The following is a 72,089-nucleotide window of genomic DNA, read 5'->3' on the forward strand; positions in this document are numbered from 1 at the left end:
ATAAAGTCGAAAATCCCCCTTGATATGAGTCCAAACGTAGGATCTCCAGTTTCGTAGCGCATTACATTCGAGATTGAGGTTATACAATCCATGCACCAGGCTAAGTTTTTAAAAAGAATAATTGGTTCCACACTTTTCAAAATTCCAAAAAATAAGTTTTAATGTCAAACAACAAAAACTTTGACTAAAATTTCTATCTAACTTTTAAAGCTTTTTCTAAAAGGTATCTAAAATTTAATAACAAAGTATAATAATTGTGCATTTCAGTACGCACTCTATGAAACGTAAAAAAAAAGCCTTGTGCTGGATATTCACTCATCTGCTGCATTGAGTAAGCCCCCTTGAGGATATAACAATAATAATAATTATTATTATTTATTATTATTAGTATTATTATTATGGAAAATAATTGTTTTATTATTAAATTTTAATTATTATTGTATAATTGTTATTATTTCTATTATTAAAATTTCTGGCAACACCCATGAGAACAATTATGAATGAACCCCTCCCGAAATTTTTTCCTGCCTACGGCCATGGCCACTGTTGTTTCAATATTTCTTTCCATTCGGGAAAATGCAAACACATTTTACATTTCACAACGTAGGCTATTCAAGTGCAAGGAAAATTCCGTATATTACTACTTAGAGGAACTAATGGTCCACCTGTAACATGTTGTCGTGTAATCACAAAATAAATATAATAAACATCTCCTTACATGAACAATAGCTCCAAATCCGAGTATAAGAAAGTTGTTATATCTCTTTTTAGTATTTAAAATAAATACATATTTATTAAAAAATTCTATTTATGCAAGCATATTTTCTCCTCTTTGTGCATTCGCAGACACATTAAGCAACGTGAAACTGAAAATTGGAAGACAATATATTTTACGATGCCGCATGACATTTGTTTAATGTTTGTATAATAATGTAATGCTGTTTAAATGCAGATGTATAAGTTGAAAATTGGAAGACAATAAATTTTAGGATTCCAGGTAAAAAAAAAAATCTTTATATAATAATTAGGGGTGTGCGGGACAGAATTTTCTGGGTTGGGACGGGATGGGGACGGGAAATGTTTGAAATTTCCCGAATATCTGAAAATCCCGAAATTTACACATCATTTTCACCTTAGTTGATTGTTTTCTCATTTCTCGTACACTATTTAAAATGACCATTCGGTTTTTCTCGACTGCTCAGGATCCAGAAAAGTCTGGATCGGGACGGGAATTTTTTTCGCGATTCCAGTCCCGACTTTTCGGCGCACATCCCTCAAATGATGTAAATGCTGTGTGCGGGATCCCGAAAAGTTGGGACCCGGATATCGGGGAAAAATCTCCCGTCCCGATCCCGAATTCGGGAAATGATTTCCCGACTTTTCGTTAACCTAATCAGTCGAGAAATACCGAATGGTCGTTTTAAAATGAAGTGTGAAAATTATCGGAAATTGTTAGTTTTTATTCCACAAATGCGAAAACAATGACTTAAGGTAAAAATCAGTGGGATCCATGAGTATTACCTTGCAAATTGTCCATCAGAATGTTCGTGCACTTTGTTTGACACAATAACAGCTTCAATAATTTTAAAAAAAACTCAAAACAAGCTGTACATAAAAATCCATCACTTAAAAACACACAGGTTTTAAAAAAAATAATAATGAAAATAATCATGGACAATTTGCACGGTAATACTCATGGATCCCACTGTACAATTCGAGATTTACAGAAGTTCTGGAAATTTCGACCACTTCCTTTCCGGAAAATTTCCCGACTTGGTCCGGAAATGACGATTTTTTCCCATCCCGAATGCAAGGAATGTTGGGATTTTAAAAATTCCCGTCCTGACCCCAAAAAATCTTTCCCTCACACGCCTAATGACAGCGAAGATGCTAAAAAGGAGAGAACTGGCAACGTTGGAGATCTTCCACCTCGCAAAACGTGAATTTCCGAGCAAAAATCTGCACCAACAAATACCCATGATACCGGTAGATATTGGAATGTGCAATTGCTCATTAATATGCGTGCTGCCACCTACACACCCCTAATGCCATCGAAGACGCTACAAAGAGAACTGGCAACGTTGTAGATCTTCCGCCTCACAAAATGTATGGATCCCGCGCCTGCGTATTAATACAACCCAATTGTACACGATTACCATAGGAATTTTCATGCACAATAGAGTTGGAAACAACTGATATTCGAAAACAAAAGAAGCGTTATTATTCGCAAAGCAAGCGATATCGCACCGTGAGGTGCTTTCCGTAGCATTCAGGAAAATGGCTTATTTTAGCAGAAAATGTGTTTGTTTTCGTGCAAAAAGCATAATGACACCTTCGACTATGTTCCGCAATATATAATTGGTAAGTACTAACCACGAGAAACACAAAATATCCGATTTAAATGTGTCTCCGATCCATGAAACTGTTAATTAAATAATAAATTTCCAGTGTATTTATCCTAATAGATTTTTCGCACATTTCAAATATTCTCGTTACAAAAATTAGTTCTTCATAATAAACGATGTTTCAAAATAGCGCGGAAAGTAATTTTTTAGATCTACGTGCTACGAAACTTACGTTTTTTATGAAATTAAAATTCCTTGCGTAACGTCAAAAAGGTTTTTAAGAACTTTATGATGGCGAATGGTGCATTCATGTCACAGGCGCAAGTCGGAAGATTTCGGATCATCGATTTATCTCACAGGCACACGTCTGATTTTTTTCTTTTTCTTCTTATGATGTACTTGTGCAATAGGAACATTTGCGATTGCGATATGTTACTTGTGTGATATATTCGCGGATTGGACATTTCAGACATACTATTTCATTTATGCGACTTCAGAAATTGGATATAATGTTTCTTTTTTTGGCAACTGCATGCCGTAAAGGGGAGGGCTGTTTTTCTAAATGACTTGTGGGATGGGATAATTTGCGACTTCTAATTTTTATGATGGGAAGGGAGTGGAGGTTGGTATTCTGTGGAAAAGGACAACAAGGACTTTCAACGTAGGAGTTACTTCATTTTTGGACTTACAAATTGAACTTCGACCCACAATTTAATACCTGGCATTGATAAAAAGAGGTAAGTTACCTTCTTTGGTTTAATTTTAGCCTTCATTTTTTGTATCTTCATGTGTCAATGCGGAAAACAGTGAGAAATAGTGTTGTGGGCAGGTGACTTCGGCTTATTTCTAACATGCCTTTAAAAGGGACTCTATAGATAAAGGCGGGTAGCCGGAGGCGTTGCAGCGGTAGGGGGCGGTAAGTCAATTACCCCAGGGGCGGAGCCGGGAACCGGTGGGAAATTTTGACTCAACAATTGCAAACGACAAAATCGCAACTTTAAACGGCTGTACAGTCGTAAATACTTCTTTCCGCGCTCCAATTTTTTTTATTCACAAATAGGATCACATAACCTTCATAATGATAGAACAAAAAATTCAAAATTCGAGGGTGTAGAATAGGGTACCCGACCCAAAAACGATTAAATTATTATGATGGCAACTTTACAAAATTGGAGAAAATTACGGAAGATTGTGGAGATGCGATCATGCGAAAGAAGAAAAGGCGTACATATCTGAATTGGAAAGATTAAAAAGAGATGTTCCACTAAGGCATACCTCGTCCCCGTGATGGTTCGTGGGGCTATCGTGGAGTTTTCGGCTAACGTCAAATTGTTTTTGGGGCTAAACGTGGATGGTTTTTGGGGCTAACGTCAATGGTTTAATAATTACTCTTTATGTCGAAAATTGAACTTTTTTCGTGAAAAAAATATCGTGAAGTGTTTTTAATTTTTTTTTAAAATTTAGGTATTTTTCGGTGAACAAGGATACAACACTGCATGCACATTCCAAATCGACAAAACACTGGCACAACGCGCGATGAACAGGTAAGCTATCGCAATATTGTGTGGAAATAAGGAAGAACAATAAGTACTCGTAAATGTAAGAAATATGCATTATTTTCGTTAGAAATTCATTATTTCACCTAAATAAATGTTCCCGAATGCAGAATAGTACGTTAGCAATGTAAAAAAGTGTGAAATAAATCATTGACAGGTGTCTCAGGTATAGTAAAGTAGTACCCAGAGAAGTAAGTGTAAGACTGTAACAGTTTCATACATTGGAGACACATTTCTTCAATTTTACACAAGTAACTACTTACGGAAATGGGTTTCCAATGTTTACAACATTCGTCGAGGTATTTTCTTTCATCGTGGAATATATATTTGACCAGGAAATCATGTATTTTTTCAAGAGAAATATCTCACTAATGCACAATTGTAATTGCTTTCATTTGCTTGCCCTACGACAACCAGATGCTGCGTTCGTTTGATGACATAAGCCACTGTCAGGGTTTTAAACTCCTTTTTTTTTTTTACTATGCTTGAATAACATAACCTAACTTTATTGGAAATGGTTTGTGGGGCTATCCGTGAATGGTTCTTGGGGCTATCGGTCAGCTACCATGCATAATGTTTCGTGGGGCTATCCGTGAATGGTTTGTGGGGCTATCCGTCAGATACCCATGCATAATGTATAATTTCCACCGGTGACAAACATGATAATAGGTATTTTTCAGTGAAGAAGGTTGAAACACTGCATACCCACAACTTGAGTCAAGATGTGCCCGCCATAGTGTGTGTTCCGGAAGCGAAGAAAGGAATAATAAAAAAAGCACTCAGAATGTGAAAATTGTGTTTGTTTTCATGTAAAAAGCATAATGGCACCTCGAACTATGTTCCGCAATACAGAGTTGGTAAGTACGAACCACGCAAAACACAAAATATGCGATTTTAATGTGTCTCCGATCTATGAAACTTACCGGGTAAGACTGCAGAATATGGGCTACTTAGGAGGAAAAAAGCTGTTCATAATTTTATGGTAATGGTTTGAAGTTAGTAATCAGAAAAACGGCCCAAGTTCCTTTTGTTTAATTGCGATTTCATCATGCTACGAATGCAATTTTTACATGGTTCGATTTTGATGTATGTCTGTTAACACATACTGCGGAGTTTTAGCGATTGGTACTAGTTTACTATTCTTCGGACAGATTTCTTCATTTCTACAGAAGAAACTACTTACCGTAATAAGTTCCTGTAGTATTGTCTAACATCTGGAAGGTGTTTTGTGTGATGTGGGAATGTTTCATAGCGGAAATTCAACCATTGACGCATAGCCTCATGAACCATCATACATAGCCCCACATACCATTTCCGGTAAGGTAAGGTTAGGCAGGGTCAGAATAGGTTACAATAGTTAAAAATTGGTTTCGAAAGAAATATGCATAGCCCCACACACCATTCTCGCATAGCCCCACGAACCATTGACACATAGCCCCACAAACCATTTGCAGAAACGTACGTTCTTCAGTTACAAAAATACTTTTTTTAAAAAACAATTGATCAAAACAATGTGAATACACATTAAAAAATGATCCGCAAAGCAGATAGGTAAGTAGAAATGTCAATAATTGACGAAAGTCAGAAGTTATAGGTGTCCAAAGGATAGTAAACATTTACCTAGCGATTACTTAAGGGTTTGTTCAATATATGTTTTCGTGGTTAGGTTAGACAGGTTATGTTTGGTTCCCATAGCATTAAAATAAAGTCCCTAAATGCATTCTACTAAGGTTCCGATTTACTTCTACATTTATTCCCATGCTTTTAAGATATTTACTGTCGCTTGTCGACAGAGAATATCTTGTCCATGAGAAGTCCGTAAGGTAATTTTGAAGTTGTTTTGGAAAAAATCTGTTATTCCCAGGACACCTATAACTTCTTCGTTTTGTCAATTTTTGACATTTGTACTTACCTCTCTCCTTCGCGGAACATTGTTTAAGGTGTATTCACGTTTTTCGCCACAGAGTCGGTGGGAAATTTAAACTAAAAAATTATTTTTGTTTGAAATTTTTGAGTCCAAATTTCCCACCGATTCCGGGCTCCGCCCCTGAGGTAATTAAGCTACTGCCCCCAACAGCTAACGCGGTCCCGCCTCCACTCCACTCCGGCTCCCCGGCTTAATCTATAGAGTCCCTGTTAATGACATGTTAGAAATTGGCCGGAGTCACCCTGCCCCCAAATGAGCCCCAAACTTTTAAATTTGAAGAAATCCGTTACATCACACAGTAGTGGTATTGATGCTATTATAAACTCAGGAAAGGAAGAGCCCCCCTCCAGCAGATTTGCTACACTTAAAACAAGCTCAACATGCCCATACGAGCTTTTTGCTCAAGTGTGGAACCCTGCCTAATCCAAGATTTTTGTAAAAATGCCCTCAGGAATTTTTCAGAAAGGAAGAGCTCTCCTCAGATTGATTTGCGCATACTTACAAAAGTTGCATCAGCCGGATTTTTGTCCATAAACTTGTCAAAAATTGATATTTTTTTGGCTATACCTGAAATTAAGCCAAAAACCCATACCCACACACACATATTTACTTCTGGTTTAAGTTTAATTGGAAACCAGGTTCAATTTGCTTATCTAATATTAAAACAATGAAATATGCAGAGCCCCTCTAGAATTGCTCTGTGACTCTCTCATTTCTTATATTATATGTTTGCATGTTTCAAGTAATTCCCCTCTGTGTTAGTGTGTACAATTCCCGAGACGGTAGTATTGATTTTTGTTTTGCATGTTTCTCCTCAGCGCCAGTACTTACAGAAATTCCCGAGTATTGCATCAGCCAGTATTGTGAGAGTGGTTGAGGAGAACAGATGTGTTGATACAGTGCTTCTCATACTTACAGGCCTGTTTGGTTTAAATATTCATATTGAACAATATAAAATCTGATATTTGTTGTAATCCACTCACATTTAGAGTCAAGCTTATATCTGTCCCATGTCCTGCATGTTTGTGCAGGTATTTGCGCTGGGTCAGTGTGAATGAATATTTATTCTTTTTTTCCACTTGTAAGCTATTGGCTTTACAACCTGTCATAAGATAAGCATAGAGTTTTTGATTTGGACCCCAGGAAATTTTATATAAATACCAAAGCCAAAAAATATTAACACACATACACACCTACATACACATACACACACACACAAAGCACACAGCTGAACCCAACTGATATTTTTTATTCAGTATAAAGTTTTGAATTGAAACCCAGGAAATTGTATATAATAAACAACAGCAAAAATGCCGAATCAAAAATATTGTAATCAGTGCAATAAAAATATATTTAGCTCTAATTGGGCCAGACACCAAAAGATTTGTAACCCAGACAAATACAGAACTCCCACAAAAATTTGCCCCAAATGCAATAGAAAATACAGCATGCAATACTTCACATATACACATAAAAATACTTGCTCTGCACAGTTATCAACATTGCCCTCACAACCATCTACTTCTGGTCTGAAAAGGAAGCATGAAGCACCTCTTAATGCCAGAGCAGCAAAGCAGCCACGCTATGCACCCATCCGTAGCAGTTTTAACGGCCAATTAAGGGATCACCGGTTTGTATCAGAGCCAAGATGTGGCATTAAGAATATTTTGAACAGTATAAATTCTGATCTGCAGGCAATTCTTAATGCACAAAATGGCTCTTATAAGCTCTCCCTCAAATTGTTTACACAATATAAGAAACCAAATGGCACAAAATTTACACAGCCCCACATAACAGAAACTGTACCTGTATATTCAAATGCAAATTCGGACAAAATAATAAGCAGTTTGATGGATCAACTGAACATTAAACATTCTGAATTTGCGGCAAAAGAGTCTGGATGGAGCCTATGTGGCTCTCCACACAATCTCTATGTTAATATTTCTGAATTCAGCCCATTGCAAGGATCTACATATTTGCCATTACCTGCCAATATCAAAAACAAAAGAGCCGTGGTTAATATAGAAAATACTGACCAGAAATGCTTTTTGTGGTGTATATTAGCTGCTTTGTATCCAGTTTCAAGGAATCCTGAGAGAATAACTTATTATAAGCAACATGAACACAATTTCGATGAAGCAATGGAGGGTTTAGAATATCCAATGTCTGTTCAGAATATTGATAAATTTGAAAAAAGGGCCAAGCATATCAATGGCAAACAATTATCTATTAATGTATTTATTTGTTCCACTGGCAATTGCTCGATAGCACCTCTCAGAATCAGTACACTTGATGATGATTCTGCTATTCCGATTGATCTGCTCTTAATTGAAGGGGATGGCACATATCATTACACTCTGATACATAATCTTGAAGCTTTAGTGAGAACACAACTAGACAAATCCAATACAATATTCAAGTTGTGCAGAAGATGCTTAACTGTATTTTATGGTCAAAAAATGGTAAAAGGGGTTCGTGAAGAGAGTGCAGAAATTGCAAAAAATAAGTTAATTGAGCATTTAAAATACTGTAAAAATCATAAACCTGTTCATATGGTGATGCCTAATCCAAGTGAAAATTGCAAATTCAAAAAGTTTGAAGCCTTGTTGGAACACCCAGCATATATTGTCTGTGATTTTGAATCAAACCTCAAACCTCTTGCATTCTGCAATCCAGATCCCGAAGAATCTGCAATTACACCATACCAGCTACATGAACCTTCCAGCTTTTGTTATGTGGTTGTACAGGATGGTGTTGTTATTAAAGAATATTCATACATGGGACCAAATGCCATGAAAGAATTTGCACAAAGAATAGAAAATGAGTGCCATGACATAGCATCTAACATCTTATTAAAATCAAAGCCTATGTTGCCTTTAACAGAGGATCAGATTGAAGATTTCAACAATGCAGAAAAATGCCCGGTATGTGATTCTGAATTTTCAGATACAAATATCAAGGTGAAACACCATTCTCATACAGATGGTAAATTCTTAATGGCCCTGTGTAATAGCTGCAATATTCAGATCAAGAGACCAAGATTTATCCCCATATTTTGCCATGGAGCATCCAATTATGATTTCCATCATCTGATCAGATACGAGGGGTTTGACAAGCAGAATTTAAATATTTTAGCTGAAAATGATGAGAAATATATATCTATTAGCAAGATAATTAAAGTTAATGGTGTTTCTATTCACATAAGATTTCTTGATTCTTACAGAATTTTATCGGCTAGCCTGGCTACACTGGCCACTCAATTATCTGATGATCAATTCAAAATCACACGTGCATTGTTTCCAAATCAGGACCTGAAATTAATTAGGCGGAAGGGTGTATATCCATATGACTATGTTACAGATTTTTCTAAATTTGATGAGTGTTCCCTGCCACCACAAGAAGAGTTTTACAGCAGAATCAGAGGATCTGGAATCACTGATGATGATTATCACCATGCTCAGTTGATGTGGAACAATTTAAAATGCAAGACATTTGGTGATTATCACATGGCATATTTGAAACTTGATGTCACCCTCTTAGCTGATATATTGCAGGCATTCAGAAAATCTTCCATGCAAAATTATAGACTGGATCCAATATATTTTTTCAGTGCCCCGGGCCTAGCATGGGCTGCAACGTTTTTGAACACTAAAATGCAATTGGATCTGATCCACGATCAAGATAAGTATCTGTTTATGGAGAAATGTATAAGAGGAGGCATGGTGCAATGTTCCCAGAGATATGCCAGAGCAAATAACAAATATATGCCTGATTATGATCCAGCACGGCCATCAAATTATATAGCGTATGTAGATGCCAACAGCCTCTATGGTTATGCCATGATGGATAAACTGCCATATGCAGGGCTTGAGTGGGTTGAAAATTTCAATATTGAAGATCTTAAGGATTTTGATGACAGTGACTATGGCCTCTTCTTAGAGGCTGATCTGACAATTCCTGATGATTTGCACAATACATTTTCTGATCTGCCCCCAATTCCCGAGGTTCAGTGCTCACCTGGCTCTAAACAGAAGAAGCTCATGATGACTCTGGAGCCGAAACAGGGCTATGTCATATATTACAAAAACCTCCAGTTCCTGATGAAACATGGTGTTCAAGTGACCAAAGTTGGCAAAGTTTTGAGGTTCAGGCACTCAGAATGGTTGAAACCATATATTGATACAAACACAGAGCTTCGAACATCTGCAAAGAGCCAATTTGATAAGGGCTTGTTTAAATTGATGGTTAATTCTGTATATGGCAAAACTATTGAAAATGTCAGAAAACATACCGATGTTAAAATAATTACTGACCCCAGCCTGAGCAAAAAATTGGTTGCAAAACCTAATTTCAATTATAGAAGAATTTATGATGAGCACATGGCACTTTTCAACATGAAAAAAACAAAGATCAAGTTTGATAAACCTATTTATGTAGGGGCTGTGATATTGGAATTGGCCAAATTACATATGTTAACATTGTATTATGATGTGTTGAAACCTTTTTATGGTGATAATATAAAATTGATGTACATGGACACGGATAGTTTTATTCTTGATATTAAAACAGAAGATGTTTATCAAGATATGTCACAGCCTGAATTGTTTCAATACTTTGATACCAGTGAACATACAATAATTAAACACCACAACAAAAAGGTGCCTGGCAAGTTAAAAGATGAGACACTTGGTGATGTTATTGTGAAATTTGCTGGGTTAAGTGCCAAGATGTATACTTTTAAAACATGTAGTGGCGCTGTTGCCAAAAAGGCCAAGGGTATTGGCAAAGTAACTGTTGAAAAAGAGCTTGTATTTGAAGATTATGAAAATTGCCTCAAATCATGTAGCACAATCAGAACATCAGAATCCAGAATTCAGAGTGTGGATCACTTATTGACTAGCAATATTGTAAGAAAAGTGGCCCTGGACCCACATGATGATAAGAGATGCATTTTATCATGTGGCATACATACTCTACCATGGGGTCATTGTGATTTGAAAAATGGAAATCAATGCCCAATTACAGAGCATGATTTGAAATAAATAAACATGCCTATGAACTTATTTGGGTTCAAAAAACAGGCTATTATGGACCTGCCAACACCACAACCCTCTCCTGATATGCTGTCTAAACTGAGTGGCTTGTTAATTATTCATCTGAACAGCATACTTACAGATGTTGATGAAGAAACAGGTAAAATATTGTACATATTTAACAATAATTTAAATCATTACCAATTACCTGTAGGTGGTCAATTGCAATTTATTACAACCCCTGAGGGCGATGTCAAGATTTCAGTAGGGAGAAATATTTATAGAATTAAGCACTCAAACATGATTTCTGGCACTGTTTATACTGTTTCTGCTGGTGACTGCTTATATATTGAGGTCCCGGGATCATATGACAAGCTTATACCCTTTTTTATAGAATTAAGAATCAGATACTCTATAATAAATAACCACTAAAACAAAAATGCCTAATGATATATTTGGCCATACAAGACATGAAGATCACAGTGATGAAATTCTGATGCTTGATGTCAGAGTCAAGAAATTAAGAAGTGATTTACAAGCTTTACAAACCACACTCAATGCCAGTCTTCAATTAGAAATTACAAATTTGCAATCACAATGCATGGACCCTCTTCTTAAAATTGATTCTGAACTCAAATTATTGCTTCAGAAATATACTGATCTGGCAACATTGGATAATTTTCAAAGTTTAGAAGAAGCTGTAGCAGCTCTTCAAGCCAAATTTAAGACCCAGGCCACCAATTCTGAGCAATTGAAACAACAATTGGAAGAGCAGATAAATAATGTCCAGACACAGCTCCAAACAATTGTCAAAAGCATAAAATCACAAGAAGATTTTGATCTAGTGATTTCCACTCTAAAGGAACAGATTCAATCACTCCAAATACCTAATCTGGACCCTCTGAACAATGCCATAGCCGAGGTTAAAGAAAAAATTGAGACACTTGAAAATTTTATGAACAATTTGCCATCTTCTGATGCTTTGAATGCAATAACTCGGAGTGTAGCAAATATTAAGCTGCAACTTGAAACATATGAAGATTTTGGAAAAATTCAAAGTTCCATAACCCATCTTGAAGGTACAATAGCAGCAGTGCAAAATGATTTGGCAAATGTACTAGAATCCCGATTGCCTGGAATTGTAGATACCCTTGTCAGTGTCCAGCAACAAATCACAAAGCTTGAAAACCTCAATATTGAATCTGAATTATCTCATTTTCATCACTTGATAGATGATATCCAAACAAAACTTGAAATTTTACAACAATCAACACCCACTCAGGCAGATATAGCCCTGCTCCAAAATGCTATGCAAAATGTGGCTGATGCTTCTGAATTAAACAATGTAAAATTGGCACTTGAATTTTTGCAAAATACAGTATCAAATCTTCCCACATCACAGGAACTTAAAAATATTAAAAGGGCAGTGAATCGCATATTGAAATCAGAAGATATCAAGAATATCCAAGCAGAGATCAAACATCTCACTCAGACAGTGGCCACTCTACCAACTAATCAACATATTAATGAACTGTATGCCCTGTTTGAGGATATCAGAAGACAGGTCCATGATCTTACTGCTCAAAATTCAAAATTGGCAGTTATTGAAAATTTGCAACAAATTGTAGCTAATATCAAGCAACAGCTAGGGACCATGGAATCCAATCAAGCAAATGCTCTGTCTGTTTTTGCCACCCAGCTTCAAGAAATTGTGCAACAATACAAGAAACTTGTTGTGGACATAAAAATCAAGCCAGGCCATGATGATGTTGTTAGGACCATCAATGAGCACCTTGAATCTGTAACAAGCAGATTGCTTACAGCAGAAAAAGAAATAACAGGCATAATCGAGAATCCAAAACATACAGTAATTCTTGAATTGTACAGCATCCCCAACAAAGAATATGATTCACCATTTACACCAGGTGGCAAAATATATATGCTGTCCCCTGCTCAATTTTATTACCAGTTTTTTGTTGGGGGCACACTGAGACCAATCAAGATCAAATATTGGCTTCAACCACAGGCACACCACTACCCCACCTTATCAATAACAAATGCTGACAACAAAGCAAAAATCACCAGTGTAGAGTTAGAGGATTTTACAGATCCCAATACATTAGAAACATCTTTTGCTGAAGATGATGGCTCTTTGGAATTTAAAATACATATTGGAGACAAATTATATTTAGAAAATCCTGCAGTCTCAGCTGCTGAACATCCTATAGTTGCAATATTCTTGTTTACATATTATGTCTAGACAAATTATTGTTGATGAATTACACAGACAAGCCAGACATAATTATAAGAGACTGCCAGTAGTCACAAAAAGCATAGATGATTTATGGCAGAGCGACTTGATTGAGATGGCAAGTGGGCAGTTGAAAAACTTAGACAAAATCAACAAGGGCTACAAGTATCTACTCACTGTAATAGACACATTTTCAAAATTTGCCTGTGCTGTGCCACTCAAATCCAAGACTGGAACATGTGTTACAGAAGCCATCAGAACAATCATCAATCAGAGTGGAAGATCACCGCGCTATTTGCAAACAGATAATGCCAAAGAATTTTATAATTCAGTGTTTCAACAATTTATTAAAAGCCAGGCAATAAAACATTACTCGAGTTACAGTGATCTCAAGGCCTCAATTGTAGAGAGATTCAACAAAACCCTAAAAAATCTTATGTATAAACAATTTACCCTCCAAGGTAATTATAAATGGATTAATATTCTTCCAGAACTTCTACATAAATATAACAACTCGGTCCATTCCACAATCAACATGAAACCCTCTGAAGTAGCTTCATCTGATGAGCAAAAATTGATCAGGACTGTTTATTATCCTAGATACCAGCCAACAACAAGAAAGGCCAAATACAGGGTGGGTGATCAAGTAAGAATCAGCAAATATAAGCACTTATTCAAAAGAGGCTTTACGAGAAACTGGAGCACTGAATTATTTACAGTGGTTCAAGTTAAACCTGGGACCCTTAACACATATATAATAAAAGATCATCGAGGAGAAATTCTCAAAGGCAGATTCTATGAACAAGAGCTCAGCAAAACTAAACAGCCTGACACATATCTCATAGAAAAAATTATCCGCAGAAAAGGCAACAAGTTATTTGTCAAATGGCTAGGACTTCCAGAACACAGCTGGATCGATGCAAGCAAAATAATAATATGAGCACCTGGGATGTTATAAAGAGGCTGCCAGAACCTGAACAGCAGAATAAGAGAAATGGAAAATTGCTGCCTGAAAATATTAGGTGTCTTATTGTTGGGCCATCTGCTTGTGGTAAAACTACACTAATGGTTGATAATTTTTTATTGGCACCCAACTGGTTAGACTGGAAAAACAGGCACTTGTATATCTTCTCTAAGAGCTTGGAACAATTAAAATATCAGCAGCTGATGAAGCTATATGATGGATTGGATATTGCCACTTTTGAACCGGATGTTAAGCCACTTCACGAATGTCTCGATAATTCTGTTGTTGTGTTTGATGACATTATACTGGATAATCAAAACAAGGTTAGAAATTTCTTTACACAGGGCCGACACAAAAACATTGATTGTTTCTACCTGGCACAGACTTTTTCTAAAATACCGAAGCAGCTGATCCGAGACAACAGCAATTTTATATGTGTGTTTCATCAAGATCATACCAACCTCAAACACATACATGATGAATATGTAGGTGGGGACTTGAGCTACAATGATTTTTCCAAGTTTTGCAATAGGTGCTGGAACCAGGACAGTTATGGGTTTGTCACAATTGATATGACAAGAAAACCCAATAGCGGCAAATACAGAAATAAAATCAACAATTTTCTAGACATTGAAATATAAATAAATAAACATGAAAAGGCCAATAATTGATGATCTTAAGTTAAGAGATTATCTTGTAAAAAGATTTAAGGGATGGAAATCAGAGAACCGGGGAATTTATGAAAAACACAAACAAACAGAACAGCCTATCATTGATGCTATTAGTGAATTAGGTAAGAATATCAAAACTGTTACAGAGCAAAATCAAAATTTGATCACAGAGCTTGTACCTGTAGCTGCTAGGAACATATTAGATTATCCATTCACCCCACTTTCCAGTATTCATACACCTAGTCCTGTTGCTCCTCGAAGAATTGAAGCTACTCAGGATCCTATTGAATTGGGTCTTCTTGCTCAAAAATATTTAACCACACCTAAAGACAACAAAGATGAGGTGTTTGGCTTATATGCTGACACAGAGCTTGATGGCAGTATCATACATAGAATTGGCAATTTCAGAGTAACTTTTATGGGGGATGATCTGATTGTTTATTCAGAATCTCGTCTCGGAGAAAAAGGTGCTTTTGTTAAGTACCCCGGCACACCTGGGTTGTGGGAACTGATGACTAGGAAAAGGCCTGGCAGCTATACAGATCAAGATTATGAACATTACAAAGAAATATTAATAAAATCAGATGCTCTATACCAGAACAATGATCCCACACAAAAAAGAATCAAGTCTAGCAGTGGGGCAAAATACAATAATTTAATCAAGCCCATATGGTCACAAATTAAGACAGGCAGTGGAATCAAACAATACAACACCCTGCCTAAAGAATTTGTGTGGGTTGATGATGTCAGGAAACTTGTAGATAGGTTATTGGTGATAGCTGGGGAGGAAAATGCTGGCAACAACAATTTTTACAATGAAAAGGTTGGAATTATGGACATGATAAGCACAAAATTGTCTAATTTTATAGTGAATGACACTAAGGGGATTGGATATCTTATAAAAATTATTAATACTCTACCACCTAAATTTTGGAATATTTCTGAGGGTCGGGGGTTGGTTAATGACATTATAAACAAGCTGCCATTTGAACTACACATTCCAGGCTATCAGTATTGTGGTCCAGGCACAAAATTGGATCATAGATTAAACAGAGGGGATCCTGGTGTAAATCCCCTAGATGCTGCTTGTAGAGACCATGACATAGCATACAACACACATTCTGATCTTGACAAGAGACATGTTGCAGACAAGAAATTAGAAGAGGCTGCATTTGGTAGATTTGTAAGCAAAGATGCTTCTTTAAGTGAAAAAATAGCAGCATTGGAACCACCATAGCTATGAGCACCAAACAAAAACTGGGGTGGGGGCTGTGAATATGTATATAATAAACCTACAATGAAGGCCAAGGGTGTTATGTATCAAATACCTTATGCAGGTCTCAAATCTCTTAAAACTATTGACAGTCTCTTGACCAAAAAGCAGCGCAAGAAAAAAAATTCTTGTCTTGCAAAGGGGCATGGTATGAAATTGTTGCTTAGTACCCCCAATTAAAAAAATTACAGCAATCCAGAAAAAAATCACATGTAGGGGGATTCATATTTACTATCCCTGCCATCTTAGCTGCTCTCGGGGCTGTGGGGAGCTTGGCTGGGGGATCAGCTGCCATAGCAAAAACAGTAATAGATGCCAAGAAAAATAAGGCAGAATTAGATGAGCAGAAGCGCCATAACCTGGCCATGGAGAAAAAAGGCAAAGGTGTTAAGAGAGCCATGAATAAGTTTAAAAAAAACAAGAGCCGCTTACAAACCAAGATATTGAAGCTTTAATCAAGCCACTGGGCATCAAAAATTTTAGAGGTGTGTACATGTCTGATTCTTTACCGGAACAACCACTCAACAAAGAGTGTGGCATTGTTAATTTGGATAAGTACAAAAATCAGGCACTCACTGGATTTGTTATCTTAAATATTTAAACGATGAGGCATTTGTGTTTGATTCATTTGGAGGTGTTCCACCTGAAAATTTAATAAAATATTTAAAATCACCTAATCTTTATTACAATAATGCCCGTGTTCAAAACTTCAAAGATGTTAATTGCGGACATTTGTGCTTATCTGTTCTCAGATATATGTCTCAAATAAATAAACCATCAATTGAAGATTTTCAAAAGGCCTTGTGGTATTTAAAACATCATGGGGGTATTCCATCTCACCAGCCAAAATTCAATATTGAAACTCAAATTGCATGATGACATAGTGTATCCCAAAACAATAGCTCTCAGAGCATTTTATGGCATGTACTTGATCCCTAATATTACACACCACAACAACACAATTGCAGTAGGGGATCAAAAAATTGTCATCACTCCAGGGCAGTATAATCTGTCCACTCTAAATGCTCAATTACCCAGAGGTGTAGTATTAAGTCAAAATTCTGTCACTCACAGAGTAGAGATTGTATCTGCTACAGAAACAGTGGATCTGGGTACTATAGGAGAGCTGCTAGGCTTTGAGAACAACACAAAACTTGAAGCAGGCATCAAACACACTGCTATGAATATACCTAAATTCTTAGCCATAGAGACTCTGAATATTCACTGTAATGTGGCCGAGGGTATGATCACCAAATCAAATGGCATAGGCACGCACAAACAAACCGGCATCATTGCAACATTCAAACCTAATTCCGAATTCATGGAGCCAATCATCTACAATCCATCCCCAACATTATATTTTCCTGTGTGCCATAATAGAATAGATTATATTGAATTGATGGTCACTAATGAAAAAGAAGAATTAGTTGATTTTGCTGGAGCCACAACAACTGCAATCATAGAGATTAACATTTAAATAAAAATACATACAATGGAAAATATTGAGAGTTATGAGCTACAATCATTCCCCCCAAACAGGAGGACATTTGCAAATTTAAATCAACCCAACACAGAAATTGAGGTTGATCTTGATGTAGGGGATGGATTTATACACCCCCACAGAGCAGATCTATACATCAAATTTGATGTTGTAAAACTCGATGGAGCAGATTATCCGGCAAATTCAAATATAAGATTGGTAGATAATTTTGTGCCGCATCTATTCTCTGAAATTGAGGTCAGAAAGCATGGTGTTGTTATAAACAGAGTGGATTATCCCGGCATTACCTCCACGGCTTTGGCCACATTAAAATTATCCAAAACCGAGGCTTCTTACTACAAAATAGGTGGATTTGAGGCTGGTGAAAAAATATTATCTAAAAACCACACAGTGCTGTTCCCCATGCGCCTGTTGCCAGGATTCTTCTCAGATTACAAAGATATTATGTGGAAGGGTGGTTTAAGAATCACATTTAGAAGAGCTGCAAATGATAACAATGCTTTGATGAGGTACAGTGCAATAAACCCTACAGGGGAAGCTATGCCTAATACCCTACCTGATGAAGGCAAATGCATTATTCAGACTATGGAGCTAAGAATCCCTGTTGTTGAATATGAAGCCAGCTATGCTCTTAAATACAAAGCAGATATAATAAAAAATCCACAGATTCCTCTGCAATTTTATACATATCAATGTGTACAGAAGCCCGCAACTGGTTCTTATTATGAGTTTGATGCTACAAATTCATTCTCCAGTATACAATATGACATGCCTGATTTTGTGGTGGTATTGTTTCAGACTGGAAGACACAATAATCAGGAAAAAAATTCAAGCAAATTTGATAACTGCAACATCAAGAACATATATCTTAAAAATGGCAGAAATGAGGTCTTTCCTAGAGAAAATTATAATTTAGACATGTCCAAGAATGATTTCCTTAAATTATATGAAGCATTTTCTTCCTTCAAACGTGTCACTACTGGCAATACTGACATGTATTACACTCCAGATGAATTCAAAGCACAGAGACCCATGTTTGTAATCAACACTTCAAAAAGGAAACAGGTTGTGGTGAATGACAGGACAAACATTAAAATTATCTGTGAATTCCATGAGGCATTACCTGATGACACCATATGTAGTGTTATTCTCATAGGGGAAAAATCATATGTTTATGATGTAAGAAATGAGAGGGTCACAGAGCAATTCTAGAAGTCCGATTCAAACACAGAAGCCCCTTGATTATAAAACAACACTTTGCCGTCAGGAAATATATTACTTACCCAAATTTTATAGTACCTCTGCTCGTGGCAGAAAAGCTTTTATATATATTACCTACCCAAATAACACAGCCAAAAGCTTAAATACAGAAATATTGCAGTAATTATTCTGTAAGTTACAGACTTGAGCTTATATTATTGCAACAAGACCAAACCTAAATGCAATTCAGTTTGCATGACAATATCCATGAAGCCACCTAGGAATTTCCTCAATATGATGGATGGTCCCTGAAAGGGGTACAGTGTAGATAATAATTTCTCTTTGAGTCCCATGATAAATGACATGTAATTTCCCTCTGAAAAAACATAGTGCAGGTTAAGCCAACAGATAAAATCTCCCAGGCATACAGAAAGAAGGCAATTACTCTTTGATAATGAATAATATGTTATTTCTCTCTGAAAAGACGCAGTGTAGATTATATCTGCTGGCATAAAAAAAATATAATTTTCCCGGGCAAGCATAATTTATTGTCGGCCAAAACATAGGATTGATTAAAAGATTAGAAGAACATGCAAACAATTAATTGTTTGCTTGACCTCTATTCCATTGTATTGATCAGGGAGTTTTGCCTCATAAAAATATAACAGCAGTTAATATGATTTTATACCCAGACAACAGCTATTAACTAGGCTCTGTTGTATAACACTTTTACCAGGTTTTCAGATCTGGGAGCTATCAACTAGCAGTAATTATTCTCAAAATCTCACGTATGGAATGCCACACATATTTCAATCTATCAGGACTCGAACCCAGAACCCCTTGTTTATCAATTAAACTTAAACTAGAAGTGAATATGTGTGTATATGGGTGGGTGTGTGTGTGTATGTGTGTGTATGTATGGGTTTTTGCTTAATTTCTGGTGTGGCCAAAAAAAATATCAATTTTTGACAAATTTATGGACAAAAATCTGGCTGATGCAATTTTTGTAAGTATAGACAAATCAATCTGAGGGGCTCTTCCTTTCACAAAAAATTCCCGAGGGCATTTTTTACAAAAATCTTGGATTAGACGGGGTTCCACACTTGAGCAAAAAACTCGTATGGGCATGTTGAGCTTGTTTTAAGTGTAGCAAATCTGCTGGAGGGGGGCTCTTCCTTTCTCGTCCTGGTTATACAGTCAATACCACTACTTCACACAAAACACCTTCCAGATGTTAGACAATGCTACAGGAACATATTACCATAAGTAAAAATGAAGAAATCTGTCCGGGGAATATCAGATTAGTACAGTTTTTTTTCAACATAAATAACTTTTTCGAGTCGAAACAGTGCTCATTACTTTAAGAAAGGTTCAAATTTCATGTGACAATGATTTCGAACATTGTACGATAATTAGTCTTTGTGCTAGGAGAAATTATAAAACAATCGGAACCATTACCGGAAAAACATTTTTCATTGTGTTTATGCTATTGGAACCTAACCTAACAGGCCTAACCAAACCTTGTTGGGTGACCAGGGGTAAATATTGGACAAGAATCAAACTTTTACCATAGCTCCCACATTTATGTACTTTTCTAGCCAGTACTTTTTTTTGGTAATTACTATTTGATATATCTGTCGGGTACCATTGTTGAAATTTATTAATTCCTTTCAGGAGTAGAAACAAAAAAATAAAACTGCGTCCAAAAATTACCCTGCCCGTGGGGTAATTGTTGGACACAGTGGGGTATATATTGGACAGTAGTTTTCAATCTGTTCTGCACAGCACAGAGATGAGCCATAGGGGGTAAATACTGGACAACGGTGTGTACTATAGGTGCTTTGTTTGAGGTAATTATTGAACAGCACATGACTGCTGTAAAAAATGTATAACAGTGAAATCTAGTAAAAATTAGCAAAACTTTTAGTTTTTCGGGCAACCTTTTAATAATTTCCAGCATATTGGTTACGTGCGTATTACTCACTATCTATAAACAAAAATACGTTAAAAGTATTAAATTTTGTCTACTTACGTAAGTGAGTATATATTCGTTGTAAACTACGTTTCGGAAGCTTTACTGCTTCCTTCTTCAGGTGGTCGTATTTTAGGCTCAGAATATCAAGCCACACATACCTATTATCCTCGTATGACTCTTCTCTGACGTGGCTTGATGTTCCGAGCCTAAAATACGACCACCTGAATAAGGAAGCAGTAAAGCTTCCTAAATGTAGTTTACAACGAATATATACTCACTTACGTAAGTAGACAAAATTAAATACTTTTAACGTATTTTTGTTAATAATTTGTGCTTTGTTCAAGTACAAACATTGCACAAATGGTGTTTTTTAATCACACAAACTATAACAAGTAAATTTAAGCATATTGAGGTGCTGTCTGTCACCAAACTACAACTAACTAACTAAACTGTTTAGAACTAAATACAGTTATACCTAAAAACTAAATACATAACTTTTCAAAACTTTAAACTTTTTAGACAGCTTCTTTGTTCAAGTAGGCCTACAAACATTGCACAAATGTCTTTTAATCAAACACACTGCAACAAAGCATATTGAGATGCTATAGGCTTACACTAGGTTGTTATTTTCCACATCATCTTCAATCATTACACGATCAGACTGCGGAGTAGGGAATATTTGAAGACTAAAATTGGTAAACGCTGTAAGTGCCACAATAATTCAAACACCGTTTTCCACGTTAAACTGTGAAATGTGCCATGCTTTATAATGTGGTAAATGTGAAATGTGGCTGGTAGCCCTCTAAGTAGTTCAAAGGGCATGTAAAGAGGTCACTAGTGTGCACGTTCTTAAGGGCTGATGTGCGAAATGATGCGATTTCCCAACACTTTCACTTTTGACACGTACAATGTTTACCACTTTTAGTCCTCATTTCGTTCCTGAGTCTAGAGATACTTTGATTTTCATTTGGTGTTTTAAGTCCACTTTATGCACAGTAAGACTAATCATGACTGGGGCTACAGTTTAAAGTGGGATCCGAACCACTATGTGCCTCCACCGTCTATCGAACCTGGTACCCCTTGATTAGAAGGCAACTACGCTACCACTGCACCATCGGGGAGGCACTAGAGATACTTTGAAACATTGACCTTCATCATTACAAGTTATTTGAAATGGATTAACTGATTCACAGGACCATAAATCACATACAGTGTTTTCACAATTTCACTCTGTGGTTGCGCTGACCACCAGTACCTGTTGCAGTCCAATAATCAAGCTGTCCAATAATTACCCCTTAGCATGTCCACTAATTACTCGCTGTGTCTAATAATTACCCCATAACTAAACATGCATGTCATACTGTTACTGTTTATCCTACAATGGTGTTTTTCAGCAGAAACCACCTTCATACACATACCCAGGACTGGGCATTACAAAATTCAAGATCAAGTAAAAGAAAACAAACATATACACAATTTTGTTTCATTTGAAAGAAGTTAAAACCATTTTTTTAAAGTGCTTTGGGTTATTAATATATTTTTTGAGAAAATGTACAAATATCATCCCAATAATTAATCAGAGCATTGCTGGATATGCAATTAACAAATGTTGGTTGGTTAGATGTAATAAATTATGATACAACATGGTTGAAAATGGAAGCAGAATGTACGTACTTTCAGGGTATATAAATTTTGTTCGTGTATGTAGAGGAAAAAAGCAGCCCATGTTCTGCAGTGAAACCAAACATTTTCCAGTTACGATAGTTTTCTCTCAAATAAATTCTTCAAAATGGTGTATTCTCTGTTACAATGTATGTATCCCTTTCTACATCAAATCAGGAATGAGCCATACAGATCAGCTAGTTTTGCTATACGTTACTCGGTTAAATTGAGGTTTTGCTGATGTTTTGATTCAAAATGTATTTTTAAAGAAGTGTTGAAGAGGAGTAGCAATTTAACACTTTTATTACAAGAGCATAATAGAGTTAATGTTTGGCATAATCACAAGAAGCTAATGATAGATTTTGAATGAGATTACACCTACTACTGTTCAACTTTTTACAACTACTAGATAACATCCAGAGGGCTTTTTCCTATCCTATAAGTCCTATGTAAGGTTACCAGACGTCCGGTTTTTCCCGCATATATCCCACGTATTTAGCCTTATGTCCGGCGTCCGGTAGGCATTTGAAAAATATCATAAATGTTCTATATTTTGAACGTCACATAATATTAATTAGGAAAATGCGTACGTTTCTTTGAACAATGGGAAATCATGCAAGTTACAAGTCCATTGCCCAAAATGAAAATAAAAGTTTGTCCTGCTAGAGAACACACAAGAAGATGGAAGCAACTAATGAACAAAGTTTTGGGTCTACATTCTGATGTTACTGTTCAGTGCCTGAGTAGAAATTCTTGCCTTCGGGTTTATACTGATGGAACAAAGTGTTTCTCATTCTTATTCAATATTTTTGATTGTAAAGCAGGGGTATAGAGAACAGAGTTATTCAGGGTGTCTACCAGTCAAGAAAGCCATGAAAGTCAAGAAGAAGTAAAGAAATCAACAAGTAGGTCAAGAAGTCAATAAAAATCAGGAAATTGTACTTGCAGTGAAGAGATTTTGCTATCACAATTACTGACTGGTTGATTTAATTTATTTTACTTCACATTTCTGCCCCTTTGGCTAATCGTGAAGATGAGTATGAATGGTGGTGAGGTAAGATGGATGAAGAAACAATCACATACACATAAGGATGACAACACAAGCCCCACATACGATTATTCTGGCTGTGAATCCAGGTGCTAGAACCTCGCTAGTCTGCCAAATGCAGTCCAGGAAACATTAATAGATAAAGCAAGTCTAATTATTTTGTAAAATACAGCTTCAGTTTTAATCTTAACTGCCCATTTGGTAGGGGCTTTTCATTAAATATCATAGATATGTATTTTCTTATTTGCTAATTTCCAACTTTACCTAAGTAGGGATTAAATAAATAAATGTTAACTAAAACGAAGAAAAGGTCAAGAAACGTCCTGGTAAAGACGTTGGTTGATATCCTGTAATTAAACTAAAAATACCATTTCAAACTTCGGTAATTGCTGAATATTTGTTAGCCATTACAGGTCATAATGCAAATGTTGAGAGCACTACCATGAGCACAGTGGACTCATGAGAGATTTTTTTTTTCACATCTGTAAAAATTTGGTCTCATCAATATATTTTGACTAAACCTGCAATTTTGAGAAAATTTTCTCTTCTGAGAAGTACCAGTTAAAACATGTAGTAGAAGTGCATTGTTTAGTAGGTAAGACTCTACTTTACATCCTTTTCGTAAGGAATATGCGTCATATATAGTTGGAAAGCTTATTGTATACGCTGGAAGCAACAAAAGAATGGGAAAGCAGCTGGAATAGACCAAATTCCACCAGAGATTTTGAAGGTAAATGTGAACTTGATGGCAGAAATATCATATGAAGTGTTGGCGGCAGTTTGGGAAAAAGAGAAAATGCCAGAAGATTGGAAAAGAGGTCTTTTAATAAAAATTCCAAAAAAAGGCGATATGACAAATTGTAATAACTGGAGAGGAATCACGCTGTTATCGGTCCCAAGTAAAATACTAACTAGGGTTATATTAAATCGCATTCAAGATAAAGTAGAAGCCAAGATTAGGAGAGAGCAAGCAGGATTTCGTTCTAGTAGATCCTGCACAGATCAAATCTGCACATTAAGGATTATCATTGAGCAATGCATAGAATGGAATACTAGATTGTATACCATCTTTGTAGATTTTGAGAAAGCCTTTGATTCTATAACAAGGAAAAAAATGTGGCAAATATTACAGAAGTTTGGAATACCACTTAAGATAATAAGGATAATTCAGGAGTCATATCGACAATACAAGAGTCAAGTTATTCATGAAGGAGATGTTACAGAACCCTTCGAAACAGAATCTGGAGTGAGGCAGGGATGTATTCTGTCGCCTCTTATTTTTCTTCTTGTAATAGATACAGTAATGAGGGAAACCGTAAAGGGAAAAAGAAGAGGAATGCAATGGGGCCTTATGGATAGATTAGAAGATTTAGATTTTGCCGATGATGTGTGTCTGTTGCCAGAACCTTATAGAGATGCAAAAACTAAATTGGAAGATCTGGTTGTAGAAGCTAAAAAATTCGGACTGACATTAAATAAATCAAAGACTAAAACAATGCGAATAAATGCAAGAATCCAAGATTACATTCAATTAGAAAATGAAATATTAGAAGATGTAGACAATTTTACTTACTTAGGAAGTGTAGTTGCAACAAATGGAGGAGCAGAACATGATGTAAAACAACATCAAGAAAGCAAATGGGGCCTTTGTACAACTCTACCCAATATGGAAAAGTAGGATTATAACTACAGAAACAAAGTTAAAGATTTTTAGAAGCAATGTTAAATCAGTATTGCTGTATGGAGCAGAATCCTGGAAAGTCACAACTGAAATCACAAATAGACTACAAGTTTTCATTAACAGATGTCTCAGGAGAATATTAAATGTACATTGGCCAGAAGTAATCACAAATCAAGAACTTTGGATACGAGCATCAGAAGACCAGATTAAAAACCAAATTAAAAGAAGAAAATGGAACTGGATAGGACACACACTAAGGAAAGCAGACAACACAATTGAAAAGCAAGCACTTTACTGGAACCCTCAAGGTGCTAGAAAAAGGGGAAGACCCAAAAGCTCATGGAGACGTAATGTTGAAGAAGAAGGAAAACAACAGGGGAAAAGTTGGAAAGAAATGAAGAAGATCGCATGCAATAGAGTGAGATGGAGACACTTCGTGGATGCCCTATGTTCCAATAGGAACGAAAGGAATTAAGTCAAGTAAGTTATTGTATAAGGAATTCAACAACGTAAATCCCAAAGCGAGGAAAAATTACCTGGAGGAGGAAATCGATAAAAACCGATGTTGTCCAGATATGCATAATTGAACGTACTGAGGAAATTTTTCGATGATGAAGCACATATTTAGGGATGAAATGAGTGCTAATGGAACCTAACCTAACCTTGTAGGCATACCTCGTCCCCGTGAATGGTTCGTGGGGATATCGTGAATAGTTTGTGGGGCTACCCATGCATGGTTTTTGGAGCTAATGTGAATGGTTTGTGGGCCTACGTGTGCATGGTTTTTGGGGCGAACGTGAATGGTTTGTGGGGATATCGTGAACAGAAAGTGTAAAAAGAAAAATGTACTTACTCGAAGAGATGCCAGCTGTCTGCAAGCACGGTTTTGAACGATGCACTAAATTTTTACTGCGGATAAACTTATTTTACACTACAAGTTTTCGGAACCTGTTCTTTTTCATGCATCATACACACACACAACGCACCGAGAACGCAAGGAAGCAATCACCATGCAGAACACAAACGAGCAAAGCACACGCATTCACAATGCGTACACAAAGACGAGCCTGCAGTGTTGTTAACTCCCATCGGTTACCACCATATGGCAATAAGTATGTAAAGTAGAGTCTAGCCGTTTAGTATATTACAGTACATTTAAGAATTCGTTAAGAATTCATGTTTTAAAACTCAAAAAGTGTCATTTTTAAATTACTTTGTAACGTGTTCTGTAGAAATATATATTATTTATTGCGAATGTTTTGTGTCCTACATTTTGACATAAAGTCCTACCTTTTGCGACAACATGTTCTACATTTCCCTTATAGCTATCTGGTAACCCTAGTCCTACGTGTACAGTTGTGTATCCTAGAACATAGGAAGAAGCCCTGGGATAAAGATTGAAAGCTGATTTATTATGTTCAAACAGAGATTCTTGAATTAGGCTATATTGCACATGAGTGCTTATGTGTAGCTGATTGTTCTTTCTTTGTCTTTGATGTTAGCAGAGTTGTACAGATCTGCTGCATTTTTAAGCCATGTAATATTACAATGCTAACATCAGTCATGTGTTTGGTGTACAGCTATCCCTCATGTACGTAAACATGAAACAAGAAAAGTATCAATGCGGCGAAAGGCAGAGCACACTGCAGTTAGTGAGGAAGTGAGAACACGTAGCTATGTTAGGGTGTACTGATTTTCTCAAGACAGTCCTTTTTTTTTGTGGGGGGGTGGTCCTGGCCTGTGTTCTACTATGCTACTTAAAAAAAACAAATATGTCCTATTTCTAAAAAATATCCTGCAAAACATCCAGACGAATTGTTTACCTCTTTGAAACTGTTAGTGCCTTCTAAATTAATAGTATTGTTAGTTTGCATAGAAATACTTGTAGATTTAAACATTTTCAAGTTTGCTTCACTCACACATTTTGTCTTGCTGTAAAGCTTATATTTATTGCGTAGAAAGGGTCCATCATGAAATCCTCCACCCTTGATTTTGCTAGGGATTTTGTTAATTTTTTTTTGGATGATTGTGTGTTGCAAATTGTGAAAAACAAAATTCTCGAGCACGGAAACAAATATTTATGAGTGTACAGCTGTTTAAAGTGCAGATACAGCCGTTTAAAGTTGCAAGGTGGAAGTCTACTTGTGACCATGTCAATTTCATACCAGCCACCCGCACCTGTACCGATGGATATATAACAGTCGCTTTGGCTCTGTCGCTTTTTCAGAACTAAACAAGAAATTTCATAAAAATACACCCCCGATTTCAGGCTCAGCCCCTGTGGTAATTGACCTACTGTTACAATGGCCCTGCCTCTGCTATGCTTCGGTTACCCACCTTTTTCTATAGAGTCCCTTTAAAGGCATGTACGTTACGTAGGTAAGGAATTTTAATATTGCAAAAATGTAAGTTTCTTAGCACGTAGATCTCTAAAAATTTCCTTCCGCACTACTTAAAATCTTCCTTTCTTAGAATAAACTTTGTTTTGGATAAAGAAATGTGCTACAAATCAAGGGTGGAGGATTTCACGACACAGCCCTTAGAAGCAGATATTGCATGCAGTCTGTTTATGATATAACATGAAAGGTACTGAGTGGTGACTAAAAGTATATGCAGGGGCATTTTAAAAGTTGAAAGTAGCCCAATATTGGGGATTTCCATGTTTGATGCATAGATGAGTTGATTTCTGCAGCTGCGGCAAGAGAAATATGTTCTCAGTATTCATTAATATTTTAATATTATTTCACAATGCATGATGTTTTATGGTAAGAAAGTAAGAAAAAACAGTAAGATTGAAACAGATAGGAAGGTTAATCTGTAAAATTAAAAAGATAAAGAACAGAAAAAAGAGAAATGACAGGAAATATATGAGAAGGGAAAACCTCCGTGGTGGAGTGGTTGAATGTCGGGTGTCCTCGGGTTGAGTCCCAGCCAATGTGTGTCCATTCATGAATTCAATCATATCATCACTCATCCTCATTGTCAAAATTAACCAAAAGTGATAGAGAAAAGACATTAAACAACAATCAAATCAAATTAGGAAGAAAACAAGTCGAATTGTGTAATATGTCAGGACACATGTTAGCAGCATGACTTTTCCTTTAGCAAGGGAATGGGGGTGCACTTGATGTGCTGTTGTAATTATAGCTGTAATGCCCTCCTCCTCTCCCCATATACATCCTTGGATGTCTCGATTTTCTTTTCAGAAAATCTGGTGACCCTTAGCTATGTATTAGTGGCGAATGTGAATATGAAAGTGCCGTGTGATCAAAAGTGAACATTCCTTGAAGACAAAAGAGAACATTTTGCACTCATGATCAATATAATTTACTTTTCATTTCATACCTTAAAGATAGTTAAAGGTTTGGAAGACACGTGCCATGTGCCTATGCCTGTTACAGAAAACGGAGTGCCTAATGGATGGTCAAAAAAAAATTGGTACTTATATTCCTTTTCCGGAATGTCTGGAGTAAGAGAATGCAAACGTGTTTTTGACGCACGCTGAAGGGTGTGTGTCTTGCCCAATGAGCGTGCGGAGGGGAGGAGCATGCATGGGAGGGAGTGACTCGACTGCTCATTCGCAGTCCAGTAGTTCTGTAGTAAACATGTCAGCTCGCATCAGAAGAGCCCGGCATAGTGTTGACTGTGTTCGAGAACCTATTTGCACGAGGTAAAACAGTAAATTAATGTGTTCTGGAGACAGCTGCTCTAATGGGATTTGGGAAATCCGCCGTTTATAATATCCGGAAGGAAGCAAAACAATGGCGAGAAAAGGATAGAACATCCCTGTTGGAAACGCCGGGCAAGAAGCATCCGAAACGAGCTCAACGATTTACAGACTTTAATGAGTTTGCGCTAGAGGCATTATAAAGGCTCATTCACAGGGAATTTGGGTTTTTTAGGGTGGCAGTTGTGCAAAGAAATAAGTTATGTACCATTTACAGGCCAACTACTGGCGTTCTTGCATTGCATTGTTTTCTTAAAAGACAATAAATGCGCAATATTATTTATTTGTGTAAAACAATACATTGGCCCAGGGGTGCCTCTTCTCCCAAGGCCCATGATGCACTCCCCCCTGTTTATGCCGAATTAATTACTCAATTTTTATTTTTTGTGAGACAAAATTTGTGGAAAAATGGAATACTAGAGGTGCAACCACGAATTTTGTCTGGTGGGGGCAAGTACCAGGATAGACATACCAATAATAATAATAATAATAACATTAATAATGGCTTTATTATTATTATCACTGCTACTACCAGTAGTAGTAGTAGTAACAAAGATGTTGTTATCCTCATAAATTGTGCAAAGGGGGGTAGAAGTCTGTGCAAAAGCATTTGTTTGGAACAAACGATATGAAACATTTTTCAAAACCGTCAATTTCACATTAGCTAATAATGGAAAACAAGCATGCAAACTGTATTTTTGAATGGCAGAAAATGAATGATAAATGCATTCCGAAGATACATGTCTAACTTTCACGGACAACATATGGTTTACACATATGCGACATAAAATAGAAAATACATATTCAACAAGCTAACACTAAATTGTGTACGTATTGAAAGTTTATTCAATACAAATATACACATATTATTTAAATACATTATATTGCAGAAATGAAGCAGAATTTGAGCGAAGTGAGTAAGAAAACTTTTAGATCCAATTTTTTGCAATTGAAAACAATATTGATTTAATTGGGAGCAAATAATTTCACTGGACGCAATGGCATTCTCTCTTTTACAACTATTTTTAGATCACTCAGCGCCCATGGCCGAATCCCTCTGCTCCTAGCTAAAGCTCTGAACTTGACGAAAACTAGAAAAGCAGATAATGCGAGCGAAGCTAGCAACAAAATTTTACAAAACATATTTTTATTTGCATAGAATTTGAAATTGAAGGGTAATTGCTCCTCTGTGCTCCCCTGCAGATGCCCTTGGCCGTCAAAGTTTGTCCCCTTGCTACCCTAGAATTGACTTCCATCGAAGGTTGGTGGGGGTGGGGGGAATGACCCCCTGTCCCCCTGTTTTTGCGTCACGGTATAATACTGACATATTTAAGCAATATATGTTTACTTTAGAAACTTTAGGCTCACTGCCATTGTTAGTCAACCTTATTCTGCACAGTTTGTCTGCTTGATTAACCTTGTATTAATGCTAATACCATGCCCCTCTCCATCCAAACTGATTCTAAAGGCATAAGAGGTGGTGTTTCATTTCAACCCTATCACAGGTAGGTAGAAAAACTATACATAATAACCAAAACTAAAAATCAATAACAAGTCAATCAAACAATACGATCCCCCCATTTTTGTGTGAAGATATATAAAATTTTGTCCCCCCAAAAAAAATTCCATGATGCAGGCGCGTCACGAAACCCCCCTGTGGGCACCCCTGCACTGGCCATTGTTGAGAATAAAAAGAAATTGGCAGCAGAAAGCATTTTGCTTTACGGCCATTATACGGCACAGCTTTCGTTGCTTTCATCCTGCACCCTTCCCCACCTAGTCTGGCCCCGCCCACAAGCTTTCCTCTCTGCACGTTGCTACTCCAGACATTCCAGAAAAGTTGTATAGTATGCCTCTGTGGCCACCACAATAGACCAAAGTGAATGAGAAAATGTAGTATTTACAAGTATTACATTCCTTACAACCATGCAAAGTTTCATTGAAAATTGGCTGATACTTTGTGTTAGAAATAATGATAATGATGTGTAAGAGCAGCAGTGTTCCTAGCTTATGGAAAAAATCCAAAATTTCACTTCTGATATCATCCGTATGAACAAATTTGCAGGCAAGTATGACAAAAAACACTCCTTGAGAATATGTAATCCTCAGGCCCATTTTTGAAAGGAGAAAAGGAAATGATGCAACATTTTTTAAAGTCGTAATTTTTGGGAAATTTTAAAAATTGGACATATCCTCCTCCCTGGACCCTACATTGTTAAAGTGTTGTTTTGTTCTCAATATTGCATGTAAAACTGAAATATGTCAGTATAAAGTATTGGCTGAAGAGTTATAGCCAATTTTATAATATCTATTCCATAATTCTGAAAGGTAAAACAAATACATTTTCAATTCTCACTTGTTAATAATAGTGAAAATGGAAGTAGGCAGTGGCGTAAATAACAACCCTCCACCCCCATGGTGCAAAGGGGGTGGGGGTGCAGTAAGAATGATAAATTAAGAAAGTTTTCCTTTCAGAGTTAAGATATATTTTAAAACAAACATATTATATTTTTTTGCCCCTACAAACAGAAACAGAAAATGTTAATTACTAGAAAAGTATAAAGTGAACTATCAGAGTAGACAAAATACTTCATTTGCAAGTACGAGGGATGATCGAAAAAAAAAGGTTACAAAGCCTATTATGACGTATGTGTTAGACATAGCTGGAAGATCAACACACCTAATGATGGAAGGCACTCAACACTAGTCCTTGATGTAATCACCTTTTTTGTTCAAGCACTTGTCACAACGGTAGATGAGGTTTTCCATACCGGTTGCACAGAAATCTGCGTCAAGTTCTTGTAGCCACCGTGAGGTAGCTCTTTTGACATCATCACATGTCAGATAATGGTGGCCTGCCAACCAAATGGTAGTCCCAGCTCAGCTGATATTGAGCGTAATGTTCTTCTGTCCTCACGAATACACTCATCCACAAGAGAACAGTTCATGTCAGTGTTTGAGGTACTGGGCCTACCGCCATGTCCAGGGTTGTCATTAACAATACTGGTCCGTCCTTCTTTGAAGGCACAACACCACTTCGCTACATGTTGCCTTGAAATTGTCCCCTCCCCATACACCTCCACAATCTGCCTATGAATGTCAGCAGGTGTAGTGTTTTTGGCCCACAGGAACCGCACCACTGCCCTCACTTCTACTCTTGACCAATTTTCTCAGGTATACATGGTCAGAATCCGAAGTCCTCAAACTTGCAACAAGACAAACATGTTATTGATTTACACATACATTTTCGTTATGTTACAGTGAATAAAACAAAAGTTATATGCTTTGTAACCTTTTTTTCCGATCATCCCTCATAGTTTATATCATGTGGTCATTACAAGAGGTGCAACAAGTGAAATTTTGACTTCGTGAATCCCAATATTGGTCTGTATTTACAGCTTCAATTTTTATCATCCAAACCAAGTAAAACACAACTACCTTTCTGGAAAGACGGGTGATATTTCACCTCCGATTATTATTACACTGGCACTAAGCCAGACAGAGAATAGAGAGATTTTGTTTATGTTATTCATCTTTATTAAATGCTATTTATTGTGAACCATGCAGGTTGTTTCCTGATAGGTTTGAATGGTGTAACGACAAAATTAATGATTTGTAAAAATAAACAAAACAAAAAATAAATTCTTATAAAAGTTAATATCAAAAATAATCAAACAATAAAAGAACAGGAAATATGCCGAACTCACATCTTGAATGCATTTTGTATGACATAGAGACTGCAAAAATCATAAATATGTTCTAATAATGTTGCACCAAAGTATGGATAAGAAGTGCGAAACCATTAAAAGAATTTTAGATGTATTAATAACATTATCTACTTGTAATTTGGCTCTGCTGGGACATTGAGAAGTTGTGACAAGTGTACAAAGTACTTCTGCAATATTTTCTCAACATCATAGACTTCTTAGCGAGGTATGACTTACTTCTTAAAATTTGTGTAAAGTTTGTCTGTTGTCTTAACCTTTCGCACCAGTTTTTGCATGGTATACATTCACATTCGAATGTACCTAATACAGATAAACGTAGGTGTGTATTAATATTTTTAAAAAAGAGGGCTTTTTTAAATTTTTAAATGAATGCAACTGAAGGTAGAGGAGGGGGGTGCAGAATTTGTTAGTTACGCTCCTGCAAGTAGGTAATGTCTAATGAATAGAATATGTAAAATGTTAAAAATGTGTATGATTGTCAGAGAAGTATTTCCTGAGTTTTTAATGTAACGGTATAGATTCCATATGACCCCTGTGTCCTTCTACCAATAATTTCACAACTTTAACCAACAAGAGAAATATGCTTGAAAAACTTCAAATTAGGAAAAGGCCATTATCATGCCACTTGGGCCAGAAAGAAAATATACCAAGATACACTGTACTCTGCCTGTGTAAGTTGTGTTCATCTCGGTTCCAAGTCAGCAAGGTTCTGCCCCTGTGCAGCTGATTTACCTAGCAAATGACGAGGCTCATGTTAGTTACCTGACATTACTCAAACACAACTTGATGCCATTAACAGAATCAAGCATCCATATTATTTCTAATTACAATACATAAACCTTTACAATGATCCAGGCCAAGGGTTGACACATACAGATTGCCTGAAAATCTTCACCTGTACTTGAATTTCCAAGTACAGTTCATTAAAAATAAATAGCAAGTACAGTATGTGCTTCGTTGTGTTCTCTGCATCATCTGAATTGGAATAGCCGGCCTCCAGAGTGTAGTAGTTAGCACATTGCGCTACAATGCCAGGGGTCCTCGGTTTGAATCCTGGCCTGGGCATGAATGCGAGTGTCCATTCATCAATTCATCATATCATAACTTATCCCCATCTTCACAAATTAACCAAAAGTAGAATAAAAGCAAAGTGTAATGAAGCAAATCAATCAATCAATTAAATCAAATTCAAAAACATACCATTATAAAATATCGCACTGTTGGTAGTCAAATTTTGAAATCTGCAGTGATGTCATAAAACTATGAGCCCCAAAAATCTTAAATTTGGCAGTTTTCGTCCTCTTGATAGGTACTATGAATAAACGAAGAATCTTAAAAAATCTTAATCCTGAAGGTTCAAAAATATTTTTTTATTGGTTGATTTGACATGGAATGACCCTTATGTAGTAAACAGATATGCATCATGCTCTTTGATATGAAGTAGGTTGAAGCTACACTTTATTGAACTACCCACATACCAACCCAATTTTTTTTAATAGCTATTTACATGGTACACATTCAGAAGATAGTACTGAATTTCAACCCAAATCTAGAAGATTGGAAGCATTACTTCCTTCTAGAAATTTTTATATTCTTTAAGTTTGGTTGGAAGATTAAGAATGGTGTCTCAGATCAGAGTTTAATTTCAGATAGTTTTATTTTCCATTTTTCTGTGAAATCAGAAGGTACAAATAATATTAAGTAGACAAGGTGAATTTATTTAAATCAGGTTGATTTATATAACGATTTAAATCAGATGATTTTGAAAAAAAAATCACTTCAAATAATTTTTAGTAATGTACATAAGGATTTTGTAGATATCAGAATCACTTTTCGCCGTTTCCTACCTCTGGCTGCGTCGGCATAGAAGTGAAGCCTCTCCATTTTTTCCTGGTCCTCCACAACTCCTCTCTTTCCACGGTGTTCCAATCTTGTCCTATTCTTCTAACTCTGTCTGGTATCTGCTCTTTCCACCGACATCTTGATCTCGTCCTTGGCCTTATTCCCACTCCTTGTACATGGTAAGCTCTTATTGGTAGTCTTTCTGCATCCATCTTCTTCATGTGTTCGAATCATCTCATCTGTGCCTGATCTATCTTGTCCTGAAGCTTCACCACACCCACTGTCTGTGGGATCTCCTCATTCTATCCCTTCTAGTCTTCCACAAACTCTTTAAAAATTTTCTCTCCACTGCCTGGATCTTTCTTTTGTCTCTTTGTTACTTCTCTTATTATTTTCTCTAATATTTTCTCATACACCTTTGCTAAGTGGCACTAAGTGTTATTCCTCTGTAGTTTATACATTCCTTTCTGTCACCCTTCTTGAATATGAGAACTATTAGTCCCTTTGTCCAATCTCTTGGCATTTCTCTCTCTTGCCACACTGCTTTCAATGCTATATCCAGCCACTGCACACAAATCATTCCTGCTCCTAGTATCATTTCCACTGGCGCTTCATCTACTCTAGGTGCTCTACCTCTCTTCAGAGCTTCCTCCACTTCTTTCCATGTGAGATTCACTTTTCCCTTCCGGTTTTCTTTTTCCTTCACTTCTTCATTTTCATTTCCTTTTTTCACATTCAGCAATTTCTCAAAATGATATTTCCACATTCTCCTTATTTCTTCATCCTCTTCTACAATGTTTCCCTTTTATCCCTTACACCCCCTTTCTCTTTTCCTTTCTCTCGCTAATCCATACAATACTTTCTTGTTCCCATCTGCATCTTCTTCTAGCACTTTGGCCCATTCTTCCATCTACTTTCTTCTTTCCTCCTTTACTACTGTTCTTGCCTCTTTCTTCTTTACCACGTTCTCTTTTCCTTCATTTTGTGAATTAACTTTAAACCATTTTCTAAATGCATCATTTTTGTTTTCCACTAAGTCTCTAGTTCTTTCATTCCACCATGGTGTTTTTTTCTTCTTTCATTTCTTTAATTTCTTGCTTGTCCTACCTCATACCTTTTCAGCTGCCTCTACTAATTCTGTTTTAAATCTTATACATTCTGTTTCTGTTCTTTTGGGTTCATCTCTTGGCACTTTTGTTCGCAATATTTCTTGATATTTCTCTTTTATCATGTTATCCTTCAATTTCCACACTTTTATCCGTGTCTCTTGTTCCTCCCTTCTATTTTCTTTTTTGCATCTCCTCACATCTCCTACTAGTAGTAATCATTTATTGGTGTTTATTAGGCTCTAAGAAAGGAAAAGAATGGAAACAAAATATATGTACTGATGGTGGGAAGCTCATAGAAAAGGAAATGTAAATGCACTTACATTTCTCTTGATTTAAATTTCAATAATTTTTTTGAGCAAAAATAGCAAACATTTTGTGTAGAAAAATATAAAATATACTAATTATGTTAAACTGGATATGGTGTCATTATCATTAAATTGTAAATAAACATGGCAGGTGATATTTTGGAAACTATCATTAAAAAAAATGCCAAATTCAGCTACAAAGACTATAAAAATATCTTAAGTTACAATTATAAAGTACATCCAGGATGTTTTACTTTCATTGGAAGAATATTTACTGAAATTTTTATAGTATCATTAACAAACTTAACAAACATTTCCATAGTAGGTTCATATATACAGTATCAGAAACAGAAAAATGTGTATTTACATATAATTTTTTATTGCCTTAATCAAACTGTTGAAATATTTTACAGGGCCATGTACTAGATAAAGCCTTGCTATATAAAAAACATATATTTTAATGTATGGTGCCACAAGCCATGCAATTAATTTCAAATGGGGTTTTCAAAAAAATTGATTAAAAAAAACAACATATTTTTATATAAAAATAATTGTTTTTTTTCACCCTGGAAGTAGATAAACAGTCAAAGCAATCCATGAATGTTATGCATAATTCTAAAATCCTCAGCTTCATTGCCAGTTGACATCTTCTCTTTCAAAAGTGTGTGTGTTATTGAAATTTGTCTTCACTTTCAACACCATATGAAGTTCGTGTGTAAAATGTCTTTTCAGATTTCAAGTGCCTCACCCTCATCATCACAGATGGAGTCTGTCGCTTTGCCCTCACTGCTGAAGCTAGATCCTGACCTCATGGCATGTTCAATAAAGAGTGAGTCCCAAGATATTTCTCCTCATGAAGAGTCAAATGAAAACACTTGGCAGCCATCATTACTGTCAGTTAATAAATCTGAACCAAAGTTGGAACAAATGAAAGTCGATGAACCAGGGAATGTTGCTGGTAGCTACTTTCACGTATATTTGCACTCTTATGCTGGAATGAGTGAATTTTTGCCAGAGGATAGTAAGGATTTGGATACGAGTGATGATATTGCACATTATGGTGCTGTTGCATTCAAAAGTAAAGAGAGTGACAAAGTTAAAGTAGAATCTGAAGATGTGAAGAGTGAATTCCTAGTTGAAGATGACTTTCTAACTGCAGAGACAGAAAGGTGAGTGCATGGAGTATTTTCAAATGAATACCATAATACTTTCATCAGGGGTAGAAAAATACAGGGCACCCAGTTGCCATAGTGTCTGAAAATTTTCACCAGGCACTTGAATTTTCAAATTCAGTTCTAAAAGAAATATATATTTTTACAATATCTTGAGTTCTTATGGAAATTTCCATTACCTTCTTTTTTTTAAAAAAATAACGAGTACAGTTTTCTTTTTTAATGTTTATATGTTATCTGTATCACATGTAAAATTAAATCAGAATAATAAACATGTCATTATAAATTTTGCACTCTTGATTGGGCCATATATCTGAATATTTTGCAGTGATATTCATGCTGTTACTCGTAGAATCTTCTTTAGGAAGACCACTCCGGCAAAGGAATTAATTATTTTCAATCCAATATAGTAATAATAATTAAATTAAATGTTTTAAGATCATACCGGATGGTCCAAAAGTCCCGGAATGGTCATATATCGTGAGAAATACACATCGAATCGGAAAACGAAAGAATATGTGTTTAATAAGTGAAAGAAAGCTATTCAATGATATCACACTTGATTCCCCACCCCTTTCCCTTGGAGGTTAGGTGGGGGCAACTGTGAAATTTGAAATGGAAACCCCCATTTTGTATTGTAGAATTGGATTTTACATAAGAAAATAACTGGGTTTCTGTACTACATTTCGCGTAACCCAGGAACAACGACGTGGACGTAGTAGTATTTTGTTCCCATCGGGGTGCTTGTTTTAGGTGAGTCCCCTCGCCTCTGTGGTGACTGGAACTTAATTACCCGCTCCCCACCACCTTTTCTCCATTCCCAACGTCGAAAAGCATAAACGTTTGAATTGTTCATTGTTTACGTCACGGCCCGATTTGTTTTTCTTCCACGCTCCCATATGGCTTCTCAAAGGTGACTGGTCTACCATCTAGTGACTCTATGCGGGCATGCGATTACCTTGACGTGCGTTGGCAGTTCGCTGCATGAGCAGTTCCCAACCAACAATGATACACACACAGTAGGCTTACTCATCGTGCCACCAGGTCGGTTCGGCATGAGGAGCTGCCTGTAATCTACCATGGTGAAGGTCGCGTGCTTAAGGCGATCATTGTGTAAGAGGTGAGATCTTACAGAATGTGAAAGTGGACGGTCAAATTCAGTTTCAGTAACCCTGTGTGCATTCTTTGCAAATCACGAAGGGGGAAATCGTACTGGAGTATTAATAGGTCTACGAAAAAATAGAAAATCCATTACTGTTCGTATTCTGTCAACGATGCCATTGTCAGAGAGGGAAAGGATAACAGTTCTCATGATGCGGGGGTTTGGTGATAGGGAACGATCATACGGACACATTGCACATTTATTCAACGATATGTTCCCGAATCGTGCATCTATTTCAAAATCTACTGTTTATCGAACCGTTGATCACTTCGAAAGAACTGGAGTAGTCAGGGATGAACCACGATGTGGAAGATCTAAAACCGCTACAAACGACGAGAAATCTTTGGAAGTTCTAATGCATTTCCAAGATAACGCCCATACTTCGAGTCAAAAAGTAGCTCAACAAACCGAAGTAAGTAAAACATCTATCCTTAGAATTGTGAAGGTGCAACGGTATCATCCGTGCAAAATAAAACTAGTGCAAGAACTCATCGGAGACGACTATGATCATAGACTTGAATACTGCGAGGAAATGATGCTACGATTCGACAGAAATAATCAATTTCTGTGGTGGACTTGTTTCTCCGATGAAACTACCTTTGAGTTAAGCGGATCTGTCAACCGGCATAACATGAGGTATCGGGCCACAGAGAATCCCCACTGGATGCGAGAGCATCGTACACAATATCCGCAAGAAGTTAAAATATGGGCTGGAATATTGTGTAATCGTATTATCAAGCCATACTTCATTGATACTTATTATATGTTGTATTTTAGATTGTTGTTCTCACATCAGTGACCTTACTGTGGTACGAATTCTGGTGAAGGTGAATAACATGTGTTAGGGTGCTTGATTGCTGATACTTATTCTATGTTTGTTAATAGTGTTAGATTTAATTCTGTTAGCATTAGTCTTACTGTGCACAAAGTGGACTTAAAACACCAAATCAATCAATCAATATTGAAATTTCCATGTATTTTTTGTTTTCATGTGTGGACATAAAAGGATATTTTGTTTAAAAGCAATGCGAGAATTCTCTGGAATTCAATGAATGGGCAAATGCTTGTCACATACTATATTTTTGCAAGAAATTCACCCAACTCCTTCAGTTACACAAGGACATGTAGTTATTGCACAAATATGGAGTATATGTTGAGAAATGTTCTGAAATATGGAAATAATATGTAAAAATAACTAAAATATATAAAATATGAGCCAGAAAATTGGAAATATGGAAAATTGAAACTGAATTTTTCGAGTGTTCATGGCGATCGCTATTTTGGGGAGAAAAATGCCTCATTTGCACCACCCCAGGAACAAATCCTGTATATATCCATGCTGTAAGAGACAGGTAAACGTGATAAATTACTGTGTAAAACACATCTTGCAGTGCAAAAACAAGGGATCAATGGATGGACAATGACAAAGCATTGCTCAGTAGCTACGGTAACAGCATTGATCATTGTTAATACATAGGATCTCACTAGCAAGAAATTATTATTGTTACAAGAATGATAGACATATAGTTTATGGAATTACAATTATTTTCGTCATTATATTTGTTCATAAATTTAAAAATTGCAATACGTTTAGAACACTCAGGTTTACACATGAGTTTCCTCAATATGATTTATGATATTGTAAAAAGTATGTACAAGTTTTTGACTTTTCTGTAGAAACGATAATTTTCTTTAGTTAATATACAGTTTCAAAATGTATGTATTTCTTCTATATTTTCGTTCCTTTTCTGCAATTTTGCCAATCATGACAATGGAGATGAATGATTTATTTTGTTATTCTGTTACCTAGAGTCGCTTTTGCCACTTTTGGCTAATTGTGAGAATGAGGAAGAATGGTGAATAATGATGATGATGAGCAGTGTGGGGAATGGAGGAGCAGGAGGATCCATCCTCCCAACTAGGCTTCTTTCCTAGTTTTTGTTTTGAGTCCACTTTATGCACAGTTAAGCTAATCGAAACTGAATCCGAATCACTAGTGCCTCTGCCAGGTATCAAACCTTTCATTACAAGGTGACAAAATTTCCATTGTATCTTCAGGGAAGCATTCCCAACAAGAAACTTACGTAAAGCTGTACCAAAGAATCACCCCCCTCACTATCTGCAATGTTAGAGCAAACATCTAACGAGTTACGGGAATTATGATAAATAACTATCTATTTTCCAGTAAGTACCGCTACCATACTAGGAGAGGCTTTTGAATACCCATGTGGTTGTTTCAAGTTTTTTTTTCTTATGCAGAAGTAGCATAAAAGTAGGGAGTAGTGCACATGAATAGCGTAGCGAGCTACCTCTAGCTGTAGCGAAGCTACATTTTTGGATGAGTAGCCAGAGCTGCAGCAAAACTACTTTTAAAATGTAGCATTCTAATCACTGGTACACAGTACTTGAAGTTACTTTTATTGTTTCACAAGGAGTACTATTACTTGTAATTAATGTTTTATTCTTCACTAGTAGGATATCAAACACTAGAGCAAATGCAGTGTAGTTGCTAATTGGTAATATGCTTAGAGAAAACTAGTAAATTGTTTAAAGCTGAGTATGTTAAATGTAACTCATTTTTCTGAAATATTCGTGTGTAAATTTTCTTACACAGGTCCGTCTTCTTTCAGGTTATCACTGGAATGTCCATCGATTAAAAGTGAATTTCAACAGATAAAAATGGATAATGATAAGGATCCATATCTTAGAGAGACTAACTTTGGTGCAAATAAGAACTCTGGATCCCAATCACTACCAATTAAATCTCCTATATGCAGCTCAATACTGCCTACAACACACTGCTCTGGGACAAAGAGTAGTGAAACTAATTTAGAATCTACAAGGGAAACAGAATATATTAAATCTTCAAACTTTACTGTTTGCAAAGATGGCAGCAATTTGTTTGTTCACAAATGTGAACTTGCGGTTCACATGCGAAAGCACAGTAGTGAAAAATCTTTTGTGTGTTCAACCTGTAAGAAATCATTTACACCTGAGGAAAATCTTAGACGACATTTAGTATCACATACGGCAGATAAACCCTATGTGTGTTCAACTTGTAACAAATCATTTTCACTGAAACACCACCTTAGACGACACTCAATTATTCATAATGGAAATAAACTTCATGTGTGTTCAACGTGTAACAAATCATTTACACGGAGAGGAAACCTTAGACAGCATTCAATTATTCATACTGCAAATAAACTTCATGTGTGTTCCACATGTAACAAATCATTTACACGGAGAGAATACCTTAGACAGCATTCAATTATGCATACTGGAAATAAACCCCATGTGTGTTCAATGTGTAAGAAATCATTTGCTCATAAGGAATATCTTAGACGACATTTAGTAACTCATACTGCAGATAAATCCTATGTGTGTTCAACTTGTAACAAATCATTTTCACTGAAACACCACCTTAAACGACACTCAATTGTTCATACTGGAAATAAACTTCATGTGTGTTCAACGTGTAACAAATCATTTACACGGAGATGTAACCTTAGACAGCATTCAATTATTCATACTGGAAATAAACTTCATGTGTGTTCAACTTGTAACAAATCATTTTCACGGAAACAAGATCTTAGAGAACATTTAATTATTCATACTGAAGAAGGACCCTATGTGTGTTCAACGTGTAACAAATCATTTGTGAGGAAAAAAATTCTTAGACAACATTCAATAATTCATTCTGGAGATAGACCCTATGGACTTTCAACATGTAATAAATAATTTGCACGGAAAGGTGTTCTTTGACAACATTTGAAAATTCATTCTGGAGAGAATTGCTTTGTGTGTTCAACATGCAACATTGAAGAACATTCAAAAATTCATAGTGTTGAAATACCGTTCGTATGTTCAACTTGTAGCAAATCATTTACATAAAAGAGATATCTGAGACAACATTCTGCAATTTATGCAGGAGAGAGGCCATGTTTGTACTGAGCATGTAACAAATCATTCACAACAAATGCCAATTCTTCCAAGACATTCAAGGAATCATACTACAGATACATTGTGTGTTATAGCATTTACCTGACTTGCAATAAATAAATGTTAATAGAAGATTTCTTAGTGGAGAGAAGTTGCAGACTTCTTAATAGCTCCTTTACTTTACTTGATTGCTGTGACACACATGACCAATAGGAATAAACTCATTCTATTCCACATCTACTCATGCCAGCCCCCATGGCAGAGTGGTTATCAAATCATGTTACGCTGCCAAAGGTCCCAGGTTTGAATCCTGGCCAGGGCATGAATGTTTGTAAGTGTCCATTCATCCATATCATCACTCATTACCATTTTCGCAAATTATCCAAAAGTCGCACAAAAAGTGAAGTAAAATGAAACAAATCAATCAATCAGATCTGCTCATATCCACTTCTCAAAAACAATCTTACTACTCTAAATTTTTTTAAGTCCAGAAATCGTTAATGTGGCAACCTAACTGTTTAGCATTAGCTGAGAATTGCAGCTTTACAACATGCCTTGTAGTACAACTACAAATACCGTGCTGAGATATTTTTTTTCTCGAATATATCATGATGTTTAATAACTATAAACCACCATTATAATGCAGAATAAAGAAATCTCTATTTGGAGTAATAACGTTATATGTCTTTTCTGCACATTCCATGTTTCATCAATGGAATTCATCATGGAACCATCACGGTTCACCATTTTCCTCACACACAGGTGATGCATTTTGGTAATTTAAGAGAAATTTACTGACTATACAAGTTTTGGATCTAATGAGCATGAATCTTCCTCATATAAGTTAGAAGTACTTGTGATTAATTTATATTGTTTTAGAACATCGTGAGTCAGAGGTCTGGCTTTATATACCATCTGCCACTTTAATAACCATAAGATAATTATTGAGAAAAATCCCTGAATGAAAAATGTGTGTGAAAGTTTTGTAAATTGGAGAAGAGATTGGGCGAAATCCTGGACTTCATCCACACCTGAGCCCCCCCTCCCCCCCTGAGGCCTCACAGCCTCCACCATAGCCATTCTCATTCCAGAAAACCCAACACCCACTTTTTAGGTACTGCCCAAAATTCACAAAGTAGCCTCCCTGGCAGACCCATCAGCTACAACTACAACACACCTACAAAAAGAATCTCAGCCTTTGTCATCTCCCACGTCCAAATCTTGTAAAAGCTCTACCCCTACCCCATGATACCAACCACTTCCTTAAGAAAATAAACATCCTCCCATTGCCTCCAGCACCTTGCCACCATTGATGTAACTTCCCTCTCAGGACCACTGTTAGGCCCTTGAATTATGTAATGTTAAAATATCGATAACATCTGTTTCTCATAAAGTTCTTCTCTAACACCAACCTGGTTGTTAGAATTGTGTAATTATTACCTATTATAGTGCACGTTCACAGTATCGCCGTTTAGCACCAATAACATTTAAAATTTGTCAAAACCAGTTTTTTTTTAATGACTGCTGATTGAGACCTTATTTTAGCGATACAAGCCCTAGAAAGAAAATATTTCATCCTGTGTGTTCGCAGCCATGGACTGTAAATTTACCTTTGTTGTTGGTATGTATTTTTTCTGCTAGAAAAGGCACTAGATACGGAAAAGGGATCAAGACAGCCACCCTAGGGGGTGGCAACTCAGGCATTCACCACTCAGGCTCCAGGGGACACCGCGCTAAAGAAAAATATAGTTTGTGTGCATTCTTTATGAGTTTATAGGATGCTGGTGCTTCCAATTAAGTAACTAATCTGACATAGCTTGCATTCGTATCTTATTTTGACATACTTAAACATATCCAAAATTACTGAAATCATAATTAAGTAGCTACTACATATAGTGTTCCAAATATTTGTATCAAAAATAATTAACATATATTGTTTGTTTTTTTAACACTGGAAATGTTTAAGAAATTTACCAAGGAAAAGAAAAGACAAAGAATGAAATATGATAAATATTATTTCGTGGAAAAAGTGCAAATTCACTACAGTGTCACAATTCAATGAAAAGAAAATATTTACAATTACGTTATTGGCTATGATTAAATATTGCTTACTGTGGCCTCCCCGATGGCACAGTGGTAGCATCGTCACCTTGTAATCAGGGATCCCAGGTTCGGTATCGGGTGGAGGCACATAGTGTTTTGGATCCCACTTTAAACTGTAGGTCCAGTGACGATTAGCCTTACTGTGCATAAAGTGGACTTGAAACACCAAATCAACCAAAGAACCAATATTGCTACTTTTTATTTAAAGTAACAATATGATATTGAACATTTCCGATTTTGCAATTAAATATAATGAAAGTCATACTAGGTAGGGGTACATCTTATTGATTGATTGATTGATTGATTTGTTTTAAGTTCACTTGATGCCCAGAGAGGCTTATTGGTACTGGACCTACAGTTTAAAGTGGGATCTGAACCACTGTGCCATGTGCCTCTACCTGGTATCAAACCCGGGACCCCTGGATTATAAGGAAATGACGTACATCAGAATGAAAACAAAATGAAAATGTAATAGTGTTTACATTATGATTTTCTAGAAAACCTGTACTTCAGACTAAGGAACACAAATTGAATAATAATAATAGTAATTATTATTATACGTTCCGCGAATAACACTGCAGAACAAATTTGAAGACATTTTCTGTCCTTTAGATGAAATCATGTAATTTGGACTAAACAAAGGATACAGAATTGAAGTGTGAAAACCGTATGCTTCTATCATGCATCATTTTTATTGGACAGCCACCTGATGCATTGCTAAAGTATGTGTGAAAGGCATATTACAATACACAGTAACAATACCTACAAACATGACGTTGTGGAGCATTTATGCTTGTACATATCTGTAGGGGTCTCCCTGATGATAGACCAACAATAGTCAACAAGCATACTACCGTTCAAATGTCTTCTGAAGCGCTTTTTAAACACCGCAATATCCTGGTGGAACCTTTACCCATGTCATCACTGACTCCTCCCAGGTTTTGCAGGAAAAGCACACACGTGAGTCCAGAAAGTGTAATTTGAGTAATATGTGGCACCCCATGACATGAAATCAGTGCACCATGTCACTATCAATGGCTTCATAATTTTGTGCTTTCAAATTACCCAGGAAATTAGAGCACACCATCTTGAATTCCTGCCATGCTGCTTTGCTGGGTCAGAAAGTGTTCAAATGCACCATCATGAAGAATGGTTCTAATTTGTGTGTTAATAAACACACCTTCCATAACCTTTGCCTCACTTAAGCATGGGAATTTCATCCAGAGGCACCTGAAAGCTTCCTTCTCGGCCTAGTGCTTTGACCAAGATTTTCATCAAAGCAAGCTTGATTTGTAATGGGGCAGAAAGACATTGTGATTGATTGATTGCATTGGCACGTGTGGCCATTTTGTACCCTTCAATATATGCAGGGAAATATCCCCTTATCTAAGATTCTTACTTAAAATGTAAAAACAAGTGTTGTAGACAAGACAAAAACAATACATTAGAAAGTCGAATTAACTAAAAGCTTCCTCACAGACCAGCTAATGCTAAAATCATTTGATAAAACACTGTCATCATCTCCCAACAGGGATGAGAAACACCTGGCGAGATTAGAAGTCTGCCGGAGGAAAGAAAAACCAGCACATTGAACTAGAATATGTAGAATACTTGAAACATTATAAATACAGCACATGGAGGGTCAAACCCTTGCAGGAAGTGGCCATAGGTTAGAAGGCTGTGTCCAATACAGAGTTGAATAAGAACTTCTTCTTGACTAGAGAGAAAGGGAGGGACGCCATGCACCTATGGTGGACTTAATCGCATAAAGCTTCTTCCTTGTTACTGCATCCCACATTTTGGGGCTTGTCAATTGGATCTTGTGATATGTTCTTGATGCCTGTCCTGGCGGCTAGTGTTTATGGACATAATGATTATCTCTGTCCCACTCACAGAGAAAGCAACGGTATTTCATGTAACCTTCTTGCATACATCTTATCCTGTCATACCAATGTATAATTTCGAGTATTCATTCTTTGTAACACAGGAGAAACACACTTTCGGCTATTGTCCCATATGTTTCTTATGTAACTTTCAAATTTTGTGTTTTTGGCTAAATGACACGTGATACACGGAAACAAATTGCAGATTCGTTTTTGCCATGCACAAATACATTAGAATCACATATTTTCATCTAAAGGACAAATTTCGTGTTGTACAGTGTAATTTATGCCTCAGGCCAGGTAATGCAAGATTATGCTATGCCAAATTCTTAATGACACACAGTATACCTTTCAAGACCTCACTCTAGTGCTGCTATTTTTGTGAAATCAACACTCCCTGTTGCTCATCAATAGTTACGTTTTTCTGCAGTCTCAGTTCACATTCCATCCATTTTTAAGGCATTGGATTTGACTTTCTGATATATCATGATATATCATCGCAGCCTCCATTTGCCAACATGCCCTCACCCTTCTTCCCAAAGAGCTTACAACAAAAGCAGAAAATCTTATCTTTCCTCTTCGAGTACACACTTATAATGTCCAAGTGAAAAGTATCAATTATCACTATTGATATGGTAATCATGATTTTTGATGCGAATGGAGCCCTTTTGAATGATTGAATCAAATTCTGAACTGTTTAAAACTGACGGCCACTCACCTGGATCTAACAGCAGATATGATCTATCACCTGGGTCAGAAGATGAACATGAAACATACTCCCCCTCGCAATTAGTTCCTATATTTTACACCTGGTTCATAGACGAGCTACATTTAAGGTCACCGCCGCCACTGGTACACACAACTTGGACTACAATATGTCACAAACACATTCCGTGACACCACCGTCAACACTAACTCTACATAGAACCCTTGATGTCAAGTGTATCTACATTATTTCCGTTTATCGTGGCAAAATTTTAAATGGAAACCATACACACTACTCTGTCAAACATGAATGACTTGAAATTTGTTGACACTTCCACTTTGGCACAGTTGTAAAATCTGGAAACGTTCCTTCTCTGGGAGGGTGTGAGAGGAAATATAAATAAAATACTCATATCTCCAGATCTTTCTTGCATTTCATCTGCAGGTGAATATGCCAACCCAAGATCCTTTTACCTGCACACCACCTGCCCCAATAGTCCTGCTTCTGAAGCCCCTTTTTCGAAATGGATGGAGTTGTAAAGTTTGACGTCAGATGAGGGAAGGCCGCAGAAGAAAACACAGTACAGCCCTGATTAGATAGTGAAATAATTTTGTGTAATTTTTGTTGTTCTTTATGATTTATTTTTGTAGGATTCTCATTTCATATCTAAGTTTGAGTCTTAAATATTGTCTGTCGTCAAGTACAGTAAAACGCAATATTAAAAAACTGATATTGTTTTTACATGTTTCCTTCCGATGAGAAGTTGCGAAAAATGTTTGAGAAGGCAAATTCCAAATTTGCTGTTCAATTTTTAACGAGAGCGCTATACAAGCACTATTTACAATGTGAAGTGCTTGGAATATCACCAAATAAAGACTAAAGATTGATGCCAATCCTGTGTTGCGAATTGCTTGCCTAAAAAATCGGGAAATTACTATACATGCGCAAAAGCTCAAATGAAAACACAATGAAAATGAAATCTTGTAAACTGAGGTTTGATTAAATACTGCAGTCACATTTCAGTGCATAAAAGTGACAGGCAAATCATTGATTGTGCCATCAATAGGACTGCTCTCAAACTATAGTTATGGTCACTTTTCTTATATTTTAGTTAAATCGTAATGATAAGCATGAATGAAGCTTATAAAAATTGAAGAAGTGACACTCACAAAGGAACATCCAAGACCACTCCAGGATTCGAGCGAGTACATTTTAGAGAAATTGATACTTGAATAGTAGGAATTTAAAAAATGGATGATTGGAGTGAAACAAATGAACTGAACTTATCTATAATTTCAAAATTCTTCACAGTATTGCTGCTACAAACAACTCCGTCGAGCAGGAGCCATCTTAGGGCCATCTTGCCAATTAACTTTTCTTTGGGTGACCCGTGATGTGGTCATCGAAACCCATCGTTGCTATTTTCTGGCTTTCGAGACACGAGTCCGCTATTGCTTCTTTCCAAATGATGCTGGGTTAATACCAAAATTTTGAGTGTTCGTACACTGTAAAAAGTTACCGTAAAATAAACGACATGATAACGTAAAAATTCTACAAATCGGCCGTTTTCTAAGAAGTTACTAGCCGGCTTGTAAATCGAGGACCCGAGAAGTTTTGCGCATGTGCATGGTACTCGCCAAGACCACATGCACTGGACTACACTGTGACTCGTGAATCTGTGGACGCAGACGGACTAAACCATTGTTCACTGTTTCTATGTTTGCAATGTTTTGAATGTTATATTGTGTGGATCTACATAAGAAGAAAATCTTGAAAGGTATGTACAATGTTTCTGTGCAAAATATGTAATATTCAGGTACCGACTTCGATTGCATACGTGAAGCACAGCCAATTACATTCCAACGTACCTAATATATTTTATATTTTATATAATTTTCCATGTGGACTTCCATTGTGTATTCATGTTTTTAAGTCTTACGATGGATTTAGAGCTCATATGCTCAGAGAACATGAGTTCCTACGTAACGAAAAAAAATTATGATGTACAGTACGAAGCTGCAAAATGTTCAATGTGTTCGAAGAAATTCGAAAATGTGAAAAGTTTGGCGGTGCACCTAAAATGCCATTTTTGTGCAGGTAGTGTTATTGAGTGTCCATTTATAAGCTGCAAGAAAATATTTGTAAATATAAATACATATGCTTCCCATTTATCACGCAAGCACAGGGGTGAATATTTTAAGATTGTGCCAGGTGGTGGAATAAATACATGTGAGGAACATGATCATTTAAACACCACCATGGAAACATTAGAACTGCCAGGTGATGAATTGTGTTGCAACGACAGTGAAAATTTGCAGCTCCTCGAGCAGCAATACCTAAAAAACTTGTCACTCTTTTATTTAAAACTTCAAGCAAAGTACTTGTTGCCAGCAAATACCATACAGAATATAATCAAGGAGATGAGACATGTTCACTCATCTGCACAAAGTATCATGTACAGTGCTCTAAGGTTAAAATTAGCCTCACTTGAAGTTGATGAGAATTCCATCAAAGATGCAATATCTTCATTAAGCAACAATGATTTTTTTTGCATCCTGTCACGATGGAAAACTACACAGTTCAGCATCACGAGAAAGGTATTTTGAAAAAAAAAAAAAGAAACATTTTGCTATGTAAGACCAGTACAATTATATTTAGGACATGATGCAAACCTAAAACCACGCTTTGCACAACATATCCCAATTCTTGAATCCATAAAGTCCTTGTTTGAAAATCATATGGAACATTTTTCGATTAGTACACATAACCCACACAACCAATCAGAATTCGAACAAAGTAAATTTTTTGTGGATGTTAAAGATGGCAGTGTGTTTAAATCAAACCAACTCTTCAGACAAGAAGCATTCCAAATAATTTTGTACCAAGATTCTTTTGAGGTAGTAATCTTTTGGGAGCAGCTCGGAAAAAACACAAAATTCTTGCTGTTTATTTTACCTTGGCTAATTTTGATACATTGAAGCGTTCATCTGTGGACCAATTGCAGCTGGTGTTACTTTGTCGTGAAGCAGATGTTAAGACATTTGGACATAAAGCAGTTTTTCTAAACTAGCTGATGACATCAAGGAGTTAGAAGAAAGTGGAGTGAGTAACAAGAAGGGTACAGTGCTGTGCATTGTTGGAGACAACTTAGGATCTCATTTTATAGGTGGATTTGTGGAAAGCTTGAACTGTACTTACTGGTGTAGATACTGCCATGTAAAAAGTGGATATTTTCACAATTGTCCTTATGACGTAGCTGCAAAACGTACTCCTGAATCATATGTTACTGATTTAGAATTTCTAAACAGTCATCCTCATGGGACAAGAGGTATAAAATTTAATTCATGCCTTAATGAATTATTGTATTTTCATGTGTGTAATCCAGGACTACCCCCATGCTTGGGGCCTGACCTTTTTGAAGGCATTGTGGCATATGATTTGTGTTTGTACATAAAATATTTCGTCAAATGTTTTACATATGATCATTTGAACAGGCATCTAAACAAGTTCCAATACAGTAACAATGAAGGAAAGCCATGTGATCTGAACCCTTCTTCGGAGAAACTCAATGGCACTGCAGTACAGAACTGGGTTCTTTTAAGACTTTTTCCATTTTTCGTTGGGAAATTTATAGTTGACAAGGGGAATGCTGTATGGATGCTCTTGCTAAAATTGAAAATCAATGTAGAGCTAATTTGTTCTCCATGCATTTCATCTGAAGATATTGCATACCCACTTGTGTGTGACAGGAAGACATCTTTCCCTGCAACATCTCTACAGCCTAAGAATATTTCCTGTGCCACTATCCGCAGCTTATTTTGTGCTTTTGCCCCCTTATTAGGTTGTGGACATTGCGATTTGAAAGCGAACACACATACTGCAAGAGATGTGCACGCCGTCTCCAAAATTTCAAGCATTTGTGCAAAACCTTGGCCACTAGACATCAGCTGTTACAAGCATACTATAATGCAGGTAGCTTATTTCCTTCTGAAATTCAAGTAAATAATGGTACACCTTTCGAGAGAAACATCTATAGCATTCAGAATCAACAGGCAATTGGAGAAAGTGATTTTGAGAACATGAATGGAGCAACCATAGCAAGTTATCATGTTGTACATCGAGGAACTGCATACAGAAGAGGACAATATGTCCCAACTGGTAAAACTGTTGATGGCCCTGTACTTGGAAAAATTGTGCTTTTATTGACAGACAACATTAATCTTCACCTTTTTGTGGAAAATTGTCAATTTACATATGTGAATACATTAGGACTGTGCAAACAATCAATTTCTAATGTGAGACATTGTTGCATAATTGTTATGAAATTGGTTGATTATCATCCTCTCTCATTGTACAGATATAATGGGGATGGCAAATTTTATATCATTACATCACTCGCTAAACTTACTGTGAAATGAATGAAAAGTCTACTTTCTATGAAAAGTCTACTTTCTGTGTGATGAAATTGTAGTAGTAGTAGTTCTAATTATGTTATTTCACTGTGTTTATGAAAGTTTAGAAGTAAATATAACATGTGTAAATAACCAGTGTGTCAGTAAAATTAAATAATTTATTGTGATAGCATTTGCATCCAGAAGACATTCAGTTCTACATTATTTTAATTATTACATATTTTGATTTATTGCTGTTAAAATATGAGCATTTTGCATAACTCAGGCTATTTGTCCTATCACTTAATGCAGACCTGTGACCAACAAGAAGAGTTGAAAAATGGCTGCCTTTTTAATGAAGGTTTTTTCCCCCAGATACAAGTTTGGAAATTTAGTGCAGCTAACCTATTACATTTGCAGTTTGAGTTATGAGATTAGAAGTTTGTAATGCAATATTTTGCAACTAGCTAAATAATTTTACATGGTGTAGCAACCAAAGCAGATATTAGCTATTTGTTCTGGTTATTATTTTTTTTCCTTATATGTAATGTGTGTGCCTGCCCAATGGCACATTGTCTTGTAATCAAGGGAGATCAGGTTCAGGTATAGACATATTCCATTCCATTAAGATCCCTATGTTATTTTAATGGAAATTAAGATTTAATTTAGTTTATTGAACCCAAAGCTACTTACAATTAATTGCGAGCACTGTTGGTGGAAACACAGTGGGTCAGCTCTCCTTTTAACCCATAGGCCCAGATCCAGGTAGCATATCTGAGCATAAGTGGACTTTAAACAAAATTATTTGAGGAGAAATGTAATTTTTTTAAAAGAGCTTCTTTGCCATTTGAACCAATTTATTTGAGTTTGTTCCTCAGTTTAGGGCCACTGTGGATTAGACCATTGTTTGGCAACAGCTGGGGCATGGCATCAATTAAACTGCCCTGCAAGAGGTTCAGTAATTATTGCCAACCAATTTAAAATTAATTTCATATTTGTTAATATGCCTAGAAATAATTTAACTGTTTTTCTGTATGACTATGCCAGAATGAATTCATGCAGTAACCTTTAAAAAGAATATTTACGAAGCTATTCACTCACTGCATTAGGTGACCAAAATAGATCATGCTCCATGACTTCGTTAAGTGGCAATTAAATTAAAATATAAATAATATATTTGAAGACTACAATGCAAATGCATATGTATACAAGTTTTTGCTGAATTCAAATGTAAATAGGTTTGATAGTAATTTTAAATTTTAGATATAGCTGGAGAAAGAATAGTATCATTGATGGTAACTTCATAATTGTGTTATAAGGTCTACCAATATTTTATATTTTTAAATTATTTTTTCTGTATGTTTATATTCAAACCTCAAATTGAAACTTTGAAAATGTTATCATGATGTTTGATATAAAACTGCCATGCCATGAGAATGTGTGTATACTATGTAGAAATAAGAAGATATTTAGATCATTCCTAAAATCTTATTTTGTTGCAATTACTGCTTATGTATGTAGATCCACCAACTCATCTGAAACCCTGACGTGCGAGCATTGGCTCTAGTGTATCTAATTAAAGTTATGGGGAAGCCTGTAGTTTGCATATTTTCCGAGGTTTCAGAAAGCTTGGTTGATCTATAGTTATGGATTCTATGTTGAGATTTGTGTTTTAAATTTTGAAATGGGTGTCTTATTACAAGAAAGTGATAAACGAAAGCTGTGGAATAAGGAAAATGCTGCAAAGTAATGTTTGATTATTATATTTAATAGTAATGGGTGTCCCACTAGGTTTTGAACCCGAAAAAAACGTTATAATTTCCGAACGAACATACATAGGAAAATGAAATTCACAATACTTATACCTTGTTTCATGCTGAATACATGATCGTCACAGCAGGTGCTGCAAGTGTCTTCCCTGGACGTCCAGATGTGTTTATATATAGCGTTCCATATTGGGAAAAGTCCGATGTAGAGTCTCCGGTGTGATCTCGTGAATCGCATTCTCGATGTTGTTTCGCAACTCTTGCAGTGATTGTGGTTTGTTTCTGTAGACACAACCTTTAAGGAAACCCCATAAAAAGAAATCCGAAGGTGTCAAATTTGGGGATCTTTGCAGCCACATTCCTTTAGAGATGATTCTGTCACCAAAAAAGGACTCAATTTCTGCCATGGACACGTTGGAAGTATGGCATGTCGCTCCGTCTTGTTGGAAATAACCACGATGCAGTTATTCATCATCCAACTGATTCACAAATGCACTGAAGATGTGTAAGTAAACTTGTGTGTTTACTGTATCTTAAAAGAAGATGGGTCCAATGATACACTGTTGGGAAATTGCACACCAAACTCTCAGCTTCAGTGGTCCTTTACGGCATCCAAATTCACGTTGGATGGTCTGATACGATCCCGATATCCAATATTTCTTTACAATGAACACACGTTCTGGTACGGTGTACTGATCCATCCTCGCGATGCAGGAACTCGCGCATCACACTAACCCACACGCATCACTTCCCCTGGCGCCACCTACCGTCTTTGTTTCGACGCGTGCATTTATTTTCAACCCTGCCTCATGTTCAGCATGAAACAAGGTACGTGTATTGTGAATTTCGTTTTCCTATGTATGTTTGTTCGGAAATTATAATGTTTTTTCGGGTTCGAAAGCTAGTGGGACACCCGTTTTTATTAATATGGAGAAACTAGTACTCACTTTCAGTGGCCACTGCCACCATCCTCGTTGGAACTTGCTGTACTGTTGTAGTTACACTCTAGAACTACAATACATCTGATGTGGAAGGTACGCGGACAACACAATAGTCATATACAAAAAGACAGAAGAACTCAACCTTCTAGTGAACAAGCAGAATAGCATCCACCCCAGGCTCAACTTCACCGTAGAACAAGAAAAACATGTTAAAATTAACTTCCTGGACATCACCATCAGCCTTGCACTTAACAAATTCACAACCACTGTCTACAGATAACCGGATGCAGGCAACCAATACATACATGCTCTCTCTAGCCATCCCCCCAAGCAAAAAGCCAATGTGTGGCTGAACTTTTATCGAAGAGCCTTCTCCTACTGTTGCAGAGAAGAGGATCTACGAGAGGAGATAGCCACCATCACTGAAATAGCCCTGAAACATGGCTACACTGAAGCGCAACTTTCCACTTGGTGCAGTAAAGCGGAAATACATGTCAGACACCTAACCAACCACAATCAACCCATCCGCAAGCAACCCAGCCACAATCAACCTCCAGCGACCAATATAAATGATTTGCCTACCCCTACCATCCCACCACTTCCAACCACATATCCAAAGCCGTTCTCCCATATGTCATCAAAGTAGCGCACAAACCCAATTCCAAAGTAGCTGATAAAGTGAACAAACACAAACGGTACTTCCTCTCCCTCCTTGATAACCCAGGTGTATACGATGCAAATTGTGAATGCAAGACACATTACATCGGCAGGTCCATCAGATCTGTCAATGAAAGAATCCAACAGCACCTAGCAGATGTGAAAAAAGCCCAACCAACTACTGGTCTTGCTAAACATATCAAATACAATAGCCATAACATTCAAAAGGTTCAAGTCAAACACACTGCCCACACGCTTGTAGTCACCAAAATCAAGGAAACACATGAGCTAAACATCGATAGCGGGCAAGCACAGCATATTTGGATTCCCCTACTACAACAGTTATTGCCCAGAAATAGCAGAGGACACAGACCCAAACGCACAGTTAACAACAACGCAGGGGGGGGGGGGGTGTCCAACGAAAAAGCAATTTCTTTCAGACTACTTGCTAGTTAACCAGTAAGGTTTATATGTAACAGAAACTAAAATGTCTGATGTCATGAATTTTAGGAAGATGTGTTGAGCAGCTACTTGTCAACAGTTAAAAGCCAATCGTGTTTAAATCTGCAATCTAAGACTGTTCGTGCACATGGAGGAGCACATAAAATTTCATTCACCTTTCAGAACATGATGATGAGAATGACATATATAACATGCCAATTTGTGAAGAACTCATGATTGAGTATAAATGTGCCACTTCCAATTTAAAGACATCTTCAAGGTAGAACTCTTTACAGAAGAGGACAATTTATTTTCCTATTGTGAGCCCCACAAGGCTTAAATATTTCAGCATATTAAGTGCATAATGGTCTATTTAAATAATCATCTCCTCCCAGATTACTGTCTAGATTTTGACCATTTCTTAGAAAGTAGCATGTGAAAAAAATTAAAACAACTTGTTACTTGTAAAATGTTTATTAGTGTAGCAAGTGTTTGTAAATATGTTACTTATGATACTACCTGTTGCTGAATAACAGAACCAATTGTCATAAATTTCTGTGTGTGCAGTACCAAGGGAAGGTATAAAATAGTGCTGGACTGGAAAAAAATAGCCATTGGTGTGTGATTGAATGTGAATGTACAACTTGACTAAGACCACTTGTAATATGTTACATAACTTGAAACTAACACCAGTGACAAAAGCATGAAGATATTTTATATTTCATCTATATTCAACCTGGAGCCACCCAGCCTCAATGGTGGACCTATACATTCAAATCATCGGTAAGACATGGAAAGTTTTATTGTATTTGTTTCACTCTGAAAGTTGCAATATACATATAGAGCTATAAAAGAAACTTGAATAAGAAAATATTCAACATGTAGATTCACAATTGATTATTTAAGACACTTTCAATTTCCTATCGATGCGGTAAATTTAAGAACTTCTAAGAACAATAATATATCAAATATGATAACACCATTAAGCCTTGTTTCCATGATTATGAAAAACTAAATATGCTGACCAAGGCAGTAATTTATTTTATTAAAAACATAAACTAAACGTAATGTTTCAACCTTCTAGCAAGGTCTTCTTCAGACTCTGTATCAAGTACAAAAGTAACAAGATACAAAAACAGGGCATTATATATACACAAACATTAATCCCTCCAGACTATTTAGAAAGTTGTTTCTAGCAGGTGACTTTCACTTGCCAACTCTACTTTCACCTAAAAGGCTAAACACAATTACTTCCATATAGAATGTGGTTGGACTTTTAATCTCACGCCCTTTTCCCTTCATTTTTTTTCCTTCTCCTCTCGTCTTTCTCTCTTGTCCTTTCCACTCTTTCTAACATCTTCTTCCATTCTCTGTTTAACTTCAGTCCCCCATTCCAGTTCATTGTGTCTTCTTCAACTTTCTTCTCTATTTCCTTGGCTTCCTTCCATTTTCTCACTAGCATTCTCTTCTCCCTTCCTATCTGCTTAGCCTCATCCCACTCTATGCCATGTCCTGTTTCTCTCGTGTGTTAAATATTGCATTTCTCTCTCTCTTAAGTCGTACATCATCCCTATGTTGTTTCAACCTGTCTTTCAGCCTTTTTTTCGTTTCTCCTATGTACATACTCTGACATTCTTTACATTTCACTTCATAGATAATCCCTTCCTCTTCTCTGTTTTCCTTTTTCTTGTTTGCATTCTTCGCTATTCCTAAGATGCTTCTCCCTCCCTTCCTGTAAGTTTTAATTCCCGCTTTCCTAAGCACTTTGCATATCTTTTCTGTGGTCTTCCCCATACTCCTTATTCCAAACCTTCTTTTTCTTTCTCTTCCTCTTTTTCTTTCTCTTCCAATTCTTCCCTGCCCCTTTTCTTCCTTCTTCTGTTTATGTCCAGTCTATCCTGCTTCTCATAGCCATTCTTTTCCAGCTGTTTCCATACGCTATTTATTTTGCCTTCTTTTTCACATTCTTTCATGCATATTTTCTTGATTCTGTCCTCCATATTCTTTATAAAATTTATTTTTGTCACCTCACTTACATCACTTCTTTTGTTGCAGAATACCCCTGCTGCACACTTCTTCTGATGCCAAGCGGTTTCAATTTCTTGTCCTCTCTTCCTTTTCATCAATATATCTAGATAGCTTAACTTGCCTTCTTCTTCTATTTCAAGTTCCAATAATATCCCTCTTTCTTCATCTTGTATTTCATTGGCAAAAATGTCAAGCTGCCTCTTCGTTCCCTTCCATATGCTAAGACAATCGTCCACATATCTGCAAAAGAGAATTATTTTGTCACCTCCTTTTTCTATCACTTTCTTTTCCCATTCATTCATAACCAATTCAGCCAATGCTGGGCTTAGACTAGAACCTATATTTAGTCCTTCACTCATTAACATTATTTTATCTCCCATTATACTGTAACCGTTATTCCAAATGGTTTCCAGCGCCTTCACTACCCTTTCACTATCCCATTCTCCTATAATTTCTTGTCCCTTTCTCTTTTTAATAATGTCCAAAACGTGTCCCCTCTTGATGCTCGGGAACATACTTTTCACGTCTAAGCTAAACATTGTCGTCTTCATCTCATTTAGCTTAAGTCCTTTTATGAGGTCTACTACTTGTTCACTGTTCTTAACTGCTCTGCTTTCTTGCTGTGTTACTAACACGTCAATAACTTTCTTTAATTTATTTTCCAAGGGTTCCAAAATATTGTTTCTGCAGTTCATTACTGCTCTTAACTTTATCTCCTCTTTGTGTATCTTTGGAAAGCCTTTCAAACTTGGTAGTCTTCCTGTCCTGTCCTGTCGGATATGATGAGGTTTGTGGAACAGGAGAAGAACAAACTATAAAAGAAAGGGTCATAATAGACTGTAGAAGGAGAGCAGTCAAGAAATGCATAAAGGAGACATTTAACAATTAAATTATGCACGTATATGCTCAAGATGCCCAGTTTGCTGGATACGTACAAACACACACACATATGTGTGTGAGTGATTAAGTGGAACTACGAGGCTTATCAGGAAAGTAAATATACAAACACATTTGCACGTTAGGAGGAGAATGTGTACCAAAATTGTCAAAACTGGCAGTAACCTTGATCTATACGACAAGGATTAGGAGGGAGTGAGTCGTCATTTCTGCGCTGAGTCCGCGAGGAACACGCGCGGGAAATGGAAGCGGCAGTACCGGATCCCGCCAGGTGTGAAGTACGCGCAGTGATCAGGTTTTTGCAGGCATAAAGAATGCGTCCATCGGAGATCCATCGAGAAATAGTGACTGTGTACGAGAACGTTATGAATCGGCAAAATGTGGCGAAGGGTGTCGTGCCTTCGCAGAAAGTCGGTGTGATATTGATGATTGTGAGAGGAGCGGGAAGCCATCCGTGATCACTGACGACATTTGCAATCACATTGAAGCAGAAGTTCGTGAGAACAGGCGGTCACAATTATAGAATTGTAGGTGATGTTTCCTGACGTTTCAAGAAACACTATTCATAAAGTTGTGAGTGGGTTAGGATAGAGAGTGTGCACGCTGGGTCCCAAAAAAAAGTTTACTGACGAACACAAAACCAAACGACTGGAATTCCTTACGTGCTATGCAGAAAAGGGAGATGCATTCCTGAACTCCATTGTGATAGGTGATGAAACATGGGTGTTTCACCATACGCCTGAATCTAAGCAGCAGTCATTGAAGTGGCGCCATACCCATTCTCCAAAAGCCAAAAAATTCAAAACCTCACTTTCAACCCGCAAGCTGATGGCAACCGTTTTCTGGGATGGCCACGGCATCCTACTGGTGGAAGTCATGTCTTCTGGAAGAACGATTAATGCTGAAACCTGCTGCTTGACTTTGAAACATCTTCGACGTGCAATTCAAAACAAACGGAGGGGCATGTTGTTACGTGGAATACGCTTTATTCATGACAAAGCCCGGCCCCATTCAGCGAATGTCACCAAGGATGTGCTTGCACATTTTCAATGAGACATCCTACGTCCTTTAACATCCGCCATACAGCCCCGATCTCGCACCCAGCGATTACTATCTTTTCCTGTACCTAAAGAAACATCTAGGTGGAAAACACTTTGAGAACGTCGATGAGGTCGGAGAATAAGTCACAACTTGGTTCCAGATGGAGGCGGCGGATTTTGACGATTCGGGGATACAAAAACTTGTTCCACGTTTGAACAAATGTTTGGACAATGGTGACACTTATGTGGAGAAGTAGCCTCTGTACCAGTGTATCCAGTGTAGCTTTAGTTGCATGCAATACATTTCTTGTATATCTTATTTTTCGTTTGTATCTTTACTTTCCTGGCAAGCCTCGTAATATCTTAGATGGCATAAAATCATTATCGCATGCTGTTTTTATATATCTTTAAAGAATTCCCCCAATGGGAATTTCTAAAATACAACAAGGTAAATAATATAAAAGTGTGAAGATGTATATTATGTACCAGAAACATGAATAAAACACATGCGAATGTGTTGTCCTGTGTTATGTAATGAGTGTCCCTTTACAGTGAGTGTTGATTTTAGTTACGATAAGTGGCTGGTCACCGCATAATATGACGAGTGGAAATAGCCTAAGAGCTCACGCACACAAATAGTGTATTTCATTCAATCATTCATTGAAAATACTCAAGTCTTCACATATTTTATTACAATTAAAGATTCTCGATTGTGTGCAATTTGTTTGCAATAAAATTTCCAGCAGAAAGTAACTGTAAAAGTAATGTACAGTTACTTTTGGAGCCCAGGTAACTGTGTTACTAAGTTACTTTTTAAAATGAGTAACTGTAAATCTGTTAAGGCCGAATCACACAGAACTGGATTTCCGATGCGAATCCCGGCTGAACTGGCTACCTGGGTGAAAATCATGGCCACTTACGAGACGTCAAAAAGCCTCTCTTTTAGAACTTACACATGCCCGTCGTGTTGGATTAAGTGTTTTAAAAGTTGCATTCGGCGTATTTCTTGTTCAAGATTTTAACTCTTGACATTGTAGAATAATGTTACCAAAAACAATTATACGCATTCTAAACTGTTACCAAAGAAAGAGGTTCTTTCCAAACGCAATTTTGAGGTGCACGTTGTTGTGTTCTTTTTTGTACGTACACAGATTCCCTGTTCAGCGTTTCAATCCTTACTTAATTCTGTTTAAACCAGGGTTGTTACAGGTCCAGGAATTTTAAATAAATTCAATTCCGGTCCAGCAAAGAATATCAGCATACGTAAATGGGTTCTGGACTGTAAAGAACCTTTTTATCTGCAAAGTATTTCAATTCGGTCCAGGAACTTTTTTCCGGATCAATTTAAATACGGTCTAAGAACCTTTTCCCTGGTTCAATTTAAACACGGTCCAGGAACGTCTTTTTCAGAATTAATTTAAATACGCTCCAGGAACCTCTTTTCAATGAAACTATTCGCAACTTGGACCGAATTTAATTTGTGAGAGTAAAAAGGTTTCGTTCCTGCAGCGGAGCCCAGTAGAACCCATTAGAATTTATGGATTCCTGACACTCAACAACCCTGGTTAAAACCTCGATAATTTTCCCCGCTGGCATTCTTTGCTTAATATAGTAGGAAATCGTGGCATAGTTACTGCAGACGTGGACCTACACAAAACTACGAAGTTTGGGTCTCACACGTCACTATAATCTGCCTGCAACTATAACAAAAACATAGCTCACGAAAATTCATTACTGTAGCCAACCTTCTTGGCGGAGTGGTTAGAATAGCGCACTGCGATGCCAGGGGTTCCGGGTTCAAATTCCGGCCTAGGCATGGGCATTCTTTGTGATTTTCCTTTCATGAATTTCATCATATTAATACTCATCCTCATCTTCGCAATTAGCCAAAAGTGGCAGAAAGCAAAGTAAAACAAACAAAATCAACAAATTGGAAATTGTGAATTGTGAATGGTAGTCAGCTTGCCCAACCAGAATTTTTTACAAATTCAGTGCACGTATCCTTAATACTTTTCCTTAATAATGCTTATTAAAAGTACCAATTTGTGCAAGTGGAAGATATTTCCATTGTTATTTTGCGTATGATCATTGGATTTATTCTTCAGAACGTCAAAAAAATAGTGTTCCAAAATAGTGTTTACACTCTTTGAATATTAATAACAGAGAAACTATTAAAGATAACTTGATTGGACTTTTTTTAAGCTGCGATATCTACGTTCAACGTGTGTGAGTGGCTTATCAAAAGAGGCATTTTAGAGTGTGTTTGAGTAGACACATAGAAATAGCTGCAGATGAAGCCTTTATTGCTCAGTGTAGTAAACTGTCCTCAAATTATCTCTCCGTAGTTATTTTTATTTTTAGAGTTATTAGAGTATTATTCAAATTGTTATAACAATATGCAAACGAGAATCCACAGAAACAGTATTAACAAGAAACATACAATAACATGATAGTAGTTATGTACCCCTGTTGAGGTCGATAAATCAATTGATTGGAAAAGATCGATCATAGATCAATTGATGACGTAGCCCTATTGTTCTTTTTTGATGACTTCACAAAATGGGCGGGGCTTATTTTGTAAGGATGATTTTGATTGGTTGTGACGTCATAAATGGGCGGGGCTTAATTTTGTGAGGAGCGTTTTGATTGGTTGGAGGAGGGAATTCGGGTTTTTCCCGTGACGTCGGAGTTTCCGGCGTCTGAAAACAGATGGCGCTGATGAGTCAGAAAGTCTGGGTTGTGAGGAAGAAAAGTAGGCGACACGGTGACGGTTGGTTTTCTCGTAATTGGAGTACGTGTTTCTGGTGTCTGAAAACAGACGGCGTTGATGAGTCAGAAATTCTGGGAATTTGGTTGTTTCCGTTGTTTGAAGAGAGATGGAGTTCATGAGTCATTGATCCTTGATCGATCTTTTCCAATCAATTGATTTATCGGACTCAGCGGGGGTACATAACCGTGGGAGTCACGTGACTTTGTGACGTCACAAAATGGAAGTCACGTGACCAGATTATATTAGTAAATTATTATTAATTGAAATATTAGGATTATTATTATTATTATTAATTGTTTTAATTTCTGTGACGCCATTTTGTTTTTGTTATGTTATTTTGGTGTGTGACGTCATATATAAATTGGAGTACGTGTTTCCGGTGTTTGAAAACAGATGGCGTTGATGAGTCTGAAATTCTCGGATTATTATTATTATTATTATTATTATTATTATGAATTGTTTTTATTTCTGTGACGACATTTTGTTTTTGTTATGTTATTTTGGTTTGTGACGTCATATATAAATTGGAGTACGTGTTTCCGGTGTTTGAAAACAGATGCCGTTGATGAGTCTGAAATTCTCGGGTTATTATTATTATTATTATTATTATTATTATTATGAAATGTTTTAATTTCTGTGACGCCATTTTGTTTTTGTTACGCTATTTTGACGTGTGACGTCATATATAAATTGGAGTACGTGTTTCCGGTGTTTGAAAACAGATGCCGTTGATGAGTCATTCTGGGAAATTCCCCAGTTTTCGTCCTGTAGTCAAAATGTAGGAATTAAAACGCTTTTCAGGCTCTGAAAAGCACAATAATTCAACACTTTCCTGAAGATCATCTCTGGTTTGCTTTGGGGAGAAAATGAGTTTCGAAAGAGTATTAGCATTGAGCGTGAAGTTTTCGAAAAAAAAAACAGTTTTCGTCCTATAGTCGAAATGTAAGAATTAAAACTCGAAGCCGCTTTTGGAGTTTTTATTTCGTCGAATAAAATGTAGCATAATACTGATGGGCCCCCTGTACATGGTGTTTATAAAATGAAAATAACTATTGGTAGTATGAATTGTAAATAAAGTAAAATGTGTAAAATGTTCTGAATTTTCAAGCTCTTATTTCGCCGAATAAAATACAACATAATACTTATGGAGCCTTTTGTACATGGTGTTCTTAAAATGAAAACAAATATTGGTAGTATGTATTGTAAATTGAGTAAAATGTGTAAGTTTTCTCTGAATTTTGAAACTCTTATTTCGTCGAATAAAATACAGCATAATACTTATGCAGCCCACTGTACATGGTGTTCTTAAAAAGAGAACAAATATGGGTAGTATGTATTGTAAATTGATTAAAATGTGTAGGCACAATACTTATGGAGCCCGCTGTACATGGTGTTCTTAAAATGAAAACAAATATTGGTAGTATGTATGTATGTATGTAGTATGTAGTACAAATATTGGTAGCATGTAGAGTAAAATGTGTAAGTCGTGTCCAAGTAATAAATAGAGCCTTGCACTAAACTATGAATATTGTAAGAAATAATGCTGATTTAGAAGCCGTAAAATGTAGCATAATACTGATGGACCTCACTGTACAACGGGTTTTTAAAATGAAAATAACTATTGGTAGTATGAATTGTAAACGATGATGATTCTTGTAACTTCACAATCCGCTAATCCTTTATATACCACCCTTCCGATCTACGTCATCGCTACACATTGCTCGCATCCGTTCCCGCAAAGCGTCCAACGCCCACGTGCCTCTCCTGTCTTCTTCGTGTCGTGGTACACTATACACAGTCACTTCTTCCGCGAAACCTACTCTTTTTGCTCTCTTTATTTTATTTACATCTAGACTCTCCGACTCCTTTTTCTCTTTTTGCTGTTCTTCCTCCATTATATGCTAGCAGACTTTTATTCTCCTTTTCTTTAACAGTATGATGATGTCATAACCTCTTCTTAATCACCAGACACATTACCATTCCACCCACCCCATCCCAACAAACACGCCACACATATCACTCACTAATTCCGAGAATTGTAGCTATACACTCACACACCATCTGCTCTCATCCATTAACACCCGGGAAAACCTATCACCGCATGGACTAAGACATCACACCAAAGCCGTTCGTAACAAACACCATTTGTTCTTGTACATTAACAGTCTGCAACCCTTGGCTCCATTCCAATGTCGAGGGTCAAGAAGTATATATTGCATATGTATATATATTTATAGAACATACTTTTTTCCGCATTTTTTTTTATACCATGCCCTCGTATATTTCTGTACAGATCAGCCTCGGTGCATAAAACGGATTTCGAATACCAGTTGAACCCGTCATTCGTTAAGAGTCTGGATATGAGATCACGGCGTTTTTGTGTGAGGGACAACAGTTCCTTGATGGTGTTTGCAGGAGTTCCTTGATGATTGTCGCAGGAGTTCCTTGTTCCGTGTCGACTCAACTTCTCGCAGGAGTTCCTTGTTCCGTGTCGACTCAACTTCTTCAACGAGGAACGAGTGATGCCTCTTAAATGAATATAACGTAAAATGTGAAATGTCCTACGGATTGAACTAGTGTTCGAAATCCGTTTATGCACCGGGGGTAATCGGTACAGAAATATACGACGGCATGGTAGAAAATGTGGAAGCCTCTTAAGGGCTGATCGATTGATTGAACTGATGTTTGTAATCCGTTTTATGCACCGAGGGTAATCGAAAGAGTAATATACGGGGCTTGGTATAAGTTGTCCTATGTAGTGATTGAGTGACGGATTGAACTGATGTTTGAAACCTGTTTTATGCAGCGAGGATGAACCGTTTTATGCACCGAAGCTGATCGATACAGAAATATACGAGGGTATGGTATATAAAATCGCTGTATCTCCGCTACTAATTGAGCTAGGAGAATGGTTGATAGCTTGTTGGACTCGGAGTGAACTCCTCTTTCCGGTGAACTAGGTTTCATTGTTGTAGGACCGGTGGTTTCCTACTTTCTTTATTTTCAATTGTTTGAAATCCGTTTATGCACCGAGGGTAATCGGTACAGAAATATACGACGGCATGGTAGAAAATGTGGAATCCTCTTAGGGGCTGATCGATTGATTGAACTGATGTTTGTAATCCGTTTATGCACCGAGGGTGATCGATACAGAAATGTACGAGGGCTTGGTATAAGTTGTCCTATGTAGTGATTGAGTGACGGATTGAACTGTTTGAAACCTCTTTTATGCAGCGAGGATGAACCGTTTTATGCACCGAAGCTGATCGATACAGAAATATACGAGGGTATGGTATATTTCTTGAAAATTTAAAATCGCTGTATCTCCGCTACTAATTGTGTTCTTAAAATGAAAACAAATATTGGTAGTATGTATTGTAAATAGAGTAAAATGTGTAAGTCGTGTCCAAGTAATAAATAGAGCGGTGTTTACATACAAAAGTAATGTTATTATTATTGCGTTGCACTATACTATGAATATTGTAAGAAATAATGCTGATTTAGAAGCCACGTTTAATTTTGGAGTTCTTATTTGATCAAAATAAAATGCAGCATAATACTGATGTGATACATGGTGTTTTTAAAATGAAAAGAACTGTTGGTAGTAAGAATTGTAAATAAAGTAGAATGTGTAAAATGTTCTGAATTTTCAAGCTATTATTTCGCCGAATAAAATAGAGCATAATACTTATGGAGCCCGCTGTACATGGTGTTCTTAAAATGAAAACAAATATTGGTGGTGTGTATTGTAAATAGAGTAAAATGTGTAAGTCTTGTCCAAGTAATAAATAGAGCGGTGTTTACATACAAAAGTAATCTTATTATTATTGCGTTGCACTATACTATGAATATTGTAAGAAATAATGCTGATTTAGAAGCCGCTTTTAATTTTGAAGCTCTTATTTCGTCGAATAAAATACAGCAAAATACTTATGGCGCCCGCTGTACATGGTGTTCTTAAAATGAAAGCAAATATTGGTGGTATGTATTGTAAATAGAGTAAAATGTGTAAGTCGTGTCCAAGTAATAAATAGAGCGGTATTTACATACAAAAGTAATGTTATTATTATTGCGTTGCACTATACTATGAATATTGTAATAAATAATGCTGTCTTAGAAGCCGCTTTTAATTTTGGGTTCTGATTTCGTCGAACAAAAAGTAGCATAATACTGATGGACCCCACTGTACATGGTGTTTTTAAAATGAAAATAACTATTGGTAGTATGAATTGTAAACAATGATGATTCTGGTAACTTCACAATCCGCTAATCCTTTACATACCACCCTTCCGATCTACGTCATCGATACACATTGCTCGCATCCGTTCCCGCAAAGCGTCCAACGCCCACGTGCCTCTCCTATCTTCTTCCTGTCCTGGTAAACTATACACAGTCACTTCTTCCGCGAAACCTACTCGTTTTGCTCTCTTTATTTTCTTTACATCTAGACTCTCCGACTCCTTTTTCTCTTTTTGCTGTTCTTCCTCCATTATATGCTAGCAGACTTTTATTTTCCTTTTCTTTAACAGTATGATGAGGTCAGAATATCTTCTTAATCACCAGACACATTAAAGTTCCACCCACCCCATCCCAACAAACACGCCACACATGTCACTCACTAATTCCGAGAATTGTAGCTATACAAGTGACGGATTGAACCGATATTGCAAATTCGTTTTATGCACTACGGCTAATCGAAACATAAATATATGAGGGCGTGGTAGAAAATGTGGTATTTTCTTGAAAGTCCGATCGAATGACAGATTGAACCGATGTTTCAAATTTGTTTTATGCACAGAGACTAATCGGAACAGGAATATAGGAGGGCATTGTAAAAATATGATATTTTTTGAGGGGTTGACCGAATAACGGATTGAACCGTTGTTTCAAATCCGTTTTACACACTGAGGCTAAATGTAACAGAACTATACGAGGACATGGTAGAAAATGTAATACCTTCTAGAGTTATTTTGACCGTAAACCCCTTCCATATACTCCATGGTCCGAATCTACAATTGCCTTTCACTCTCGTTCAATTAGGGCCGGCTGGACAACCCTTTAAAGTTTTCCGTACAGGTTTTTCAACTTTTCAAATTTACCTACAGCAACGAGCTGACAATAAACATCACCCACGATTACTATGTAATATTATACAATTAATTGTCATCTCAGCTCGTTATGGCAATGGGGGCCGCCATCTTGGCCGCCATCTTGGTTTTTGTTATTTTTACCGTAGAGCACCGTCCATATACTCTATGGAAAGGTCTTGACGTACAGATTCCGAATCTACAATTGCGTTTCACGCTAGTTCAATTAGGGCCGGCTGGAGAGCCCTTTAAAATTTTCCGGACAGGTTTTTCAACTTTTCAAATTTACCTATCTTATGCCTCTCAAAACACTGCTTCGATAAAAATTGGAAACAACCGGCTACGCACCTAAAACATTCGCTTTCTCTTATTGCCTCGAACGCGTTCGAGGCATAAGAGACGATTGATTGATTGATTGATTTAGTTTATTTTACTTCGCGTTTTGTGCCTCTTGGCTAATTTGCGAAGATGGGGATGAGTGATGAAATGATGAAATTGATGAATGGACATTCACAAACAACCAAACCAGACCGGGATTCGAACCCGGGACCCTTGGCGTCGCAGCGCGATGTGCTAACCACTCGGCCACAGGGTCGGGCACATAAGAGACGAATTTTAAAGGCGCGTAGGCGGTTGTTTCCAACTTTTAAATGTTTATATTGTGTAAGGAATGTGCTATCAGTTTAAAATGTGAAGGTACGTGCCAATGGTGGTAGTCGGAAAATGTTGAGAATGAAAGAGATTATATTTTTTACTGCACTTTTGCGTTTTCTTTTCCATTCGATTCACACAGATCTGCGATAAAGCAATTGAACACAACACAAAACCTTTGATTAGCAGAAAACTTAACAGTAAACTGACTGTTGACTACAAGTTTGAAAATATTAAAGGATCCCTGGTTCGATACTCGATGACATTCGCCTACGGACATCTTATATTCCCCTTATATGTATTTTTCGTACCTTGATAAGAAAAACCGTTGGAACAATCTGGAGGACTTAGTAGTGAATAGGGAAAACAGTTGGGAATGAATGGACGTAAGAAATGGGCGTGTGTTGAATTTGATCAGAGAACAAACTTTTTATAATATTGAGCATGAATTATTATCCGAAAATGTTCCAGGGCAAATTATGTTTTTGGAAATTGAACAGTTTCTACACGTCATGCGATATATTGTTACAAATTGGATGATTGGTAATTGAAAAATGTGTCAATACGGATTTGTTATCACTTAAGTGATATTTGGTGAAATATGGAGTATTGGCACGTCATACTGGGAAAGAAATTGCAAAAGGACGCATATGAATTTTTTAGATAAAGTATAGTTTGTGATGTCATGTGATCTACGTTTTACCACTTTTATATTATCGCGAAGGTAAAGGAATAGTGGTAAAGATTGATTGCCTTGGTGTTTTAAGTCCACTTTATGCACAGTAAGCCTAATTGGGACTGGACTTTAAGTTTAAAGTGGGATCCGAACCACTATGTGCTTCCACCGGGTATCGAAACCGGGACCCTTTTTTTACAAGACGACGAAGCTGTTGCCACTACGCAATCGGGGAGGCCAATAGTGGTAAGAACATAGGTATAGGTAATGTTACTTTCGTCACGTTATGATCAAGGTGGTCCCTTCTTCGATACCCGATGGTGACACCCAACAGCGCTAATAGCTTGTATCTTATGCCTCTCGTAACGCGTTCGAGGCGATAAGAGAAAGCGAATGTTTTAGGTGCATAGCCGGTTGTTTCCAACTTTTATCGAAGCAGTGTTTTGAGAGGCATAAGATAGGTAAATTTGAAAAGTTGAAAAACCTGTCCGAAAAATTTTAAAGGGCTCTCCAGCCGGCCCTAATTGAACTAGCGTGAATGGCAATTGTAGATTCGGAATCTGTATGTCAAGACCTTTCCATAGAGTATATGGACGGTGGTCTACGGTAAAAATAACAAAAACCAAGATGGCGGCCAAGATGGCGGCCCCCATTGTCATAACGAGCTGAGATGACAATTAATTGTATACTATTACATAGTAATCGTGGGTGATGTTTATTGTCAGCTCGTTGTTGTAGGTAAATTTGAAAAGTTGAAAAACCTGTCCGGAAAATTTTAAAGGGCTGTCCAGCCGGCCCTATTTGAACAAGAGTGAAAGGCAATTGTAGATTTGGAATCTGTACGTCAAGATCTTTCCATAGAGTATATGGACGGTGGTCTACGGTAAAAATAACAAAAACCAAGATGGCGGCCCCCATTGTCATAACGAGCTGAGATGACAATTAATTGTATAATATTACATAGTAATCGTGGGTGATGTAATTGTCAGCTCGTTGTTGTAGGTAAATTTGAAAAGTTGAAAAACCTGTCCGGAAAACTTTAAAGGGCTGTCCAGCCGGCCCTAATTGAACTAGAGTGAAAGGCAATTGTAGATTCGGAATCTGTACGTCAAGACCTTTCCATAGAGTATATGGACGGTGGTCTACGGTAAAAATAACAAAAACCATGATGGCGGCCAAGATGGCGGCCCCCATTGTCATAACGAGCTGAGATGACAATTAATTGTATAATATTACATAGTAATCGTGGGTGATGTTTATTGTCTGCTCGTTGTTGTAGGTAAATTTGAAAAGTTGAAAAACCTGTCCGGAAAATTTTAAAGGGCTGTCCAGCCAGCCCTAATTGAACTAGAGTAAAAGGCAATTGCAGATTCGGAATCTGTACGTCAAGACCTTTCCATAGAGTATATGGACGGTGCTCTACGGTAAAAATAACAAAAACCAAGATGGCGGCCAAGATGGCGGCCCCCATTGCCATAACGAGCTGAGATGACAATTAATTGTATAATATTACATAGTAATCGTGGGTGATGTTTATTGTCAGCTCGTTGCTGTAGGTAAATTTGAAAAGTTGAAAAACCTGTCCGGAAAACTTTAAAGGGTTGTCCAGCCGGCCCTAATTGAACTAGAGTGAAAGGCAATTGTAGATTCGGACCATGTAGTATATGTAAGGGGTTTACGGTCAAAATAACTCTAGAAGGTACTACATTTTCTACCATGTCCTCGTATAGTTCTGTTACATTTAGCCTCAGTGTGTAAAACGGATTTGAAACAACGGTTCAATCAGTTATTCGGTCAACCCCTCAAAAAATATCACATTTTTACAATGCCCTCCTATATTCCTGTTCCGATTAGTCTCTGTGCATAAAACAAATTTGAAAAATCGGTTCAATCTGTCATTCGATCGGACCTTCAAGAAAATACCACATTTTCTACCACGCCCTCATATATTTATGTTTCGATTAGCCGTAGTGCATAAAACGAATTTGCAATATCGGTTCAATCCGTCACTTGTATAGCTACAATTCTCGGAATTAGTGAGTGACATGTGTGGCGTGTTTGTTGGGATGGGGTGGGTGGAACTTTAATGTGTCTGGTGATTAAGAAGATATTCTGACCTCATCATACTGTTAAAGAAAAGGAAAATAAAAGTCTGCTAGCATATAATGGAGGAAGAACAGCAAAAAGAGAAAAAGGAGTCGGAGAGTCTAGATGTAAAGAAAATAAAGAGAACAAAACGAGTAGGTTTCGCGGAAGAAGTGACTGTGTATAGTTTACCAGGACAGGAAGAAGATAGGAGAGGCACGTGGGCGTTGGACGCTTTGCGGGAACGGATGCGAGCAATGTGTATCGATGACGTAGATCGGAAGGGTGGTATGTAAAGGATTAGCGGATTGTGAAGTTACCAGAATCATCATTGTTTACAATTCATACTACCAATAGTTATTTTCATTTTAAAAACACCATGTACAGTGGGGTCCATCAGTATTATGCTACATTTTGTTCGACGAAATCAGAACCCCAAAATTAAAAGCGGCTTCTAAGACAGCATTATTTCTTACAATATTTATAGTATAGTGCAACGGAATAATAATAACAATATTTTTGTATGTAAACACCGCTCTATTTATTACTTGGACACGACTTATACATTTTACTCTATTTACAATACATACTACCAATATTTGTTTTCATTTTAAGAACACCATGTACAGCGGGCTCCATAAGTATTTTGCTGTATTTTATTCGACGAAATAAGAGCTTCAAAATTAAAAGCGGCTTCTAAATCAGCATTATTTCTTACAATATTCATAGTACAGTTCAACGCAATAATAATAACATTACTTTTGTATGTAAACACCGCTCTATATATTACTTGGACAAGACTTACACATTTTACTCTATTTACAATACATACCACCAATATTTGTTTTCATTTTAAGAACACCATGTACAGTGGGCTCCATAAGTATTTTGCTGTATTTTCTTCGACGAACTAAGAGCTTCAAAATTCAGAAAAACTTACACATTTTAATCAATTTACAATACATACTACCCATATATGTTCTCATTTTAAGATCACCATGTACAATGGGCTCCATAAGTATTATGCTGTATTTTATTCTACGAAATAAGAGTTTCAAAATTCAGAAAAAACTTACACATTTTACTCAATTTACAATACCTACTACCAATATTTGTTTTCATATTAAGAACACCATGTACAGCGGGCTCAATAAGTAGTATGCTGTATTTTATTCGGCGAAATAATAGCTTGAAAATTCAGAACATTTTACACATTTTACTTTATTTACAATTCATACTACCAATAGTTATTTTCATTTTATAAACACCATGTACAGGGTGTACATTTTATTCGACGAAATAAGAACTCCAAAAGCGGCTTCTAAATCAGCATTAATTTTTAGAATATTCATAGTATAGTGCAACGCAATAATAATAACATTACATTTGTATGTAAACACCGTTCTATTTATTACTTGGACACGACTTACACATTTTACTCTATATACAATACATACTACCAATATTTGTTTTCATTTTAAGAACACCATGTACAGTGGGCTCCATAAGTATTATGCTGTATTTTATTCGACGAAATAAGAGATTCAAAATTCAGAAAAAACTTACACATTTTACTCAATTTACAATACATACTACCAATATTTGTTTTCATTTTAAGAACAGCATGTACAGCGGGCTCCATAAGTATTATGTTGTATTTTATTCGGCGAAATAATAGCTTGAAAATTCAGAACATTTTACACATTCTACTTTATTTACAATTCTTACTACCAACAGTTCTTTTCATTTTAAAAACACCATGTATCACATCAGTATTATGCTGCATTTTATTTTGATCAAGTAAGAACTCCAAAATTAAACGTGGCTTCTAAATCAGCATTATTTCTTACAATATTCATAGTATAGTGCAACGCAATAATAATAACATTACTT

The 72,089-nt window shown here is 36.7% G+C and overlaps 1 protein-coding gene across 2 annotated transcripts; it reads left to right on the forward strand.

Annotated features, from left to right (window-relative positions):
• Window positions 1–2,985: 2,985 nt before the first annotated feature.
• Window positions 2,986–42,576, forward strand: LOC145981261 (uncharacterized). Of its 2 annotated transcripts, none has more exons than XM_083114417.1 (3): window positions 2,986–3,082; window positions 36,531–36,967; window positions 40,763–42,576. In XM_083114417.1, the coding sequence occupies exons 2-3, from the start codon at window positions 36,561–36,563 to the stop codon at window positions 41,871–41,873; spliced, it is 1,518 nt and encodes a 505-aa protein (XP_082970543.1). In that variant the 5' UTR covers window positions 2,986–3,082; window positions 36,531–36,560; the 3' UTR covers window positions 41,874–42,576. The 2 variants fall into 2 exon arrangements, with proteins under 2 accessions (XP_082970543.1, XP_082970542.1); XM_083114416.1 differs by lacking the exon at window positions 2,986–3,082 and adding an exon at window positions 3,831–3,889.
• Window positions 42,577–72,089: the final 29,513 nt, after the last annotated feature.

Source organism: Lepisma saccharinum, chromosome 29 (assembly GCF_977018435.1).
Source record: "Lepisma saccharinum chromosome 29, izLepSacc3.1, whole genome shotgun sequence".
Classification (NCBI taxonomy): Eukaryota; Metazoa; Arthropoda; class Insecta; order Zygentoma; family Lepismatidae; genus Lepisma; species Lepisma saccharinum.

What these genes read in the sequence shown, in the direction of transcription:
- LOC145981261 (XM_083114416.1), top strand. Translation starts at nt 3,842, where the DNA reads ATGCACATTCCAAATCGACAAAACACTGGCACAACGCGCGATGAACAG. An exon ending in GCACAACGCGCGATGAACAG is followed by an intron (nt 3,890 to 36,530) that starts GTAAGCTATCGC and finishes ATGTCTTTTCAG; the next exon opens with ATTTCAAGTGCCTCACCCTC. An exon ending in CTAACTGCAGAGACAGAAAG is followed by an intron (nt 36,968 to 40,762) that starts GTGAGTGCATGG and finishes GTCTTCTTTCAG; the next exon opens with GTTATCACTGGAATGTCCAT.